The sequence below is a fragment of the Rhinopithecus roxellana genome, chromosome 13 (assembly GCF_007565055.1).
Source record: "Rhinopithecus roxellana isolate Shanxi Qingling chromosome 13, ASM756505v1, whole genome shotgun sequence".
NCBI lineage: Eukaryota > Metazoa > Chordata > Mammalia > Primates > Cercopithecidae > Rhinopithecus > Rhinopithecus roxellana.
The window spans coordinates 126,617,481-126,689,569 of NC_044561.1; the positions used below are offsets into that span (position 1 = coordinate 126,617,481).

The following is a 72,089-nucleotide window of genomic DNA, read 5'->3' on the forward strand; positions in this document are numbered from 1 at the left end:
AAGAGATTATAATCTAAAGAGAAAAACACTGGAAGGTCATATGAGAAAGGTTCACTTTTTATTGTTACACACTGCAGCTAAACTATTTATGAAGAGCAGCTGTGATTTCGCATGCAGTTTTCTTCTCTCTGTACTTTCTCTCTTTGTTCATCTCTCCATCTACTTACCCACTGCTATGATCACTTCCACAGGAATGCACCTTGCACCTTAGTAAGAGTGACCACCGAGTCCTGGGATCACTTGGAAGAAGACAAGCATGGGTATGGCAAGTTGGGAAATACGAATCCTCATAAAGAGAACAACATCTTGTCTCAAACCTACCAATATCATGATTCCCAAGAAGATCATTCTCCTAAGAGTGTATTATGCAATAATTTCTCAACCCCAGTTCACTTTCAACAACACCACAGAAACCTAAAACCTTTTGGAGAAAAGAGAGGGACTAGTAGAGTTACTAAATTTAAAATTCAATCTTTAAGTTAAAAAAAAAATCCTAGAATTTTAAAAATCAATTATTTAATCCAGCTCTGCCCTATTATATACCCCAAGGCATCCATGTAAGGGAAAGACATGGAAAGCCAGAGGTTAAAGTGGAGATAGAAAAAATATCTCAGCTGAAATTTCTTAAGGTCATATAAACGTATTGACTGTAAAGAAAAATGGAAGGTTTTCCTGATCAAGAATAACCTTTTGCAAAACTTCGTGATCTCTTCTCTCAAGGGGATTTGAGACAAGCCCCGGCTGAATCACACTTCAAATTACCTCACCCTCGTCAGAGAGCTGCTTGACCATCATATTTACTATCTTCTTTCTTGTGGTGATGTTTTTAGTTTGTATTTACTGAACTATGATTTCTCAGGGTCAGGCTTGGAGCTAAGTACTCTACATTTTCTACTCCATTCGTTTTCCAAGTCATTCTTCATTCCTACTTTGATTTTACAGATGTGGAATCTGAGGTTCAGATAAACGTGTAATTTACTTAGACTATACAGCCAGCTAAAAGCTGACAATCAAGTATGTCTTTAAAATCAGGGTTTTGAAAACAATTCCATACTTCATGGAGCTGTAGAGTTCTTTAGAATCCCCTCAGCAACTTTTTTTTGTTTGTTTGTTTGAGACAGTTTTGCTCTGTCTCCCAGGCTGGAGTGCAGTGGTGCAATCTCGGCTCACTGCAACCTCTGCCTCCCAGGTTCAAGCAATTCTCCTGCCTCAGCCTCCTGAATAGCTAGGGTACCTTCCACCAGGCCCAGCTAATTTTTGTATTTTTTTATTGGAGACGGGGTGTCACCATATTGGCCAGGCTGGTCTCGAACTCCTGATCTCAGGTGATCCACCCACCTCGGCCTCCCAAAGTGAAGTGTGAATCACCACGTCCAGCCAAAACCCTTCAGTGACCTTTTGACAGGGAGTATGAGAAGCCACCAGTGCTCTTGACTCTCATGTCAGCTTCTGCCAGGACAATCTGCGTGACATCTGTTTTATGTATGGGATGAGCGCACGAGAAGAGCTGTTCAAGAAAAGAGTCCATGCCTAAAATACTTTTGGAACCCATGGATCCATTTCATCCTTCTAACTTTCTAGAAGGAAAAACTAAGGGTCAGATAAGTAAAAATTCCTGTTGGTCATCAATGACTGACACAAGTACAATCCTAGAAATACCTAACACTTAATGCGTACATACACTATGAAAGCATTACCCTAAGGTATTTAAATATACTCGCTCATTTATTCTTTATGAAAACCCTATATTTATTTTTCTAGAGTAGAGGAGTTGACTTGTCATCATTTGTATTTTATATTTGAAGAAACAGACACTCAGAAATTTTAAATAGCTTGACCAGATCACACAGTCGTCAGAAAGAAACAGAGTTGAGTTTCAATCCAAAGAAGTTTAGCTTTACATTTTAGGCCCTTAACTGCAACTCACTACTGCCTCTGAAACCTAGACTTAGGATTTCAGTAGTGCCCGTTTTTTCTGTTATAAGATATTGCTTCTATGTGCTCATTAAAATTGAGCTGATTGATGGATAAAAGATGCCCATGAAAGTCAGCTCATTCATATACTGTCCTTTCCAATGCAGAAAAATCTTGTCTTCCTTCTGCTTAGGCCACGTAGTTTTTAGATCTCTCCAATATATCTAATCATTTCCTATATAAAGTTACACAAAGATTAAGACCATAGCAGAATCAATCATCTATGAGTTCAGTCCATGGTTGTTTCTACAGTTGAGTAGCACCACCTCATCACCCGTAATTTTTCTACATCCTTTTAAAAAAATGTAGTTAGCATTTCATCAGTTGACGCATTCTCGCCATAATTCCCTAGGAGGCCTCTTATTCAAAAATTATTTGTACCTAGAATGCATGTTTAGTGGTTGGCAGTTTTAAAAGCAACTATTTTACATGCAAAGACTGGATCAAATAAATGTCAGTAAACTCCCCAATCACATAATTTATGTACAGTATTTACAAGTGAAAAACTTCAGATCAGCAGGCATGTTCCACCTGACAAGAACCTAGAAAGGGTTTACTTTAGCAAAAAACCCAAAGGGTATTTTATAGAAAAGTTTACTTTGTCTTTCATCTTTTCTCAAACATTCTGGCCTGTTTGCTAATGGGAAAAGGTTTCTTTGAATCCTGCCTTTTAGCCTTGCTGGATAATGTAGATAAATTAAATCTAGTAGTCTAAGGGAGCCAAAACAAGGCAGTATCTACCCACAAATGAAACACACATGAAATGCCATGAATTCATCACTGATTATGCACCAATGTGCAATCACTAACATTTTACCAGATCCGCAAATGATGCCACCATAACAATATTTTTACCATAAATCAAATTCTAATAAAGGCGTGAATTTAACTTGCATTTTAATTGTCTGCGTGATGCCCAAGAAATTGTCCAGGTTTAACCACTCATGGAAAAAGGTAAAAGTCTGACTCCCCCTCTAACCCCCCGTCTTGAATTGGCAAATTGTTCAACTGAGACCAAGTGTTTTTTCTGGTAAAATAAATGATGCATCCAGTTCATAAAATCGTATTTTCTTAAGAATACTTACAGAAAACTAGTTCTAATGTTTAAAATGCAAATTTGGCTAAATATTTTCAAATACAATGTCTTACTTTATATTTCAAAAGAAAATGAGACTGTTTTCACTTTTAATTTTTTCATAATTACCACACATTTTCCCAGAATAATTATTTTTTTCCAGTACATTTTCCGATATTCAAGAAAGATTATTAAGAGCATTGCCTTTTGTTTATTACTTGCAGGGTATTTCTCTGTCACCCCAGTAGACTTGAGTTTCAGAATCCTATTAAAATAATATTTTTGATTTCTCAATCTGCAGACACAGGAAAATGTGATTAAATCCCAGAACATATAGCATGTCAGCTTTATGATGTTTCAAGTTAAGTTCATTTCATACTAATTAAGGGTGAAATTTCCTACTTTGATCCATACTAGTGCATTTTAATGCACAGCGTACCACAATTCTACTTGCAGAAATCAGTAAGAAAGCCAAAGCCAGTGCCTAGTAACAATGAACTTTGTGGTGAGCTTTTATGAGTATTTACAAATTCCTTAGAAAGTTGGGGACAGGACAGTTCCTTCAGTTCAGATCCAACCACTAACCCCTGCTTCCATCTTTTATATTTTCCTCTTTTTCTTTTTTTTTTTTTTTTTTTTTTTTTTGAGATGGAGTCTCACTCCGTTGCCCAAGCTGGAGTAGAGCGGTGCGATCTCAGCTTGCTGCAAGCTCCGCCTCCCCGGTTCATGCCATCCTCCTGCCTCAGCCTCCCGAGTAGCTGGGACTACAAGCGCCCACTACCACGCCTGGCTAATTTTTTGTATTTTTAGTAGAGACTTGCTTTCACCGTGTTAGCCAGGATGGTCTCAATCTCCTGACCTCATGATCCACCTGCCTCAACCTCCCAGAGTGCTGGGATTACAGGCGTGAGCCATCGTGCCTGGCCCCATCTTTTATATTTTCTAGTTTAATATATGGCAAATGACATTCTAAAGATCTGAGAAATAGTGAGGACATCACACCCACACTATGTTTGACACATTGTCAGTTTTGTGATGGTAGACTGATTTATATAGACTTAGTCATTGCAGATAATGCAAAGTCAGGCTTGCAAAGGGAAACATCCAAATGATACTTCGAACTTTACTTCTGGGTGTTGTGTTTGTTTCTTCTTTTATATTGTGGTAAAATATATGTAATGTAAAAGTATCAATTAACCACTTTTTAAAGTTTACAAATGAAGTGTCATTAAGTACCTTCACGGTATTGTGCAATAATTACTACCATCCATCTCCAAAATGTTTTTGTCATCCAACACAAAAGCTCCATCCCCATTACACAATAATTCTCCATGTTACCCGTCTCCCAGTCTTGGTAGCCTATATTCTAGTTTCTGTCTCTACGGATTTGCCTATTCTAGGTACGTCAGAGAATCGGAATCACACAACATTTGCAACATTTGTCCTTTTGTGTCTGGCTTATTCCACTTAGTAAAATGTTTTCAAGGTTTATCCATAATGCAGCATGTATTTGCACTTCATTCCTATATAGAGCTGAATACTACCCCATTATGTATGCCATCGTATGTGTAGATATATTGTTTATCCATTCATCTGTTGATGGGCATTGGGATTGCTTCCACTTTTTGGCTCTTATGAATAATGCTGCTATGACACTGGTGTACCAGTATTGAAACACTGTGCTTTTTAATCAGCAGGCATACTTAGCATTTGAACTTATCCGAAGGAATTGACTGTTTAGGAATTATTCAGCTCGATTATTCTCTTAACCTTCCAATTAACACTAAAAACATAATAAATTGATAATTATATAATAGCACAGGGCAAAAATTAGCTAGGACTTGATACATGCCAGACCCATTTTAGATATTTTGTATGCAGCTTCTCATTGAATACTCCCCAAACCCTATCAATCAGGAGGTACCATTTTTATATCCATTGCTACAAATGGGAAAACAAGCAGGTAGAAGTCAGGTTTCTTTGCTCGAGATAATACAGTTAGTGACTGAACTAGGATTAGAACCCAATTTTGTAATTCCTGAGGCTGTACTCTTACATTTTATGCTTTACTGGTATATTAATTACTAAAATATTAATTGCTTTAAATGCCGATGTTGTCATGACCAAAGAGTAGATTAGAGATGACAAATAAGTCTGTGAAGACGAAAGCAAGTTAGTGAAATTCTAGCAGAAAAGAGGTGAAATTTAAAATGGAATGAAAATGTAAAGAGAAAAGATCAAGAAACAGGAGAGCAAATCCAACACATCCTCTCCTCCTCCTTCCTTCCCTCCCTCAGTGCTCTCCTCTCTTCTCTCCTTTACTCCTCCTTCTTTTCCTTCCGTGTCTTCTCTCTTGCTGTTTCTGTATCACTTTCTCTCTCACATCTCCACATACACATATTCAAAATGCTAAAAGAAGGTAGGAAAGAATATGGAAAAGATGAAAAGTAAAACAACAACAACAAAAAGAAGACCACACTTCTGAGATGGAGGAAACTTGTGTGTGTCATAGATGGCTGCCCCATCTCCTACTCCCCAATTGTATTGAAGACAAGATGACGAAAGAACAAGCACAGGGAGAAAGGGACTCTACACTGGGAAAGAAAAGCTGTCTAAAATTCTCAGCCAACACATAGTCTATGCTTCAATAGCCTGATATTCATCACAAGGTCATCTTGAAGTTGAAGGAATGCCAGAAAATAAGGTAATTTTTCTTCAAAATGAACCCACTTACATCCAAAAGAAAATTAGCATTCTATTAGAAAAAAAAAAAAAAGACAGAAAAGAGATATTTAGTAACAATGATTAACAGAGTTAGGAAACAACAGTAAAACAGTATTTTTATCAAACTCTTATAGGAAATCAAAACATAAAAAATCAATAAAGAAGAATCTTAAAATGCAAAGAGGAATGAACTGAAGTAAATTAATAGCCAGGAGCTATCAATGTCTAACATATAGAAGAGTAGCTAAAATATCAACAAGACATTAGATGATTTAAATAATATAATTCATAATATTGTTTTAAAAGTTATAATTGCAGCATATGAAGAATAAATCTAAGAATGTTTTTAAAAATTGTTAACATTTCAGGCCAGAAAGAAAAGTCTCAAAAATATTTTTTTTAAAGTATAAAAACTACAAATTGATATCTGACCACAACACAATAAAACATACATTTCAAAAGGAGGTTAACTTGCAATTCATTGGAGAAAGGATAGTTTTTCAACACATGGTGCTAGAACAATTATGTGTCTATACACAAAAAATTTAGACATAGATCTTAAAACTTACATACAAATTAACTCAAAGTGGCTCATTGACCAAAATGTTGAATACAAAACTATACAATAGCAAGAAAGAACCATAAAAGACAATCTATGTGAACTCGGATTTGATGGCAAGTTTTCATATTACAATAACAAAAGCATGATAAAATGTGCTTTTGATCATGCTTTTATTGTTGTAATCTAAAAACCTGTGATAAGTTGAACTTTATTAAAATTAAAACATTTTGTGCTACGAAAGACACTTAGAGAGTGAACAGACAAGCCCCAGAATGGGAGAAAATATTTGCAAAACACATTTCTGATAAAGAAGAGGTATCTAAAATAAGATATCTATTTTAGATATCTAATAGATACCTCTATTAGAAGAGGTATCTAAAAAAAGAACTCTGAAAACGCAACAATAAGAAAACAAACAACTCAATTTAAAAATATGCCAAAGACCTAAATAAACATTTCACCAAAGAAAATGATGATTGATAAATTAGATAGGTAGGTGAGTAGATTAGATAGACAGACAGATAACAGATACATGGCAAATAAGCGTATGTAAAGATGTTCCATTTCATTTGTTATTTGTCATTGGGAAAATGCAAATTCAAATAATTTGATGCTACTACATACCTATTAGAGTGGTTAAAAAAATTGAAGAGCAACAAGAACTCTCATTAATTGCTGGTAGGAACGCAAAATGGCACATCCATTCATTTTGAAAGACAATTTGGCAGTGTATTACAAAGTAAAGTATACTCTTACCATATGATAAATTATCAATTTTATTTTCAAATGATTAAAAGCAAGTGTACACACAAAAGCATGTGCATGAATGTTTATAGCACCTTATTTTTTTAACTTTTATTTTAGGTTTGGGGGTACATATGAAGATTTGTTATATAGGTAAACGTGTCATGAGGGTTTGCTGTACATGTTGTTTCATTACCCAGGTATTAAGGCCAGTATCCAATAGCTATCTTTTCTGCTCCTCTCTTCCCACCCTCCCCAGTCAAGTAGACCCCAAAGCCTGTCATTTCAGTCTTTGTGTTAATAAGTTCTTATCATTTAGCTCCCACTTATAAGTAAGAACACGCAGTATTTAGTTTTCTGTTCCTGCATTAGTTTAGTTTGCTAAGGATGATAGCCTCCAGCTCCATTCATGTTTCTACTAAAGATATGATATCATTCTTTTTATGGCTGCATAGTATTCCATGGCTTACATGTATCACATGTTCTTTATCCAATCTGTCATTGATGGGCATTTAGGTTGATTCCACATCTTTACTGTTATGAACAGTGCTGCAGTGAACATTTGTATGCCTGTGTCTTTATGGTAGAATGATCTCTGTTCCTCTGGAGATACACCCAGTAGTGGGATTGCTGGATCAAATGGTGGTTCTACTTTTAGATCGAGGAATCGCCATACTGCATTCCACATGGTTGAACTAATTTACACTCCCCTCAACAATGTATAAGTGTTTCCTTTATCTCCATAACCTCGCCAGTGTCTGTTATTTTTTGACTTTTAATCATAGCCATTCGGATTGGTGTGAGATGGTATCTCACTGTGATTCTGATTTGCATTTTTCTAATAGTCAGTGATACTGAACTTTTTTTTACATGTTTGTTGACCACATATATGTCCTCTTGTGAGATGTGTCTGTGTATGTCCTTTGCCCACTTTTTTAATGGGGTTGTTTTTATCTTGTAAATTTAAGTTCCTTATAGAAACCGGATATTAGACCTTTGTCAGACGCATAGTTTGCAAATATTTTCTCCCTTTCTGTAGGTTTCTTTACTGTTGATAGTTTCTTTTGCTGATAACACCTTAATGTATAATTATCAAAAATTAGAAGCAACAAAGATGTCCTTCCGTAAGTCATTGGATAGACAAACTGTGGCACATCCACACACAAAAAAAGCAACACACTTTATAAGAAAAAAATGAGTCTATGCAACCCATAGCATGTTGTCTATGAAGGAATTCAACAATAAAGCAGGTGACTGTTGTCTCAGAGACATTTAAAGGCAAGACATAGAAAGAACTTCCATAGTGCTGAGTTTCAAGGAAGTCATTTTTATGATGACATCCCAAACAGAAATTGATTTTTTTTCCACTGGTTGAATGACAATCCCCTCTGTCCTTCCAGCACACAGTGGAAGAGCTGCTGTTAGTCACTGCCATATAGGAAGAATTCATGAAGAAATGAAGGGTTCATATGAGAGAAACGAGGCAGCAGCAGTAAACAAACAGCTGTCATCAGAGCCAAGCAGGAAAAGCAAAGTCTTCAATGATTGTATTCCCATCAAGGGCACAAGAAAAGAGTACATTTTATTCCCAGCAAGACTTAAGGGGAAAATGGACAACTCGGCACAGACCAGACACAGGATAAAACCAGCACAGGACACATAGGGGCAAATCAGCACAGGTCCTGAATTATACCTTGGAAACATCCTTGAAAATACTGTTCTCAGTGGTGGGTTGCGTGCATTCTAGAGCATGATAGAGAACAGTATTTTAAAGGAAGTTTCCTTAAACATGCGTCTAAAAGGTGTGAGAAGAGAAATGCAAGAATTTCTTGCAAAGTTCAGTATTAAGAGCACGGGCTGCCTAGGGTTAATCCTCCCTCTATCACTTAATAACTGTGGGACTTTGGGCAAAGCATGTAATGTTTCTCATTACATTTTCCCCATCTGTGAAAAGTGAATAATAATAGTTTTGACTTCACAGGTTTTCTGTTAGAATCAAATTTATTACACATGCCAGAGCATTTAAGGCAATGCTTGGAACACATCAAGCACATAAATATTAGCGATTACTATTATCCTATTTATATTGAGACAATGAGCATATTATTTAAATTTAGTTTTCCCTATGTATACATACTATGTTAGTTCCATGAGGCATACATTTGACTTGTAAATAAATATACTGGGGTACATTCTGGGGAGCAGCAGTTAGGACACAAGTATCTGGAAATTTATGTCCTACTTGCTGTATTTTTCATTGTCTGTAACTTCTAAAATGAATTACATGTGTAAATTGCAAATCGTTTATGTACTATGTGTGGACTTAGTAATTTTTAACCAGTTCACAGCTGAATTTGCAAAATCTTGCTTTTAAATCTCCTCCAGAAGGAGAAGAGACAAATTTTCCTTAGGGAAGGATTCTAAACAATATGAATATATTACCCCTACCCCTCAGAGATTAAGTTTAATTCAGTCCTATCATCACCATCATCATCACTTCAAGTGTGGACTGGACTTAGTGAGCTACTTTCATAGAATAGAGCATGGAAATGGAAAAACAGGAACTTTACATTAGGCAAACCCAGCAGACCAAGTGATCAAGGTCAACATCAGCAGTGATAAGTCATGTTGATATCACATGGTCATGACATAATGTGGTAAGGACACTTCACCTCTGTGGAATTCAGAATTCATTCCCAAATATCATAACCCTAGCCTAACATTTGAGAAATATCAGAGAAACCCAAATTGAGAAACATTCTTCAAAATACCTGACTGATACTCTCCAAAACTATCAAGGTAATGCAAAACAAGGAAAGTCTAAAAAACTGCCCAGACCAAAGAAGACTAAAGAGACATGATAATTAAATGCAGTGTGGTATCCTGGATTGAATTCTAGGACAGCAAAAAGGGCATTCGTAGAAAATTAGGAAAATCAGAATAAAATGTTTAGTTAACATAGAATCTAGAATTTAGTAAATAACAAGATACCGGATTAATCTCTCAGTTTCAACAAACTTACAACAGTTATGTAAGACGTTAATTTTAGGGGAAGCTGTAACTCTCTTCTATTTGTAAAATGTTTTTGTATATCTAGAATTATTCCCAAATATAAAAGTTTATTTTAAAAATGACTTAAAATATGACTCTTTAAAGCCCTCTAGGTCTGGATAGTATTGCATTGTGTAGATCAGGTTTTGACTGGATGCCATCAGGAAAAACTGTTAAACATCCAATGTCTAAATTGGGCAAAACTATGTCATTAATATTAAGGTGGTTGATTTGTCCTTGAATTCATTTCAGGCATGTTTACATGCTAGTTGGAATAATAATTAAAAAAAAAATCTTTAGTGTTAAATCCAATTAGCCAATTGTGATTTAAAGAAATAATCTGGGGCTTTTGGTAATAAATAACTATTTCAACTGATCTTGCAATTTGTTTTAGCATTATGTTATGCTTTTCCATGTTCTTTATGCTTCTTTGATTTTATTATAAAATTATGCCTGAATTCTAAGGTATGCATTAGTAGAACAGTGAGTCATTTATAAGTAAATGAAAAAGTGACCTTTGTAGAGTAGTGCTAACTTTCAGTAGAAATAGCAGGGTCCCAAGAGTCATAGAAAATTTACTACAAGTCCTATTTGAATATAATCTATTAATAGTTATATTTAAAGGCCTGATACACTGTGATAACTGATATTATTTAAGAAAAACTGTGACATTTGAATCAGAAAAATGTGAAATGTTGGAGAGAAAATAAATACATCAGTGTGATTCAGTCTATCTGCCTAGATTTAAGAGAACCAGATCCTACTAAAAGGCAATAATAACCTTTTCCCTTTAGATTTCCCCCTTTTCCTCTTTGACTCTCCTAATGAATTGTATTTCAATGTGGCTTTAGAGTTTTCTTCTCCTTTATGGGCTGGCAGGTATATTCAGGGCATAAAAACAAGATTACAACTCCAATGAACCCTTTTTACAGTCAACTTGGCTGAAATCATTTAGAGTAGGATAGAGGAACCTGAAGCCTCAGTTGATTTATTTAAAGTTCTGAGACATTCTGCTCCCTTTTCCAGAGCATAGCTCTGCATTCAATGGCTGTTCTCATCCTACAGCACTGTGGTAAGTTCGGTGGGTATGAATTATATTCTAGTAGACTTGCTATGAAAAAGGACACATTTTTATTTTTCTAAATAGTATTTAGTCTAAATCCAAAGCATCCCCTGGTTGGGCTGGTATGTATTTCAGTGTCAGAGTTACTGGGGTTCCACCACCCTTCTCAGTTGTTACTGGGGCTCTTTCATTAAAAAAAGAGTTTTGATCAAAATGTGAAGGTACCACCCAGACATTTCCCGTGGAGGTCCTTAGAAGTCCATGAGACACCTTCAGGATGGGAGCCTGAGTAGGAGTGAGTCAGAAGCTGGTTTGCTCAAACTTGCAAGAACTGACTGTTAAATTTTCTGGTATTTTGCAAGTTGGTTGTTAAAAAACATCTATTATCCCAAATTAAATAATGTAAACTTATAATTAAATAATATTAACTTATAATTAAATAATACTCAAAAATATAATAAATATGCAATACTCATTATTTCCTAATTATTTTACTAGATTTTATGATTATTTGTGCCGTGTTTATTTATACTTATTTTATCTGCAAGATGGGAATAATACATGGTGGAGTTCACGTCACATTTCTTCTCAATCCCACATTTAGTGCTGTCACGTTGGTGGCTTGCAGTCAGTGATGGTAAGAGTATTTACACCATGGAAACTGGCAAATACTGCAAATCAGGTCTTGATTTATTGTCTCGTCGATTTTGAGACTTAACAAAGAACCAGTTGTTAAACATTTACTAGCACACTTTGTACATAAGACCTATAACAGAACAGCTGCTAACTTCCTCCAACCTTTCTTTGTCCTCAGTCACATAAAATTTTCTCAAGACACTTTGATTGATTGATTGATTTTTTGAGAGAGTCTCACTGAGTCGCCCAGGCTGCAGTGCAGTGGTATGGTCTTGGCTCACTGCAACCTCCACCTCCTGGTTTCAAGCAATTCTCCTGCCTCAGCCTCCCGAGTAGCTGGGATTACAGGCACGCGCCACTATGCCCGGCTAATTTTGTGTGTATTTTTAGTAGAGATGGGATTTCTCTTTGTTGGTCAGGCTGATCACGAACTCCTGGGCTCAAATCATCCATCTACCCCGGCCTCCCAAAGTGCTGGGATTACAGGTGTGAGCCACCGTGCCCAGGCCCCAGACACCTTGATTTCAATGTTCTTCTACCCACCTTTTTCCTCAAAAATATATCTGTCCCAAACCCTCCTGAAGGGCCATTCTGTATAATTTCCTTTAAGTGAAACTTTAGACAAAAAACCCTGGTATTTCTTCTTCAAGGTGGAGATAAGTAAATAGCTGCTTAAACCTGTCAGATTGCTTTGATTTTCCTTTATGTTTTTGGTTTGCTTTTGGTTTGGGTTTTGATTTATCCATCCTAACTAATTCTGTTACAGGATATTAAAGCCTTTTCTAATCTTAAAATTCCAATATTCCATCACAATTTTCTTCTGCAAAATATTTTGGAAGGCATAGTTCATTTCTCTCTCCCATTCAATCCACATCCTCTCCTTTCCTAATGATCTGTTAGTGTATTGGTACCTTAATTAAATGGTTGAAATTTTCACGTATGGTCCCTCTATGCTTGAATAGATTGAACTGAGAAAACTGAGCCCTGATCACCAAATACCACATCAATGTAGTGTGGGAGAAAAGTGTGTATGCTAAATTTGTATGCATTGCTTCTGGGTACATCTTTATAATTACACTAAATGACTTCATAGTGCAATGGTTCTCATCGAGGGTAGTAGGAGGATTTTGCCACATCGAGAACATGTGAAAAGGTGGTGACATTTTTAGTTGTCACAGTCTGTGGGGAGGGGCCTGCTACGAGCAGTTAATGGAAAAAGGCATGGGATGTTGCTGCTGAACGTTCTACAATGCACAGGACAGCTCCACAACAAAGAATACCTGGCCCAAAATGTCAGCAGTGATGTGATTGAGGATTTAATCCTGAAATAGAAGACTAAATATATGCTCTCATGTAAAAATATATATCGTCTATTTATGACAGTTTCCCATTCATTGTTCCACTGTTGTCTTCCACTGTCCACGTCTCTGGACTGTGCAGAATCACACAGAGATCCAGCCTCCTGAAAACACTTTTTGGGCAAATGATCCTTTAGAATTACTTTAGCAAGAGGACCCAGGCTTCCTAGAGATCACCCACCTAACTCTGAAACTCTATCCATATGTGCCTAATCTCATCTGCTAAAATTTTTAAATCCATGCTTTTGAAAAATGTTACTAGGTATCTGCTATGGTTTAAATGATGGTATCTCACCTAAAATTTATGTTGAAACAATCCCCAATGCAACAGTACAAAAAGGTGTGGCCTTTGGAAGTTGATTAAGTCATGAAGCTCTGCCCTCATGAATGGGATTAACGTCCTTATAAAAAGGGTCTGGGATTAAAAGGAACACTCTCTTGCTTTTTTACCTTCAGCCATTTAAGGACACAATAATGGCACCATCTTGGAAGCAGAGAGTGACCCTCACCAGACACCAATGTTAGTGACTTGGTTTTGGACTTTCCAGCCTCTAGAACAGTAACAAATAAATTTCCTTTATTCATACATCACACAGTCTAGGTAAGGCATTTTGTGATAGCACAAATGGACTAAGACAGTACCCTCTTTCAAAATGACAGAATTAACCATCCATAAAAGTTGACATTGAAATCACTCCCTTTATAGGTATGTTGTAGATGTAATCAAAGCAATGAACCCTTTACAGATGCTGGTAAAACACCTAAACAATTACAATTGCAATGTAACAACTGAGGAAACCTCCAAAAGTGTTGAAATAACCACAGAATGTACATATAACAGAAGAGATCCAGAAGTTTTCTGGAATATAGTTCTTAGCATGTACCAGCACCAAAATTGTACATGATATCAACAAGTCAATTTACTGAAATTTTAAATCAAACCAGTATTTTGGTTGTGCTACATGCAAAGTGAACAAAATGGATTTATTAGTTTCTTTTTTCATAGTTCAACTTTTTACCCTGTCTTACAATTACAATTTGTAAAAGGATGTGGATATTTATATGGATATGTCTAAAGGGGACTTCTCTGATGGTAGGTATTTTATGTTGATGCCAAAACTATGTGTTTTTAGTTAAAAGAGCATTGTAAGCCAATTGTATGTTTTAAAAATATCTGATATTGTTAGCAACAGAACTATAACATTAGCCTCTCCGTTACTTAGACATGAGTAAAACTGGAAACATCAGGACTATGTGAATTTAATATTATTGAGTGTACAGTGTCATTTTATCTTTTGATAGTGAATCAAAAAAGTAAAGGGAGGCCAGGTTATAAGAGTTTGTCTGTATGCATGTTTGTGTTTCCTACCACAAAAGTGATTGCATTTTCTTCGCATGATTCCAAGCCTCATTAACTCTGATTTTCTCATTCATCTTAAATTGCTATCTTTATTATAATGGCTTAACCCAGCTGAGGTATTCTCATTATAGAAAAAAAAAAAAATCATCCTTGATCTTTGTCACTGCCATGTGGCAAAGTATAAGATGCAGGCTGTAAAATGCAATTTCTGAATCAGTGCATATCATAAGTTGGCTCAGCTGCATAAACAAAGCTGATTGGGACAACACCAGTCATGTACCCAGAGTTTATTTAGACAGGATCGGATCAGATGCATTGTGTATTAAGAATGGTTAGACAAGTATTGCTTCTCCAAAGTCTCTATTTATCAACAAAGGAATTACCCAGTCAGGACAGAGAATATTTTTCATCACCAATCTTATCACTATGCATTGCAGTACACCACAGCTGAGGTGCAAGTTCCATTTTCTGCCACAGCTGAATTAATTTTCTTAATATTCAGATTTGATTTTTCATTACACAGAGTCAGGCTGCACAATGAACACCTTGCCCTCCCTAACACACTCATATTGATTCCTTTCAAATAGCTCAGATAACTGTAACTTCAGAGAGACTGCTTCAAGTTTAATATCCTTGAAAAATTACCTGAATGAACAAGACAAGACATTAATGTCTCCCTAACAGTGTTAGGAACCAACCTTGGAATTTTGGAATCAACCTTTAGTCTGTAGATATTTACACTTCATTTTCTACAGCAGATAACAAATACAAGGTTGAAACAAAAATCTAACTGCTTTCCTCCAATTTTTTATTATGTATCCTGAATATAGATGCCTGAAAAGATAATAGGTTTTTCATGAAGGCCTTGAAAGGAAGGTTGAAAATTACACTATTTTAAAAGAGCTCCAATCATAAAAGCCTTGTCTATGGTATAGGAATCGTTTTGGAAGGTACAGGAATTGCATCACACAATCCATTTGCATATGTGTTGTTTCTGGACCTTGAAGCAGGGATGTGATCAGTTGTCAATCAACAGTTATTTATTGAATCCTTTATATGTGCTTCAAAACCTGCTAGGCTCTGTGGAAAATTCAGGAGTGATAAAAAACAAGTGGCATCTACTCACAAAGAGTTGATAAATTGGGTGGGGGAGACATAACACAGAAAATAATCAATCAATAAAGTTGCATATGATCAGGCGATCAGCACCAGAGTTCATTATCCTGTTTGCAATCTCTCATGAGGGTTTTGAAATAACACAAAATACATGGAGACAGCAAGAAGATTGGGAGATTATAGCAATAATCTGGCATTAAGCAAGTTACTGGATTAGGCAACATCTGGAAACTGATTGAAACCTGACTTGACAGAGCACTTCCCAGGGATTATCTAAGCCTCGCTATTTCAATAGCTTATCCCAGCTCCTCTCTATGACAACAGAAAGGGCCTCTGTTATCTTATCTAGGGAACTTAACTCTTTCTCCTTTTATGAATAAGTTCAGAGGGTGCCTTAAGATCCCCAATGTTCTAAACTTTACATAGAATTAGGATGAGTTATTACAAGAGGAACTGGAGGAAACAGGGGAGATAATCAACACCAATTAGTTGGGGGTAACAGAAATAAACAAAATATAAACAGGGAAGTCATGACCAAACACAGGGCCATTTGAAGCTATGGAGAGGAGACTGTTAGATAAGGAAGGAGGCAGACTTCAAAGCTGTCTGCCCTTTAGCCCAAATCTCTTTGAAAATAAGACGCTTTTAAGATTAATATTAAGCTTTTGGAACATTGGCCCCGTGTGATTCAAAATAATTAAGATTCTACAACTGTGCTAATTATTACAGCCCATTTACATGAGAGAGAGGTCTATGTAGAAGGAGGAGATGGTGGAGAGATAGGCAAGTTGGAGAAAGAAATCAACATTCATTGAGCAATAATTGCTCTGTGTCTAAAGTCATGAGCTAGACATACTTGGTGCTTCATTGATTCCTCCCATATGCAATGTGGGATGCCAACATCACTATTGTTTCAAATGGCAGAGGTGATACTCGGAGAGGCTGAGGTCACATGCCAAGCCTCAACCAGCTAAGATTCCAGTTGAGGAACTGGAAGATAGAAATAAGGTGAGGGACGTCAGATCAGCCTTCCAAAATAGAGAGATAACGAGAGAGGTGTTGGGGAGGGTGTTCTCAAGGTGTGTGAACTGCTAGCTGCTGAAGCCACAGCAGTCCCCTGTTCACTCTCGCTAATACCTGTCCCTAAAAATCCATGCACAGTAGGTGAATGTCAACATTTATAATGCTCAGAGACAGTAAGAGGTATAGAGGTTTTTGCCCTGTTTTGTTTTGGTTTTGATTTTTAATGAACAGCTGGGTTTATTTTCTTCAGAAGCGAATATCAGTTGCCTCACAAAGCTCCCACTTTTCCTTTGTGTGTGTGGGACTCTCTCTGTATCCTCTCTTAGTATATGCTCCTCCTCCTCCTTCTCTTCTTGGCTCTCTCCAGCTCTCTCCCTTTCTCACGTTCTCCCTCTCCCTCTCTGCTGCGCTTCACCTCTCGTGCCTTTCTTATTTCTTTCTCTCCCTTCTTCCTTTCCCTTCGCCTTCTCCTTTCCTTTTCTCTCTGCTACTTTTGTGTTTCTCTGTTTTTCTTCTTCTGTCTTGCACTACCTAACTCATGTGCATGTGTGTGTGTGCGTGTGCATGTGTGTGTGTGTGTGTGTGCGGTGTTTGCCTGACTTCCTTCTTTCCTGTCTTTCTTCTAAGTAAGCCAAAATAGTCTCCCTTCTGGCATCATTAAACATGGAAGAGAACAACAGAGAAACAAGATCAGGGCACTGGAAGTGGGTTTACCGTCTTCCTGCCATCGATGATGTGTCCCTGTTGTAGCCAATGTCTCAGAGCAGTCCTGAGTCTTATCCTTTCATCTGCAATATCACAGAGGGGAACAAAGATTAATAAATGATAAATACTGGCATCTCTATCAATCACTTAGAAAATAAATGAAGGTTAAAATGTCTGCCACTTCCTAGATAAAAGGATAATTACTTAAAACAAAATGCAGATCACAACCAAACTTCCACGCATTCCCGTGTGCACGCCATGAGAATCTTCACTGGAACATTAAAGAAGGAGGAAAAACAAGGTACAACTCCTGTTTAAAACTTTTCAGGCTAAATATCATAAGCAAATACACGTTTGTAATTCATTAAGAGAAAACAAGCTAGTTTTCAATAATGCATTTCATAACTTATGCAAGTTTTGTTTGCACCATGATAAAAATCTTTTTCTCAGAGGCACAAATTAAAAATAAGCCATCATTTGCATTCTATCTTCTTTCTGATTTTAAATCCATTGTTATCTAAGAGCTGATATTTCCATTTCTCCTATTTAATTCAAACAGATAGGCAGAGTCCCTGCTACAAAACATTCTCAAAGATTAAGAAAAGGCCCTGCAAATATCAGATCAATTATGAAAATGATGTTCTGATTAGACGTCATTTGAATTGCACTATTATTCACCAAAGGATATTGTAGGCAAGCATTTGTAATAGGGTAGGAAATGATTTGGAATTGCTAAAGATTAGGAGGGCTTGAAAACAAGCCTTTATTGGCCTTTGAAACCTTGGGAAGAATGTTTGCTCTTCAGGTGCCCGTGCAGCCCTGCTCTGGAGACCTTCTCAGATGCTGTCCTGTTGCATTGTGCAAATTAAACAGAGAAGTCACCATCCTTTCCTTGGAGTTGTGCTACTGTCCAGTGAGTGCACAGCAAGAGCAGTCCTCCTAACCCTACATAACACACCTGTCTCAACTAGAGCATCACTTCACCTTGGTGCAGTTTTTGGAAAAAAGGAAAACCTCTTTTTCATGAAATAAAATGAAGTAAAATAATTAAAAAATAATAAACTGAGAAACTGGAACTTCCCACTAGAGCCATTAGATTCAAAGTTAATCCCAGAATCCCAGCATGACAACCAATCGAGTAAAAGATGAAGACTTTTTGACCCCATTTATAATTTTCTCACCAAGTCACCAATGAATACTCCTTAATGAAAAGTTCTACCTATAGGTACAAGTCTTTACAAAATAAAAATAATAATAGTTTAAAAGTCACCTTAGCACTCACTTGCAACCTGAATTTTGGAGCAGTTCTCCATAAATACACATACCCTGTGGATGATGCATCTATTAGAAAATTTAACCTGAATATTTTCTCTTTTTTTCCAGCCGGCCTCCTTCCAGCTCATTTTCCCTTTCTTTCTTTCTCATTACCTGTGTTCTTTCTTCCACAGAAATGTATGGAGTCCCAAGTAAAATAACAGTATAATGTAGTGATTAAGAGCACAAGTTTGGAGACAAGGCAAATATGTTGCTGCCACAAGCTAGATAACAATTGATAATAAAATTACCCTAGAGCAAAGCAGAGTGATGAGATGAAGAGGAAACTGTGGAGAGAGGGGAGAGAAAGTCAAGCTTGATGAAACGATGCAAGGCCCCCAAATAGAAATGAGTCTGGAGTTTTCTTAAGTTCTGTGTGCTCACAAGTTACCCTCTTAACCCATTTTAAGTTGTGTTTATGTCACTGGCAATTGAGTCCAGATTAGTAAAGCATTTTTCTTCTACCAGAGAATTTAACATACGTATTTCCTTCATTGACTCAATAAATATATGCTGTGCCCCTAATATATTTTAGGCCCTTTGTGACAAAGAATGCTAAGATTAATAAGATATAGCCATGGCTGGGGACATAGAGACACACTTGTTCTCAACATGTAAAGTGCTGTGAATATTATAGGTTCATCCTGGGAAGAACTATACTATGAATAATACATATTTTTCCTTCTATTCAATGATACAGTACTATTAGTACTCTGAAGTGGAGAGACTGAATATAAAAGTGAATACTGGCCAGACTATCTATAAAAATGGAACTTTGAGCTACAACCGTCAACAATCAGCCCAGGAAACCAACCTACTATATCTATAGTAACCAGCCCAGGACGTCAGACTTACGTTACCAACCAGCCCAAGAAGCCAAACAATAACCCTTGTCGTAATTAATCCAAAATGGCCCAGACTTGATAATAACCAAAAACATTCCCAGTATTCACCCCACTTTCAATTTGTGATCAAGCAGAGAAAGCCAAACATGCACCGCTAACCAATCACATAAGCTACTAAATGGCTGCCGACAAGTAGGTCCCCTGTGAACATACTTGCATCAGGGTCTTTTCCTTACTCCATCATACAACTGACCCATTTCTCTGCCTGCCTTTGAGTCTCTGCCAGAACACAAGTGATGATAGCCAATTCCCTTGCTGTAAATAGCGAGCTCTGAATAATTGTTCTCATTGGAGGCAGGGGTCTTCATTTATTTTCACAAATTAATGAGGCAAGAAAGAAATCCCTATAATGTTATCTACCCAATAACATCTTTAGCGAAATACAGCCTACTGACACCAGAGCAGAGCTGTTCCTTAACCTCACATTTTGTTTCCATTCATTTTAGAACTTAATCATACAGAATCTATTGCTGGAATTTCACTTTCCATATCTAAGCATATCTACATCTCAATCAGGTCTTTAAAGTTCTTTTTCCTTATTCACAGTCCTTTGAATGGTATTCGGCACCATTAAAAGCTTCAAAACCAGGTAAAATTATGAATCTCATACAGATATAACATTAGCCCACTTTAAAGATTTTACTCAATATTCATTGATTAAGTAAGGAAACCATGGAAATGTTATAACCCAGATCCATGGAGAAGTCAAAAAAGCACAAATATGTATAAAGTATTAAAATGAATATTCAAATGAGCAGCAAAACTAGCTTTTGTTGGGGAAAGAAGAGCAGGATTTATTTACATGTCTATAGACAAGAATTATTTTGCATTCCTAACAGTTATCCATAACTTACAGAAGTGTAGAATAGCTCCCACAGAATCAGAATCAGATATCCCAGAAAGATGTACTCTGGATAGTGAACGATTCTCACTGAAGCACAAATTTTTCCTTTAGAACTTAGTGAATTGTTGCTTTGTATTCTTTCATATGATGGTTGGTGAGGTGTGGCCGCAGGAGGAAAGACAGGAGAGGCTCAGGAAAACAAATTTCACTATATTCACAAGTCCTAGAGACAGGAGGCATCGCACACATTTATGGACCACATGGGAAAGACATTAGGGAAGCAGAAGAGAGGAGCAAGTGGGAAGCCGATGGCCAGGGCCTCCCTGGGGGTTTCTGTGGGAAAGGCAGGGTGGGGTAGGATAAAGCTTCGGGTCAGCTGGTTTGAGTAATATTTGTGGTCTCTAAGGCATAGGGGTCATCCCTAGTTGTTGGTATTTGTCCCTGGCATGACTAAGGTGAGGAATATTGCCTCCTGGCATGTACAAACCCATCTGAATTGATTAGTTCACCTATCAAAGATGTGTTGCTGACTGAGAATTGCTATCTCTAAGAATTGACTGGCCCTGGGCAGGTAGTCTCTCCCTAACCGGAAAGGTTTTCTAAGATGTCAAAAAATCATAATATACTGAAAAATTTAAAATATACATGCAGTATAATCAATATGAACATTGATGAAACTAATAAAAGTTCACCATTTATGAAGTGCCTATCATTGACCAGGTCCTGTGCTAAGCATTTAGCAAACCCCATCTCACTGAATCTATGCAACAACACTATGAGAAAGAAACTATCATCTCTGCTTCACAGATGAAGAAATTAAGACTTAGGAGAGCTCCCGGTCACACAGTTAATAAAGAATCAAAAGTGTAAGGAATCAAACCCAGAAACTTAGCGTCTGGAATCCAAAATTGACAAGCAAGCTTTCATTGTCAGGGAAGAAGGCACTGTGCTTAAGATGATGTGCTTAAAAAATGATGTCATTGTGTTTAAAAGACAATGGGTATGTTTTAATAGGGCTCACTGCTTCATTCACATATGTTCACTGCAGGATCCCCTGAAAGGGTTTGAGTTCGTGGTACTTCCCTATAATACCATACAAATGTATGAACACCGCATATTAGTCAAAACATTTTTAATGAAAAAATGCCTACAGTCTTGGGGGAGAAGAGCTTGTATGCCGGTTGGATAATGATTTCCAAAGACCAACAACTGAAAGTATTCTTGATTCTTCCTTTTCCCTCCAATCCATATCCAATGAACATTATAGCTCTACATTATAGTATGAATATAACAACAACATGCACCAAATCTCACTCCAGGCAGTCACTACTTCCATCAAGCCTTTGTCACAATAAATGCCAGCAGAAGCACAGAATTCCTGTTCTTTCTGCAGCAGGTTGCAATGGCATCTGACTTCCATTTGGCTTTGCCTTCAAGAAAACCTTTGGGAGCAAACAGACATAATTTCCCTAAGCAGGCACAGAAAGGTAGCTTAGCAAACTAAAGACTGGACTTAATGGATTAAGCGTGTGGCTTAAGGAGACTTAAATCTGACTTAATGATATTGTAGGTCCCTGGAGCCACTAGTTCAAATTCTGACTAAAGCTTTCATGGTTCATCAGAAAATGCCTGCAAATTTGCTTTATTCCATAGATTAAGGGTAAACCTCAGAAACTTATTTACATGCCTCCTATTTACAGGCTGAAGATGAATTTTCTAATGACAAGGCACTATCCCTCAGGACAGCCAGATTCTAGCTGCAGGCCCCATCCTGTGCCTAAGGGACAATTTCATTAACATCGGAATAAGAGCTCTTCCTTCCCCATCTCACTCTCTCAGCCCCTGCGATCTTTGCTCAAACGTCATCTTCACAGTGAAATCTTTACTTAAAACCTTTTTTTAAAAAAATTGCCACCACCTTCATTTCCCTATATTCTTTCTCTGGTTTGTCTTCACTGTTCTTACCATCACCCAATTTGCTACATATATTATGTATTTAAGTGTCTGTCTCCCCATCAAGAACAAAAATGCAATAGGGTCGGGACTGTACACGCTTAGCTCTCAGCTATACAATGAAAGTTCAGAACAACACCCATCACATACTGAAGGTTCAATAAACACATTTTTAATTATTTTTTTTTTTTTTTGAGACAGAGTCTGGCTTTGTCATCCAGGCTGGAGTGCAATTGCATAATCACGACTAAATGCAGGGCTCCAGGGATCCTCCCACTTCAGCCTCCCGAGTATCTAGGACTATAGGCCCATGCTACCACACCTGGCTAATTTAGTTATTTATTTTTAAGTAGAGAAAAGGCCTCACAAATGTTGTCCAGCCTAGTCTCAAATTCCTGGGCTCAAGCGATCCTCCTGCCTCAGCCTCCCAAAGTGCTGGGATTATAGGCGTGAGTCACCATGCATGGCCCAATATGTTCTTAATAAATAAATGAATTTCAGTTAATGGCTCCATCCAGGGTCCAGTTACTCAAGACCAAAATGTAAGAGTATCCTTGATTCCCTCAACTCATATCCAATCCATCAATAAATGCTGTTAGCTCATATAACTAAATCTAATCTCGTTAAAATAAGTGTTTAACATATCTACCAGTATCACCCAAGTTCAAGCCAACCTATTGACCTAGACTACCGCCATCATCTTCCACCAATCCAAGCCATTCCCCACTCACAGCCAGCCATATCATCTTTATTTATTTTTCACAAAAAAAGTCATTGTATCATTTCTGTGCTTAACACCTCCAATGGCCTTAACATCAAATGTAAACTACCTAATGTGGCTTCCAAGGTCCTGCATGATCCATGCCTGCTGCCTTTCTCCCTTCTCCTACACCAGCCACATTCTGAACTTTGCTCATTCATAACTTGGGCAAAGTTCTATCTGCCTTAGGCCCTTGAATACCTATAGTCTTTGCTTAGAATATCTCCTAAGCCCCACCCACTTCTAATTCTTCTAAGCTACATTTAGACATTACCTCCTCAGAGAGGGAATTCCCAAAATTCCTTATCAAAATGCCCACCTCCCCCAACCAGAGGTTATTCTCCCTGTTTCCTCCTTGTTTTCTTTGTGGTGCAAGTCATGGTTTTGTTTTTGCTGGCTTTTTTCTGTTTATCTTCCTCTTTAGACTTTAAGTTCTCCACGAGATCAAGGCCAAGAGTATCTCTCCTCATTGTCTAACACCACCTAACACACAACAGGAGTTTAATGTCTACCCATTGAATTCATAAGTAAATCAGTAGGTATGAAACTAGGGTGAGGCACCTAGGGCAATGGGTGGTGTTCATGTTCAGGATTGTACAAGTGCAGGGACAGCACACGGTCAACCCCTGAGAGTGGAAATCCTCTTACATGTTGTTCCACAGGCACTCTGCTTGTTTTGTCTCTGTTTCTGCCCTATATCATCATCAAATCACCCTTAGCACTCACCTGACTTAGAATCTCATTTCCAGTTTCCTGCTTCATAACCAAAAGTGAGTCTTTATCTTATTTCCCTTGGCCGGAGCCCCTAGTCCAGCGGACAAGTTCATTTAGAATAGGGGCCATTCTAATTAAGGGTCTTTTGATTGCAACCAATATAAATCCCCTCAAGCAAGCTCTGGTAGTTGTGTGGTCACTGTAAGTACAAAACAATTTGATGACTATACAGCAAAATAACTAAAATACAGTGGTTTCACCATAGAAACGGAATAATGAAAGTTCGTGCCAACTTCTCCATTTTCTAGAGCTTGCACAATATTTCTCATCTCTGCTCATGTCCATGGATCTATTCCATTGGTATCTTCACCCATGCCTCTGTGTAGGCCTTGTATGTGGTTCTGCACAGTCCCACAGCCCAAGCCACTGCATTCTTTTCAATTCAACTCACTCTCACTTTCTTAATTACTAATGCAATATCTTTTCAACTCAGATTCTTTAACAGGGGTATCTGGTTGGTCATTGACCATCCAATGGATTGTCCAGCTTTGGGTCATGTGTTTCTTCCCTGTATGTTAAAAAAAAACGGAGCAGCAACTGGTTTTTTGGGTTTGAAGGAAACTGTTAGACCCTCATCATTCTTTCCAATGGATAGGCAGTTTCCTTCAGCATTACCAGTTGTTAGAACTGGCACTCTCCACTGGCTGGCCAGGACTTCCACCAGTGACCTCCTCTCAACAAGACCTGCTGTTCTACCTACTTGTTTAAATTTTCTCATCACACGCATTCATATATTCACACAATAAACACTTATTGAGAGTTTACTCTCTGCTAAATCCTCTGCTAGCCTTTGAGGGCACAGTGGTCTGTCTTCATGAAGCTCACTGTCTAGTAAGAGATAAACTTAGGTTCTCCCTGTGGGAGAGAGGGAGCTCGTGTAGTATAATAACAGATAATGGAAACCAGCCTTAGTACAGGCGTGTGAGATGAGACAGTGATTAGTCTTGTTCCCAATTAACTTGGAACTCAGAAATAACCAAGTCATGACCACCTGTTACGATGACTGTCTTTAAGAATATCTGGAATATGAACAAATGTAGATTCTGTTGGGAAGTCAAACCAAATACCTGTGTAATTCTTATTCTTTGTTCTGCAAAAAAAAAACTGCACTACACTGGTAACATTCACCTACTGTATGTAAATAAGTCTTATGATAATACTGATATTGATAGCCAAATGTATTGAGAGATCGAGTTAAAACCTCCTTGGGACATCATAGCTATGGAAAATGGCCTAATCAGGCTAGATAATGCAGGCCAGATAATCTAGCTAACCATCATTTACTTTCTATGTTAAACAGTTCTGCACAAGCTAAATGTAAGGTACAAATATCAGTAGATAAAGGAGAAAAATGAATAATCAAATTAGTGCAAGAATAGAAAAATATGTATAATGGTTTCACAGGGCAAACTAGTTGTTTCTTTAAATTTACCCCTACCCCTCTCTGGCTTCTCAAACATATTAGGCATTTTGTGTTGGTACTATGCTTTACCTGTTGTACAAATGCTACATCAAATGTCAATACTCAGACAGATATGAGCATTTGCTATAAGGGGTTTGTGACCAGAGACCAGGGTCCTTGAAACGATAGCAAATACATATATTGGTTTCTGACCCCAGTTCCTGACACAGAGCTCTTAAAACTTGTAATTTTCTGAGTGACAGAAACATCTGATACTTCTAAATCCCTTGGAATTTTCTGGGTGATAGGAGTGTCTTTTGTTCTAATGAAGCAATTTTTGGTGGGCTCTTGGATGGGGGAATGGGGAGGAAGCTGGTCACCAGAAAGACCAAGCCATAATTAGAAGCTTGGGACTTTCAGCTCATCTACCCCATCCTCCAGAAAGGAAAGAAGGGCTAGAGATTGAGTTACTACTATTCAATCGTGCCTACATGACAAACCCTCCATAAAAATCTCTGCACTATGGGGTTTAGAGAGCTTCTGGGTTGGCAACCCAATTGCATGCTGGGAGGGTGGCACACCCCAACTCCGTGGGCTGGAAGCTGTTGTCCTTGGGATTCTTTCTGGCCTTGTCCTATGTATCTCTTCATCTGTAAACTTTATAACCTTTGTGCATACATTAAACCTGTAGATGTGTTTCCCTGAGTTCTGTGAGCTGTCCTAGCAAATCAATCAAACCAAATAAAGGGGTCATAGGAACCCCCAAGCCGGTCGGTCAGAAGTACAGGTTACAACCTAGGAACTTGTGATTAGCATCTGAGATGGCAGGGATGGGGAGAGGGGTAATTTTGTGGAACTGAGCTCTCTACCTGTGGGATCTGACACTACCTCCAGGTAGATAGTATCAGAATTGAGTCAAGTTGTAGGACACCAAGTTGGTGGGTCCTGTCAAAAATTATTTTTTGCGTGGGGAAAAAAAATCCCACACATCTGTTGTCAGAGGTGTTGTCTTGACTAATACGTGAGGGGAGAAGAAAAGGTTTATTTTTTCATTAGAATAACCATCCATTTATATCCCAGAGAAATCAGTGAGCTATGGAAACACAGATTAATAAGTTAAGCCCAGTTGAGGGGCAGGAAGAGTGGAGAAGTTGAGATAGAGATCTTATCTAGGGAAAATGACATCTAACTGGGGACCTGGGTTGGCAAAGAAAAGAAGAATGGGATGGAAAAGAAGGCTTCCGAAAGTGAAAAGTGCTATCTGGGAAACCAAGAAATTCACATGGACTGCTGATACTGATGACCAAACGTATTGGGAGACTGAGTTAAAACCTCCTTGGGAAATCGTACCTATGGAAAATGACTGACCTGAGCCGTAACTGAATCTACCCAACCATCACCTAATTTCTGTGTCAAATACTTCTGCACAAGCTAAACATAAGGTACAAATACCAGTAGATTAAGGAGAAAAATGAACAATCAAATTAGTACAAGAATAAGAAAACGTTTATAACAGCTTTACAGGGAAACCAGTTGTTTCTTTATGTTGTTTCCCATGAAGACAGCATGGGATCATCCTGGAGAAGTGAATGCCAGAGGTCAGCAGGGAGCCAACTCAAGAAACCTGATTTTGTTGAGAAGGAAATGAACAGACATCAGGGTTTTAACTAGGTCAGTAATGCTGTCCTGCTACTTTTTTCTGAACCCACTGCTAATCATCAGTTCATCGCCCAGTCTCTGGGTTCTTACCTGCTCTTCGTGTCAGTGAGTGAGTGATGCTCTCCAGGAAACCTAACACTTTCTATGTTCTCCTCCTCATACTGGCAGTCTTAACACTTACTTGAAGAAACACATAAACAGGAATTCTAATTCCCATTTGAACTTGGACACATTACCCTACCTCGTTCTGAATTTCAGTTTTCTCATAATTAAAATCAGGACCTCTAATCTCTCCTCGGGGATTAGACTAGACAATGTATGTAAATAATTGAAATAAACCTGACATGTAAAAGATCCTCAATAAATGACCATTATCAGTCAGCCTACATTATTGCTGATGGCTGTTGTTGTTGTTTTTATATATGAATACAATCAAAACAACTTCTGGAATCATCAATTTACTTCCAGGAGAAAAAATAAATGAGGTTACAGTTACTCTCACAACAACAAAATGTGTGTGTGTGTACACAAAATCAATGAACTCACTTGGCTGAAGCCAAAAACAAACGATAAATAAATGTTATTAACACATGCAAATCATGAGTCATTTTTAAGATAATTCAAAGAAATAGTCTTTTCAATGTCTTGTTTTCTCTCAATTACCTGTCATTTCACGCATTTTGCCTTGAATAATTGCTTCAATTCTTGCTAACATGAATATATAGAGAAGTGTGACTACAAGGTGTCTCTAGATGATGTTCGCCAGTTCAATAGTACTCAAATTATGTTAATCTAACCCAGACCCTTCCAATGATTGTTTTGCATTTGGTTAATTTATTCTTTGCTGTGTCTCCACTTAAGTGTAACTCCCTACTGCTTCATTAACAACTGCAGCTGTATCACGACCCGAGTATGTTAACTTAATGGAAGAATCTATGAAAAATGGAACGGTTTCTGGTTGGCCTGGAAGTGAGGTACCTCTGAAATTCATCCACTCATTTGTTCATTCATGCCACAAAAATACAAGCAAAAATGCCTAAGTTTTCGTATCTCCAAAAGTAGACCCTGTGATAAAAAGGATGTAAGTGCAGATTGATTATATGCGTAATTCCAGGAAGCACAATGAGAGAGTCAGGAAAGTGAAGAAAGCAAATCAAGGAAGGGAAAAATGTCAACAAAGCATAAGGCAATGAGCAAGTTCCAGCTGTGGGCACCTGTGGTTAGGTGTTAATCCATTTTGCATTGCTATCAAGGAATACCTGAAGCTGGTTAATTTATTTCAAAAATTGGGTTTATTTAGGTTATGGTTCTGCAGACTGTACAAGCATGGCAACAGCATCTGCTCAGCTTCTGGTGAGGCCTTAGGAAGCTTTTACTCAGGCAAGAAGGCAAAAGGGGACAGGAGTGTCACATGGCGAGAGAGGAACAAAGGAGAGAGAGGAGGTGCCAGGCTCCTTTAAACAATCAGCTCTCTCATGAACAGAGCAAGAACTCACTCATTACCATGGGAAGGGCACCAAGCCATTCATGAGGGATCTGTCCCCGTCCAACACTGGAGATCACATTTCAACACGAGATTTGGAGGAGGCAAATGTCCAAAGCCTATCAACTCTCCAGAGACCCTCTGAGAAATACAGAGAACATAGTTTGGAGTCATCCTACTGGAAACGGGCAAGTTATGTCGTTTACCCACTATCTTCCGTCTCTCCACTGATTGAAGGTTGCTCTCCAGAACATGACATCTACCGCAATTCCTGTTTGCATCTCCATCTGGCCCAGCAAGCTCCAATAGTGCTGGAGAAACCAGAATGATAGAAAAGTGTTTGCAGGTGCCGGGGTTGAGATGGGCAGTTGTGAGGAGGGCATCTGCTGTAAGGTGGCAGCTGCTGTAACGAGTGAATTAATTCCTACGTTTAAATGCTTTACACAATGCGTGGCCCAGAATAAGTGCCATATAACTTTAGCTTGTGCCATATTGTTTAGTGTCCTAGGTCCTGCTGTAAGTACTTAGGATATGAAGGAGAATGTGGCCTTGTTTCTGCCCTACATAGACTCATAGAGCTATGCTCAATTTCAAAAGCACACACTTCTCAGAGAAGAGTGTCCGTATATTTGTATATTCACTGTAATTCTAGCACAGTCATAATTAAGGATTTTTGACTGTTGAATTCATTTTTTATTTCTATTATATCCTTATTGCACAGTGGAACCAGGGCTCAAATGAAGAAGGAAAAGGACTAAAGCTTGCGTGCGTATATTATTCCTTCTCATACATCATGAGAAAAAGAAAAAAACTTCAGAACCTGCAGACCTTGCCTGTTCCCACTTTGTGCTTCAGAATGCAAAAGTTACATTTTGGGGTCCTAGCTATGAGGTTATCTGAATCCTTTAAAAACATGCTCTAAATTTCTCTTACAGGAACACATTTCTGTAATTCCATTGTGCACTATCTTTAGACTCATAACCCTGCAAATATGATGGGGAGGAGAAAAGCAAAACAAACACACAAAACATTCACTTCTCTCTGACACCTGCTATCTATTCAGAGGGTTCGTATCTGATCAGAATTAATGTGACAGATGGAGCCAAATGAATAGTGACTGCTACCTTCCTGGAATTATTTCAGGTTATTCTGCCTCTCTAGCCATACATTAAGAAGGATACAATGGGAAACACACACACAGACACACACACAGTATAATCATTTATGAAGAATGACAAGTTAGGGAAGCCATGACTGCAATCTAGCAGACCTAGAGTCCACTAATTTTTTCACTCCCGCTTCTGATTAAAACATCACTTCTGTGTGCTTTGTAAACTTCCCAATATAATTGCCCATGTGTATTATACTTCACTGGCCTTCGAAGTCAGCTTTTTCCAGAAATTTGAAGGAATCTCTTTTAGTACCTGAGTCATATCTAACAGCCTTCTCTTCTGCAAACAAACTGTGTCTGCGTAGTTATGGTAAGCTGTGCATTAGAGACAATATTCAGAAACCTTGACAGAGACTTAAAAGATGGATAAGCTGGATTTTCCAAGCTCTGGAACATCTTTCAAATGCATTTTATTTTGATTTTCAGATATTCATCAGCCATGTTCCTGATTTCCAATACTTTGTTGATTGCTAGGTATCTGTTAAGTAGCACCCTATAGGTTTTCTGATTAGAATCACAGCTCATTTTGGAGTTATCTACTAATTACTTTGTGAAATTGGCTGTTAATGCACATTAACTTTTTTTGAATAGTTAAAAGGAGTGATGTGGCCAATGGGTGCAAAAATGGAAGCATATAGGGTTATGAATCTTGTTAATGAACCAAAGGGTTCACATGCTTTAATTGAGAGAGGGCTAATATTAAGGTTTTAAATGAAGTCTTTGGAGCAGGAGTTAAACCTCAAACATTCTAAATTTAAAGAAAATGTCCTCCATATACCTTTGCCAATCTGAAACAATGAAATATTATTTATAGTTTATGATAAGCAAATCTTAATGTTTTGTTTTTGAAGTTTGTTTTTATTTAATTTAAAAAAATGAAACACAAACTAGTCCAAATGTTTTTTCCATTAAAACTGTTATTTATCTATTCCAGGCAGATACTCTTTAAGAATTTTCGCCCATCATCCTCTGCTCCCACCCCCAGGCTTAGCAAGATCCAGTTCAACTAGAATAAAAGATACAATATTTACAACAACTAGGCCTTCTTCGCTGAACAATGACCGGCATTTGGTGCTAACTTTTCTTGAGACAAAGCCATTTTAATACAGTTCACTGAGCTTTCTTTTTATATTTAAACAACCAAAAGAGAATTCATTATTTCCATGTCAAAATCCTTCAGGCTCTACACATATTCGATAGCATTTATCTCTACAAATTATATAGTCAGCATTTAGACATTTAATTTGGAAATAGGATGTCTTTGTCTCTCACCCCTAGATTATATATGCCATGAAGATACAAACAGAAATGTCTTGCTTCCCAGTGCCTAGGAAAGTTGGTGCTGAACAAATATCAGTTGAATGAATGTTGGCTGAAAGATTATTTCACTTTAAGATACATTTGGCTTCTAAATCATGAGCATAGACAATCTTTCTGTGACTCAGCCTCTTTATCTATAAAATGAAAGTAGCATTCATATCCACCTTATATTGATGTTTTGAGAATTAAATGAAACATAAGATACTAAACATTTGAAATGTGCCTGACAAATAGTAAGACTTTGGTAGTTGTTACATATTAATATTACAGTCTTATTTTTGTTACTATTATTAGCATCTTCCAAGCATTCATCCATCTAGTTCTGATAACAGCTGCACCCTACTTTTCCTCTGGAGAAAACAGCTCTTTTCCCTTTTCTTGTAATCCTTGAGTTTTAGGTGGGGCCATGTGATGGTTAATATTGAGTCTCAGCTTGATTGAAGGATGCAGAGTATTGTTCCTGGGAGTATCTGTGAGGGTGTTGTCAAAGGAGATTAACATTTCAGTCAGTGGACTAGGAGACCCCCAGTCTGGTTGGGCACCATCTAATCAGCTGCCAGTGCAACTAGGACAAAAGCAGGCAGGGAAATGTGGAAGGATCAGACTGGCTGAGTCTTCTGGCCTCCATCTTTCTCCCATGCTGGATACTTCCTGCCTCAATCACTGGACTCCAAGTTTTTCAGCTTTTGGACTCTTGGACCTACCTACACCAGTGGTTTGCCAGGGCCTCTTGAGTTTTTGGCCACAGACTGAAGGCTGCACTGTTGGCTTCCCTACTTACAAGGTTTTGGGACTTGAAGTGGCTCCCTTGCTCCTCAGCTTACAGACAGCCTATTGCGAGAGTTCATCCTGTGACTGTGTGAGTCAATACTCCCCAATAACCTCTCTTTCATATATACTGTCCCTCTAGAGAACCTTGGCTAATACAGGCCAGTAGCCTAACTCCTTCCAGCTTGAAAGGAGGCAGGAAGCCCTAGAGTGCCGAGTACATGTGCTCTATTTCTAATGTGACAAAGCTAGATTGGGTCAATATGAGCCAAGTTATTCTGATTTAATTGAGGCCAACAGAAGGTAAAGCTGACCTTAGGATGACTGACAATGTGGAGGGAGGAGAGAGAGAAAGAGAGAGAGAGACAGAGAAAGAGAGAGAGAGAGAGAGAGAGAAAGAGAGAGAGAGAAAGAGAGAGAGAGAAAGAGAGAGAGAGAAAGAGAGAGAGAGAGAGAAGAGAGAGAGAGAGAGAGAGAGAGAGAGAGAGAGGGAAAGGGAGGAAATGGAGAGAAGAAGGCAGAGGAAGGGGAGAGTGAAGGAAAGTGGAGAAGAATGGAATCACTTGAGCCCCTGAAACTATCAGCATGTCACCTAGATTTACATAAGCCAGTAATGTTATTAAATTACTTTTTATCATTTTTTTTTTTTACTGAGTCTGAGTTAGATTTATATCAGTTGTAACCAATCAAAAGCCCTGACAAATACAACCATTTTCTTTGTCTGCAAAAGAAAGGAGTTAGATAGAAGTATCTCCACTGAAGCTGTATAGTCCTGCACTTTTATGACAGTAATCTCATTCTCAGGGACTCAGGAAGGTTTCTTCTCATAGCCAGAAATCACTTGCAGAGTCTATAAGGAGACTGCCATCCTCACTTCCCAAGGGTGACTGGGGTTGCAGTGGGATCACCTATGCTAAGAGTATCAGAACACTTTCAAATACCAAGTCCTCTTTACAGGTCAATGGGGAGAATTTGGATAAAATGACTATGCTTCCTATTGAGAAAAAGTCAACTTCATAGTGAATGCAGTAGGAATGCAAGAGGCCTAGTGTATTAGTTTTTTTCTCATGCTGCTAATAAAGATATACCTGAAACTGGGTAATTTATAAAGGAAAGAGGTTTAGTTGACTCACAGTTCCACATGGCTGGGGAGGCCTCACAGTCTCACAGTCATGGCGGAAGGTGAATGAGGAGCAATGTCATGTCTTACATGGCGGCAGGCAAGAGAGTGTGTGCGGGGGAACTTTCCTTTATAAAACCATCAGATCACATGAGACTTATTCACTATCATGAGAGTAGCACAGGAGAGACCCACCCCCGCGATTCAGCTACCTCCCACCAGGGCCCTCCCACCACACGTGGGAATTATGAGAACTATAATTCAAGATGAGATTTGGGTGGGGACGCAGCCAAACCATAGCACCTAGCAAAATGCAAAAGGCCTTCTTTGCCTGGGCATTTCACAAGGGGACACTCTTATCTGTTCACGCTGGGTTTTCAAAAACAATTGTGGTAAAGCAGACATTGATGAACTAGAGCTATAGCAAGCTGTCAAGTGATGTCTTTTTTTAATTTTCTGAATTTATAGGAATCACCCGTTCTGTGGTGGCCAAAAGAGAATGGCAGTCATATAACCTGAGTTCTAAACTTGGCATAATCAATCCAAAGCCAAGTATAAGTTTAGGTGATTCCCTTAAGGTGGGAATTCAGTTTCCTCACCTGAGATACATGAAAGTTGATATCTCTTCAGCCTGAGTGACAGAGGGAGACACTGTCTCAAAATAAAAAAATAATAAAAGAAAAAGAAAGTTGATATCTAAGGTCTACTCTGGCTCTGAAATCCCACAAGTCTATGGGATCCTAGAAAATTTTAACAATGTGCAGAACCTCATCATAAAAAGGGATTCTTTGAGATGAGAGTTATAATAAAGAAAAAAAAGTGCTATTATTTTGCATGTTAGCACTAAAAACAAGATTTGACAAGTAATCATGGATTGGTAAACTAGAACTGTCAGAGAGAGACAGCTAATAAGTTTTTAAGAGGCGTTATTTAAAGACCTTTGTAGAAAAATGCCCCCTAGGAGAGCTTCAAAGCCTGGGGATTGAAACTTATAATATTCCTTGGAAGAGTGTAATTTTATTTTTTAAGTGTTTTAAAGGATTTTTTTTCTTCTCAGTTTTTGGAGATGTATATTAGCAGAAGACTATGTTTACATAAGAGGCATTGAAAATACAGAGAAACAGCTTTCTCTTCAAGTCACCATCTCATTGGTTTTTTCCCCCCGCTCTGTTAAACTAAGATAAAGGTTGAAGGGATCATAGAAAGTGAAAAGTTGCTGGAAAAGTTCCTCTTCAATTAGACTCTTTATCAGGGACTCCGGCCACATTTAATGTGCTAATGTTCCTTGACTCTAATGGAACAGACCCAGCAGGGGGAAGAGATTTCCAGTTAATGACTCCAGAGTTAGGTCTGCTTTTATCTCCTGACTCCCAGCCACAGGCTCACCCTGTACAGATGCTGATGTTATTCTATAAATGGCTTTTACATTTTATTCACTTCATACTTCCTGAGAGTCCATCTCCCTAACACAGATGGTTGGGGAAGTTATTTATTAAGCAAGCCTCATGGAAACAAGAACTTGGAAATGTGATTTCTACTGATTGTAAAAGGCAAGAATGTCAATATTCATTATCCTGGTTTAGCAGGCCTTTTTTTTTATTTCTACAATTGCCCCAATGATGCACCTTAACACACAGTATCACAGGAAAAATTTAAGTAGAGTAATTAACATATTTAATCAATTAAGTCTGGAGAAATAAAGAGGAAGGCTCTTTCTCTCTTATCATCAATCAATTGCCCTGGAGACTTGGATGAAATGACTTTGAATGGTAACTAAATGATTCTTACTGGACTCTACAGAGCACTGGAAGAAATTAAACCAAGCCATTTCTAAGTTAAGAACTGCCCCACTTTTAAGCCTAATAACTAATGCAGCTTTGTTTTCCTGTGTGTCGTGAACCTGTATCTGTTCCTATTTACTTCAGCATATAATTTACATATCCAACTCTATTCTGGTAGTCTCTGGAAAAAATAGTTCCTAGGTTCAATATAAGTCTCCATAAATACCTATCACAATCAGAAATTAAATCCGTCATCTATGAAACTTCCTAACAGAAGGCCCACCCTTCCTATACTGTAACGTGAAATGGTTAGGTTGCAATAAAAGACATTAGCAATTTGTTTCTTCTAAGGGGGCATGATGGTATGACTTTGTGGCCAAAGAAAACAGTTTGTAGTACCTTTAAATCTGATCACATTGACACCCAGTTATTTTTTCATACGTGCCAATAGCCTAATTAGACTACCAGCTCTGGATATATCCTGTCACTTTTAATATGAACCCAGGGTTACATTAAACAGATGTAAATGGCCTTCATTCCTGGCCCACTTATGCTTATATAGGTTTTTATTTTTCAGCTAAGAGTACAAGCAACATCCACAATTCCATTGTGTCTGAAAAAGAGAATACTTGTACGTAAAAGACAGAAAACACCTAGGGGCCAAAGGTTTCCACACAAAGCACAGTTGTCCTTGAATATCTTCTACTTCTACTACTGCTACTGCTACTGCTACTGCTACTGCTACTGCTACTGCTACTGCTACTGCTATTTATTTATTTAGAGACAGAGTCTTGCTCTTTTGCCAGGCTGGAATGCAGTGACCCCGATCTCGGCTCACTGCAAGCTTCACCTCCCGAGATCAAGGGATTCTCCTGCCTCAGCCTCCTGAGTAGCTAGGACTACAGGCACGCACCACCACACCTAGCTAATTTTTGTATTTTTAGTAGAGACAAGGGTTTACCATATTGGCCAGGTTGGTCTCAAACTCCTGACCTTAGGTGATCCACCCACCTCAGCCTCCCAAAGTGCTGGGATTACAGGTGTGAGCCACCGCGCCCAGCCTATCTACTACTATTAATAATGAATCAATAAAATAATGACCTGTAGAAGCCAAAATTCCTTAATTATTTGTAGATAACAGTTGCATTCTTTTCTGATGATTTTTATTAACTCTGGTTTACCATTGTAATTGTATTGCTGGTAGTATTAGTAATAAGATAAAGAACAAGAACAAAGACTGAATATTTTGCATTTATTAGGTGTTTTTCCATGCATCATCTTCTGATTTTTAGAATGACCTTGAGAGCCAGATACTATTTCTATTATTTCACAAATGCAGAAATTGAGATTCAGAAAGCCTAAGTGAATTGCTTAGATAGAGTAATAGCAAGTTATGTAACAAAGCACAAGATTTCCAAGCCCATTTACTGCCTTCAAGACCATGTGGCCATTTAAGCTCTGCAGTGCTTGGGCCATAACACAGGGCAGAAGTGAAGTACAGCAGAGGCAGCTGGTAAAAGCAAGGACTTAGGAGTCTCAAAGACCTTCACTTGGGGCTTAGCTCTGCCTCTTACTAGCTGAGTGATCCCGATAGGTGATTGCTCTATGCTTCGGTTTGTTCATCTCTAAAATAGACTTGCTAAGATTAAATAAGATGATGTATGCCATCAATGATAGACTGGATAAAGAAAAGGTGGTACATATACACCATGGAATTCTTGCAGCCATAAAAAGGAATGAGCTCATATCCTTTGCAGGGACATGGATGGAGCTGGAACCCATCAGCAGCAGCAAACTAATGCGGGAACAGAAAACTACATACCCCATGTTCTCACTTACAAGTGGGAGCCAAACAATGAAAACACATGAAGACTGGGAGGGGAACAACACACACTGGGACCTGTTGGGGGATGGGGTTGGGGGAGGGAGGGCGCAAGGAAAAATAGCTAATACAGGCTCGGCTTAACACCGAGGTGATGGGTTGATAGGTGCAGCAAACCACCATGGCACACATTTACCTATGTAACAAACCTGCATGTCCTGCACCTGCAACCCAGAACTGAAAATTTGAATTTAAATTTTAAAAAAAGGGTTTGGCTTAGTAATTGTTTAATAAATGGTAACTTTAGTAATGATCATATGCTCTTTAATAATCATTTAATCACATAGTTTTGTAATTATTAGATTATTATTAAAAAGTCACCTAATCTTTATTAATAGAGAATGGTAATATCAGAAGGATGGCACCAGCTCTCAGAAATACATTCATGGCAAACACAGAAAGGTGGGTATTAAGTCATTCATCTTCAAGATCCATCCCTGCTGTTACTAGTTCTGTGAAACCTTCTCTCTTTGCAACCAATTGAGTTGGTTGGCACCTCCCCCAAAATGCCACGTTCTTTTTCAGTTCCTTCCCCTGTAGTCTTTAATATGTTCTATTGTAACATGGTATCTCTTCTGTCTTATCTTCCTTCTTTAGACCAAGAGCTTCCCATAGACAGGGATCAAGTCTAACTCATAGGTATATTTCCTATATCCCAGCATAGTCCCTGGCATGTGGCAGACACTTGGCTGAATAATGTTTGTCCATTTGAATTGAGTAGAGATGACTGCATGGCACCAATTACAATTGCAGCACATGGGAGCAGCCTGAAGTTTGGAGCATTAGAAGGACTTTCAACTGAATATTTTACAGGGTGGTTGATAAGGAGAAAAGAATCCAGAAAAGCACAGCACATGGACAGGAAGGAGGATGCTACAATTTGTGAAGTAGTGTGGAATATGAAACTAGCATCATGGACAAGGGATTCAACACACCAAAGCCAAGGTAAAGTTGTACTCAACAAGAGAGTGGGCTTGAGGATTGAGGAGAAGGGGCGGATGATGTCATGGTGACTAGCAGAATGAGGATAATGATGATGCTATCAACACAACTGGGGGACAAAAAGAGAATTTGCTATGGGTGATTTGTTATTACAGTTTTCAACATTATCATTGTTTCTTGAATGATATAAATAATTATATGCCTATTTTTTTTCAGAATCACTATGAAAACTTACATCAGCTTAAATAATAGACAATAATACTATCATAGCAAATAATTATCCTAAACATAGACTCTATACAAGAAGCTCTGTTTATCAAGCTTTTTAGATTATTCTCAAAACCAAAAGTTTTCCCACTCATTGGGTCCTTGAAGTTTTTTCCATTAAAAATTATACTCCTCTTGAACTAAGCCATAGAGGTAACAGGATAGAGAAGCCGTCTTCTTCCAATACTATCGAATGAAACAGTAAGACTATTATTTAGACATTTTAGATATTACTTGCTGTTTCAATTCTCCACCCCTCACATTGTATTGCTTGAAAGAAGAACTGATTGAAAACTTTATTTGGAAATACAAGCATGTAAGTTTTACTATAGCTTAAGGGAGATTAGATAGCAGTAAAACATTATCTGCCTCTGATCAACTATGAATAAATACAATTTTAACACTGCCCGAAAGCAAATATACTAGAAAAATAAAAACAGTCCAACCCAGCCTACAGAAAGTTAGTTTACAATGTCATGAATAACTGATCAAGTTATTAAATGAAGTTGTTCACAATTTAATGGTTTAGAACAGGATTATCATTAAACAACAGGGAAATCAACCATTGTATACTCAATGTGCAAAATTAAAAAGAAGACATTTTCTTTTTAATTTTGAAAGTAAATTGATTAAGAGTTAGAAAGAAGAGTGTAGAAAATTGACCGATCTCTTTTGTCAGCATCCATAAGCCAACTGGTAGGGAAAAGAACTTTAAGCGCTTTTCTTTTCTGCTCCCAGTGAAAGAAGCAGCACATTTCACAGCTGCTTAATAACATGTTTCCTCAATGTTTCTGAGTTATGAGATTGTCTGGGCAAGGAAAATAGAATACCATGTTCTAGCAAGAAAAGATGACCAAGTATCCACAGCCACTGCCGATCCTATTTTCTACTCCTACTCAAAGCAGGGGCCAGCAAAAGCAAAAAGGGATATTCATCATGAAACACCGGCCTCCACTTGCTCATTAACACAGGGAAAACCGTCTGGGCATGCATTTGACCTCAGCCACATGTAACTGGGAAGCTGCTGATGGAAGGATCATCTAAGCAACTTCAGTCTTAGGGAAGCCAAAGGCTCTGAGGTAGAATGTGCCAAGGCTTCCTCCACCTGGCTGTTTCTTCGGTCTTGCTCAGGAGAAGGAAGCCAGTTCTTTCCTCCGAACACCATGACCCATCCTCTTTCCTCTGAACACCATGACCCATCCTCCTTATGTTTCTGCAGCATCCCTTATGCTTGGTTTATAACTGCAAGGTTCCCACTTAAAAAGGAAAAATAGCAGTGCAGACACATGCATGACTGCAAAAACACTAGCATCTATATGGCATAGAGACACATACATCTACATATGTACACACCTGTATGTGTGCACACAAACACACACAAGCAGGTGAATGCTAATACTATATATACATATATAGGTATAGATACCTGAATATACATGCAAGTACATAGATAGAAATATATACAAATATAAATACATACATGCATATGAATCCACATGTAAGCATGCATATACACAGATAAATACATATATAAACACACGCATGCATACAACATACACTACATGCATACAAAATACATATAAGCATACTTATATACACCAAGGTATCCATCAAATGTGTCCACCTATAATATATGAAGGTGTTTATATGCATATCATGTGTATATGTAGATATATATGTGTATGTGAACACACTTATACACAGACAGGCATAGGTAATATAGGCAATATAAAGCTCACAACAACTAGTATGGTTTACAAAATCCATGAAGAAGAAATATTTCTCCTGAAAGCTCAAATCTATATACTTGAATATCAAACAGATATTGTCCTGACTGGAGCAGAGAATGAAATAAGGAAAAAAAAAAAAAAAAGGAACATGAAAATCATACCTCTGGAGGGTCCCCAAATATATTTTTTAAAATGGGCCTAGAGATTAATGAGTTGTGAATAATTCAAGCCATAAACGCTAAGTATTTTTAACATGGGCCCCTTTGCAATCTAATGAAGGTTTGTGCCTTTTGCCCAGGGGAAAAAATGTAATACACATATAAGGATGTATACAAACTCAGTCTTTCCCAGATCATCCAAAGGTTAATACTCTTGACCTAGAGGTGTAAGTAGATCCCTTTAACCTCAATTTCCCTTCCCAGAAGAAGAGAAATTTACCAGAAAAACATTGCTCATAGTGCAAACCCCTTCATTTGAATTTCTTTTTTTTTTTTTTTTTTTTTTTGAGGTGGAGTCTCTCTCTGTCGCCCGAGGGCAGTGGCCAGATCTCAGCTCACTGCAAGCTCCGCCTCCCGGGTTTACGCCATTCTCCTGCCTCAGCCTCCTGAGTAGCTGGGACTACAGGCGCCCGCCACCTCGCCCGGCTAGTTTTTGTATTTTTAGTAGAGACGGGGTTTCACCGTGTTCGCCAGGATGGTCTGGATCTCCTGACCTCGTGATCCGCCCGTCTCGGCCTCCCAAAGTGCTGGGATTACAGGCTTGAGCCACCTCGCCCCGCCTCATTTGAATTTCTGAGTGTCTAAATTTTACTTCTTACAACTCTCTGGTATTGAACTGCATCAAATACACTCAGAAATACCAAATAGGTTAGTAATTTTCAAAATATAAAACTAGAAACTGTGGTAGAATTTCTAATTTCAATTTATAACATTTGTCATGAATCTGAAAAAGAGAAGTCAGAAGTCAGATGTTCCATATAAGCAGCTTACATAGGATCTGTATATTGAAAGGTATTTTATAAACTCGATCTTAAGTTACAGCTGCAAAACACATTTAGACTTATCTATGTGGGCAAATCTTACATTTTGGAAAGGGCACTAGGCAAATATTAGTATCTCCAAATGCAATTCCTTTCTTTAGATCAGTAAAACACATGTCTCTACTTTTGAAATTTGGATCTGATTGTACTTCAAAGTCTTTCTCTGGGAGACCTCTAACCTGGAAGAGAAATCAAACTTTTCAGGCACAAGAGAAAAAGATTTTGAGATGAGATTTGAAAAGAGTCACAAGGCAGAGCCAGTTTTCAGGAGAGAAATAACTAAAGAGCACCTCCTTCAGACCTAACTGCCCACACCACCTGGGATTGCCAATTTCAGAAGGCAATGACGAAAATCTCTAACCTCAGAGCAGCCATCGTTCTCTTATCCAGCTACATAGTAAACCATATGAGTAAGAGGAACAACAGAGAAACAGGATACCTTTGACTTGACTACTGTGACAGACTGGATTAAGAAAATGTGGCACATATACACCATGGAATACTATGCAGCCATAAAAAAGGATGAGTTTGCATCCTTTGTAGGGACATGGATGCAGCTGGAAACCATCATTCTTAGCAAACTATCACAAGAAGAGAAAACCAAACACCGCATGTTCTCACTCATAGGTGGGAACTGAACAATGAGATTACTTGGACTCGGGAAGGGGAACATCACACACCGGGGCCTATCATGGGGAGGGGGGAGGGGGGAGGGATTGCATTGGGAGTTATACCTGATATAAATGATGAATTGATGGGTGCTGACGAGTTGATGGGTGCAGCACACCAACATGGCTCAAGTATACATATGTAACAAACCTGCACGTTATGCACATGTACCCTAGAACTTAATGTATAATAAAAAAAAAAAATTAAAAAAAAAAAAGAAAGGAGGTGCAGATAGATGAGGAAAAACTTTTTTTTTTCTTTTTTTTTTCTAGTGAGGAGGAAAGAAACTTACAGGGGCCACCTGCACGAGTCACGAACTCTGGAGTATTTTAGCTTGATGTTAGCATATCACTCAATCTCCCATTCTCCTTCATTCTTGCCAGACAGGTATCTGGAAAGCAAACATACATCCGCTACCCAGATGTAATGAAATGCAATTAAGAATTTATCTTTCTCTGACAATTATAAGAGCAATCTTCAGAGGAAACCATCTAAACTTACAAGGACCCTACTTTATCTTAGAGTTCCACTTTAACTAATGGTTTCTAAATTACTTGAGTGGAAAATTAAGAATGCAAAACTTCACTTAAAGATGCATTAGGAACAAAATGCTTTTGCAGTAAAACTTTCATTAAGGAAGCCATCTACACATGCATTTAAAATACACATCTATTCCTCCTGAATATAGGTAAAGAGATAAAGCGATCTGTTGAAATTATGACATCTGGAGACAAGGCTGTTTAGAATTTTTAAATGAACAAATTTAGTATTTTTAAAAATCATGGTTATCCAACATTGAGTTCCAAATGCAACCTCTTCCCCCTCCCTACTTTCTCCTTCAAGGTCTAAGTGATTTCTGCTTCAAAAACCGTTTTGATTTAGCGGGGGTGAGGGGAAGTGGTGCTATACTGCCATCATAACTGCACTGGGAAATTGACAAATAGAAGGCAAAGTGTAAAAAAAAAAAAAATGCCTTCAAGATCGGTGCTTCTTAAACTCTAATGCGCATATAAATATAAATCACCTACAGATCTTGTTAAAAAGCAGCCTCTAATTCAACGGGTTTGGGGAGGAGCCGAAATTCTGCATTTCTAACAAGCTCCTGGGATACCAATACTGCCCAAAGTCCCAGGACCACACTTTGAGGAGCAAGGGACCTGGACAGCCTGCCTTCTGTCTCAGCCTACCTTCTGCCACATCACATATAAAGAACAATAGTTAAGTACATGGAAAGTACTTTTCAAAGCATGCCCAAGGGCCCTAAATTCTTAGGACACTTGGTGAAATTTTATCCTTATGCATTCAAGAAAACACGTCAGATGGGAAACTGTGACAAGAGATATGTTACAAGTGGAATCTTGAGTTGTCGATAATTTACAACAGAAGTGAATCATTTGCAAAATGTACCACCTTATCTATTATCACCAACCAGTCCTGGCTATTGCTATTTAATCCTCAGGAGAATTAAAAGCCACTGTTTAATCTGTAAATAAAACTTCTCTGCTGTTTACCCTTGGGTAGCTCTTAGAGTTGCTCACATAGGAAGCAGCTCATACATGAGTCAGTGCTTGAAGTTGCAGTCCAACACCCATATGACAATTAATGTGTTTCTTAAAAATGTGAGTGATTCTGGCTGGGCGCAGTGGCTCAAGCCTGTAATCCCAGCACTTTGGGAGGCCAAGGCCGGCAGATCACGAGGTCAGGAGTTCGAGACCAGCCTGACCAAAATGCTGAAACCCCGTCTCTACTAAAAACACACACAAAAATTAGCTGGGCACCATGTGCGTGCACACCTGTAATCCCAGGTACTCAGGAGGCTGAGGCAGGAGAATCGCTTGAACCCGGGAGGTGGAGGTTGCAGTAGGCAGAGATTGCGCCACTGCACTCCAGCCTGGGCGACAGAGGGAGACTCTATCTCAAAAACGAAACAAAACAAACAAACACAAATGTGAGTTTTTCTTTTTCTATAGTCACTTCATAAGCATGACCTGCCTTTTCTAGCCAGACAGCGCACCAGCCTGTCTTGTCTTGGTCTTGGCTTCAGTTTCTGGAGGACGGCAGCTTCCCATGGAACTTTCCAAAATACACATACCCACAATGAATTGTATCTATACCCCTCAGACTATTTTAAAGGCAATTCACTGTAAAAGTACCCTCCAAAGTTGGTAAAAATTTCTTCGCAACTTACAGCAACAAATACTGAGATTTAATTGCACTTATTTCTTAATTTATTTCCCAAGTATTATTCAATGATCTCTGTGACATTCTGATGAGAACCGTTGTTCTAAATAAGAAAATAAGATGTTCCATCATAATTGTTTACTGAAATAAGTTTGACAATACAGGATTGATCTGATATTAATATGCCCAAGCCTGGCACCTAGTAGATACACACACACAAAAATTTGATTATTAAATAAATTTGGTAACACAATAAACAGTATGACCTTAGAAAACATCACTCAGTAAAACATACTCTTTCATGAGAAGTATACTTGGCTGTAATTCATTGAATTAATCCATACTTTTCACTTAGATTAATCATTCTTAATGCAAGAGACTGTGAGCAGGAAATTAAAACAGTCTCCTCCAGTCTTTTGTTCTAACTGTGTTACTAGAAAAATGACAGAACAATTCACTATAGATATGTTTATCCATAACAAAAGGTCACAGACTATGGCTGTGTCAGTGGTTACCTTTCATTCCTCATTTTAAATCCATTGTGTTATTATATTGTATTTAAACTTAAGACAAACAGGCTGCAATTTGAGATAATGAGGATGCCATAAACGTATCTTCCTTTATCACACCGCAAAGGCACAGTGCTAAAATCATTAAAGCAAGGGTCATCTGGTGTGTGGTCAACAGAACATCCCAGGAGTTCCATGAAATGTAACCCAACAGCCATTGGATGGTTGGAAACCATGTCGGATAAAACTGATAGAAAATAAAAATAAAATCCAGAAATGGCAATTTTAAAGAGAATGAGGCAATTGCTGATGCAGGAGGCTAGACAGATATTTAGTCATACTGAATCTTTTTCATTCTGTGTCGCTGTAAAACCAAAATGACTAGTCAGTGGCAAGTGCCAGCTACAACGATCACAAAACAGAAGCAGTCACAACCTTTTCCTCCACTTCTAGAGATGGATTTGTGTTCCCACTAGGCGTGATGACATGGTATGGGCACAGCTTGTGCTACCTACTCAAACAATCACACAAATAAAACAGAAACAGGTAAAGGTACTTGACATGAGGGTGACCCTGAAACATCTCTCTCCTGTCTATAGTGCTTTCCATTTCTGTTCCTGGCACACTTTCAAAGACATTATTTCTCCTGCTCCTTTCCTCCTTCTCCAGCTTGTAAAGGGAAGGAGAATTCTGACCTGTGCTTCTCTGAGAAGAATCCAGGTGGCTCTCAAGGTAAAACTGACACATTACAGCCCTCTCGACTCCACAGCAGATCCATTTTCTGAAAGGATCAGCATTTATTTAAGGTCAAGAACTACGCAAAGAGGGGAAAAATGTATTTATTTGCTATTTTGTGAGTTTGGCCTCTTGTCCTTGAAGAAATGTTTTAAAAACTCACTCTGAAGAAACACTTCAGAAAACCTTTGTTCAGGAAAGAATTTCTTTTTCTTCTTTACATTTTTATTCTGTTTTTGCTTTTGTCCACACATGTATCATGGTTACAAAAAATAAAAAGAAAAGATTGAAAGCAAAGTAATAAAGCAGCCTTTTAAGATTGCGGCTGGGCAAGAAACGTGACTAGAGCCTTGAGAAATAGGCGTTAATTTTGTGTGAAAATTGACCATTGGGATATTTTATTAAATTATATGGTTGGATTGGTTAAAATTTAGTGTCCTTGAAGGGCTGAGTAGCAAGATATTATTTTCATTTTCACTAAATGTCTTCAGCGACTCAATGGCATGGGCAAAAGCAGGTAAATGATCCACCACATGGCAACACACACAGGCAGTTTCTAGAAGAGGAGGTAGCTATTGCTGCAGGACTTTTTTCATCTCCACCTGCCCCTTCTAAGGTGAAGAGATGACCCACAAGGTGAATTTCTCTTAGTGCCAAACATGTTCAGTATGATATTGGGCAGGGGGGATATTGCCTTTATAGGATTAACTCATTTACTGTGTGTATTAGTTGGTTTTCACACAGCTATAAAGGACTACCTGAGACTGGGTCATTTATGAAGAAGAGAGGTTTAATTGACTCAGTTCCGCAGGCTTAACAGGAAGCATGACTGGGAAGGCTCAGGAAACTTACAATCATGGCGGAAAGTGAAGGGGAGCCAAGCATCTTCTTCATTTGGTGGCAGGAAAAAAGAGAGAGAGTGTGTGACAGAGAGAGAGAGAGACAGAGACAGAGAGAGAGAGAGACAGACAGAGAGAGAGAGAGAAGGGGAAAGTGCCACACTTTTAAATCATCAGATCCAGTGAGAACTCACTCACTGTAACAGCAAGGGGAAGTGTGTGCCCATGATCCAATCACCTCCCGCCAGGCCCCTCCTCCAATTCAACATGAGATTTGGGTGGGGACACACATCCAAACCATATCACTGTGTGCAGTTCAGGTGAGGGAAGGAAGAGGTTCTGACTATGGCTGAAACAGGCACAGGGACATCCATGAAATGGGGCATCATAAAGGACTCAGAAATTATACACCTGTGGTTTCCAGACAGAATATCGTCCAACAACAGAGGGGAAAATAAAATTAAATCTCATTTTGCTTGAGAGGTATGTTAGCAGTCATTTGAGAGGGTCTAAAAAGGTTCTCATAAATCATCAGAAATAATGATCATTAAACAATGTGCAAGCATCTTAGTCCATATTTTAAACCATATGCTATTTTGAATGTTAACATAATGTAATCTCATATGGAGATATTTACACTGGACATCTTAAAATAACCACGTCAGAAATTTAGGCACCTTTATTTTCCTCACAATCCAATATTCAAGCAAGCCCCAAGTTCCACTGATTTTATTAAAGTTGTCTTCTCCTCCATCCTATATGTGACTGCCTGGTTCAGGACTTCATTACTCCTTGCCTAGGACTAGTACAATGGCCTCCTATTTGCATTGCCCATTGCACCCTTCAGGGCTGGCCATTTTGCCAGTTTTGTCTGCCAAGGAGGAGCAGAGGCTGTTATTCAGCCATGCCTGTATTTCAAAACACCCCCCTCCCAGACTACCCACCCCAGTCTCTGTGTTATGAATCCAGGTGCCAGCCTCTACCACCTCCGTAGAGAAAAGGCCACATTTTTTGGAAAAAAGCTATCACTTACTTAAAATGGGCTAGTGTTAGCCCTACTCACTATCCATCAAAGTGTCTCTTCTAAGATGCTGTCTAGAGTCAGCATCTTGTTTAAAATCTTTCAAAAGCTTCACACCACTGTTCTTAGCAGAAAATAAATAGAATCCATGCCTGTTTTTAACAGAGCTTACAAAGCTTTTCAACACATTTGTCATTCATGTCTTCTTGCATTTACTGAGTACTAATGCTACAGTCATATGAAACTGATTTCATGTACCCAGCCCAACATATTGCCCCATCACTCTACTCACAACTCTTTCCCCAAACTTACACCTTGAATATGCACCCATCAACACACTTATTGGATGGGCACGATCCATGTTGAATTCATTTTAGAGCTCCTATTGTCTGGTATGGGCCTTGGTGCCCAGGAAATTCAATTAATAGTTGCCAAAATTGTTTTAATGGGACATCAAAAGTGATACACTTATTCCTCTGCTGATGTTCTTGACAACATCTCTAAAGTGTTAAAGTGGAGAGAGTTGATGGAGAGGTGGTAGGGTGGATTTTGAAGATTTATCTGCTGACACTTATGTTAAAAATCTGCCACGGAGAGGGAATGAGAAATGTATTAGTTGCATTTACTCCACTGTGACTTTAAATGATATCCTTGTCAAGAAAAAGCATGCAGAGCATTATTTAGGATAAAATTATAAAAAAGATTCAACCATTAGCAAGAAGTTAATTTTGCTTTCAAATACTTGGTTGACTTTTAAGTTTACTTTGGTACATCCATGTATCTCTCTGGCAGTAAAACTTTAAAAGAACCATGAAATGTGTAAACACTATAAAGGAAAGTTTTCTATGGTGAAATATGCTGGTCCTTGTGTGCACATGAGTATACACACACACACGTACACACACACACACGCATACACACAGAGACAAACACAAACACCCTCAGGTCATGTTGGTTTTACAGATCATGTAAATCTTAGCATTGGCATTCATATCTTGCACATTCTAGGTACTCAGTGAATGGAAATCATATCCCATTGGTGCTTAAAATCCTCCAGTGGCTCCCCACCAACTCCTGAGCACTACTTGCCATATCGTTCCTTATCAGGATCGTTTTGACCGCTCCAATCACCCCAAGCACCATGTTTCTGCATGCACTTTGCTCTGTGTCAAGAAGCTCCCTTCAATCCACCAGGCAGGCCACAATCTTTCTACCTCCTCTGCCATTACCTTTCTCAATACCAAAGCCTGTCTAGGATACCTTTAGCTTTCAAAATGCCACTCTGCTATTACCTCCCCTGTAAAATCTCACCAGTGAACAGCTCTTACTTTTGTTTGCCAAGCACTCCTTTTCCTTCTTATTTTTGGGAAAACTCATTCTCCATGGCTTGGTTGGGACTCTATACCTACACCAGCATAGCCTAAGCCTGAAAATCAGAGTCAGACTGTGGACTCCTTTGGTTGGCTTATCAGTGTTGGGAAGAAATTAATAAGAGTTATAAAAGACCTTTATCTCAGAGGAACTAGAGAATGGGAGGCCAAATGAAAAATAGGTGTAAAACACAAGGTGACTCTCAAGGTTATTTCTGAGGCAAGATTTTGGTCTTCAAGAACAAGGCAAAGGTACTACTCTTAGAACCAGAGCTAGAAGTCAGAAAATGGCTCTCAAGGATGGTTTCACATGCAGCTATCATGCTTAAGATCTGGAGGTTCTTGTGTTTCCCCAGCCTGAGGTTGCACTGAACCCAGAGCCTAAGCTAGAGGTGAGCCTGCTCAGGTCAGCCAAATGACTTTGTACTGGGGACTGACGGGTTAAAAGGGACCCAGCAGGTCTTCACACAGTGCAGCAGAGCACAGCATAGCAGAAAACGAACAGGCTTAAGAGACAGATGGGCTCTGCAACTTTCTAGCTTTGTGACTTTCGGAAAGATATCTAAATTTTCAGAGCCTCAGATTGTTCTTCACTCAACGGAGATAACAATATTGACCCAGCAGAGCTTTTTTGAGAATTATAAATGATATAGATATATACGAAGCTCTTAACCCAGTGTCTGAAGCAAAGTAGAGTTGCCGAAAATCCTGGTTTTCACAATTATAGCACTTACAGAAGAGTTTTCTCAAAGTGTGGTCTGCCTGAGGACCTACTAAAATACCTGTGTCTGAGCCCCAGGATCAACTGACTCAACCAAATGGGTCCCTCAAATCTGCATTTTAACTTACACCCCAGATAATTTTTAAATACCTTGGATTTAATTTTGTAGGTGATTTTTTTTTTTTTTTTTTTTTTTTGAGATGGAGTCTCACTCCATCACCCAGACTGGAGTGCAGTGGCACAATCTCAGTTCACCACAACCTCAGCCTCCTGGATTCTAGCAATTCTCCTGCCTCAGCCTCCCAAGTAGCTGGGACTACAGGCACACACCACCATGCCCAGCTAATTTTTGTATTTTTCGTAGAGATGGGGATTTCATCATCTTGGCCAGGCTGGTCTGGAACTCCTGACCTCATGATCTGCCCGCCTCAGCCTCCCAAAGTGCTGGGATTACAGGTGTGATCCACCACACCCAGCATAGGTGATTCTTAACTAAAAATCATAAATCAGGGAATCGCTGAAATATGCTGGAGACTCAAGAAAATAAGACATAGGAGGGAAGAGCAGTGGGCAAGAAAGACAGGACTTTGAGGTTTACTACTTCTGTTGAGAATAACAATAATAGGATCGGTCAGAACAACAACAGGGGCAGTAACAACTACAATAGAAACAACACAAGAGCAGCAGCAGCATTAGCAGCTACAAAATACTGTTTGCCAGACTGCTCTAAAAACTTCACGGGTATCAATTCCTTCAGTCCTCATAATAACCCCATGAAATATTTCTCATTATTATCGTCGCACGTCAGATGAGGAAACTGAAGTTCAAAGGGATGAAGTAGCACAGCCAAGATCACACAGGGAATTAATGATGAAGGCGTGAATCAAAGCCAGGCAAGCTATTTGCAGAGGACATGCTCTCAAGCCCTATGCTGTGACAGAGAAAAAGACACCTCAGTGTTGCCACAAATGCTATCATCAGCCCCCCAGTGCTGGCTAAGCGTGTCACTATGAACACGAGCATCCGGCATCCCGCTACATGTCTGCATCCTCTTTCACCCACACAAACACAATTGCTCACCTATTGCTCACAACTGCTCTGGCCCCACGTGACGGCACTCCCTCTCCCCACATGAATCTGCTATCTGCAATCCCCTGTGGGTCAGGCCATGCCTCTCTCATTCAACCAAGTATCTCCAGGGATGAGGATATGCAACGTGGGAGGGACTCCATCAATATATGTTGAATAATTGATGCTCTGTAGCAGACTCAGAACTCCAACTCCTTCTAGTTCTTCAAACTATAAATAAGAACAAATTCTTGCAACAACATTTTCCACTCTTGGAAATGGTTCAAGCTGCCTTATATAAATGTCATTACATTATAAATGCAATTTCCCAATCCCCCACTCTGGGCTAGACAAATCTTTAGAAGCTCCCGTTAGTGATAAATAACTCTCTACTTAGAACCAAAGATAGGCTCAGTTGGCATCTATTACATACCAACAGTATGCCAGACAGTATGTGGGCACTTTCACTAGTGCCTTCCAGAGATTATCACATAGTAGGTACTTAATCCGTATAGATGCTACTACTTGAATTATGACTGAGTTACATCCAGATAAATCCACTGTGAATGAAAATACTGTAAGTCAAAAGTGAGATTTCACTATATTTCCAGGTTAAAACGGGTTTATCCACAGGTAGCCCCACTGTAAGCCGAGGACTATACTGAATGCCCTATAGCTTTTACACCACTGTGAAGTTGAAAATCACAAGTTGAACCATCATAAGTAGCAAACCCGTTTATGTGATAAACTCTCTGAGTTTCAAATTACGGCCCCTCATTGAATAGGAGACAAACTGAGGTACAGATGATTTAAGAACTTATGCGACTCAGATCCAGGACTTCAGCGGGTAGGTCCAGTGCTCTCTTCACCATGTAACAGGGAGATGGTTTGATAAAAAAGGGTTTAACACAACAGCACTTCAAGCTTTGAGTAAGTCTCACAACTGTAATGGTTTACATTGTTTTTCACACCTACGTAGCATGAGAAATTAATTACAAGCTAACAGCGCCTTACATTTTCATAGTACTGATTGTCTCTTGACTAGACTTCATAGGAATTAATTTTAAAAGAACATTCTTTGAGAATGATGTCAAGTGATTTATTCAAATTCCCTCTCCATATGTTCTATACTACCTTAAATTTACAAAAGTTTCAAATGTAGAGAAAAACACATTTAAAATTTGACAGGGAAAACAGCAAAATGACATTTGTCATAAAGTTTTATCATGACATTAATTCATGAATGATTTCTCAAATACTGATAATGGGTCCCAGAGGGGACTATAAGGTTTGGGAAATTATGAGTCCTGCCCTCAAGGAACTTACCATATAGCAGGTTCTAATAACAAGGACTCACATTTATAAGAACACACAGTGAGCTCCAGGCATGGAAATGTCCTTTGTCTCCTTCAAACCTCACAGTCGATATGATGATATCCTGTCCGAAGATGGAGGCTCAGAGAGGCTAAACAACTTACCCAATATCACAGAGATATCACAGGAAAGAGCCAGCGTTTGACTCCAGAACCGAAATTTTCATCATTATTCTATTCTGTCTTTGGATAAAATATATGAACCAATACATATAAGAAGAAGCTGAATGAGATGGATACCACCAGGGAGCTGCAAACAAAAGTGTGAAAAAATAGACGTCAACCTGAGAAAATTAGAAAAGACCACTGGGAGAGACAGCTTTCGACATAGTACCCAATGGTCCCCACCTAGCATTCAGCCCTTGTGGGGCTCCCTCTCCTTGAGGGTGGGGCGGACCTAGTGACTCTCTTTTAATAGCCAGAATACAGCAGAAGCAAAGGGATGTCACTCCTACAGCAGGTTACAAAAAGCCGACTTTGTCTCATTCTCACCCTCCCTTCTCCAGGAGCATGAAGCCCTCTGAAGCCTTCTCATGAAGCCCGCTGCCATGTTATGAACTGCTCCGTGGAGAGGCTCATATGGAAAGGTACCCAGGGAGGCCTTTGGCCAACAGCCAGCAATCAAATGGAGCCCTCAGTCCAATTACTCCCAAGGAACAGAATACTGCAACAACCACATAGTAAGCCGGGAAGCACGTCAGTCCAATTACTCCCAAGGAACAGAATACTGCAACAACCACATAGTAAGCCGGGAAGCACGTTGTCTCAGTAAGTTCAGGCTTCTACCACAAAACATCATAAACTGGGTAGTTTAAACAGCAGAACTTTATTTCTCACAGTTCTGAAGACTGGAAAGACTAAGATCAAAGTGCTGGTCAATTGGGTTCCTGGTGAGGGTCCTCTTTCTGATTTGCAGATAGCCACCTTCTTGGTGTGACCTCACATGGATGAGAAAGAGACCACCGTCTCTCCTGTCTTTTCTTATAAAGGCACTTACCTCACAGATGAGGACTCTACCCTCAACCTAACTACCTCCCAAAGATCCCACGTTCTAATACCATCATATTGGGGATTTGAGCTTCAACACGTACATTTGGGGGGACATGAAAATTTAGTCCACAGCACACATTTTTTTCCAGTAAAGCCTTCGAAATGACTTAAGCCTTCGAAATGACTTAAGCCTTATAGGAACCCCTGAGATGAACGATCCAGCTAAGCCACACCTGAATTCTTGACCCACAGAAGCTTCTCAGTAAGAAAGGTGTATATAAGGCCATGTGACTTGTTTTGTTATTTTGTTTAATTTTTTAAAACAATTTGTGGGTACATAGGTATATGTATTTATGGGGTACATGAGATGTTTTGATACTGACATGAAACGTCAAATAATTGCATCATGAAAAATGGGGCTACATGATTTGTTATTGGGGTAATTTGTTACACAATAGTTAACTAATGTGGTATATGAAAGATGCATTCGGTGAATGTGTTTGCAGCCCAGTTTCTATCCCTGGGCCCTCCTTGACTTTAACTCCAGCTGCAGTGAACGGTGCCATGAGCACTCAGGCCCTCCTCTAACTGGCAGAGTCACGTCTGGAATATGCACTGTCCCTCTATCCCCTTTTTGCACCAAGGACTGCTTCAACACTGAAGGATCTCTAGGCTAGAAGAGCAGGGAATCTGATGCCCTGGGAGTCACCCACACAGAAGAAGACGGGAGCAGGTGGATACATGTCAAGGCTTCACCCTTCAGACAGACAATTCTAGAAGACAGAAAGTCTTTTTAGGAGATTGTCAATGAGTCAGTAGGATTGAGCTGTCCTTAGTTACAGCAATAACCTTGACAAAGTATGTGTATATGGCCCTTGTTTCCCTTCCTTGACTCACTTCCCTTATTCCCCATTCCTGTTTCCCATGAACACCTCCCAAATAAACCGCCTGCATTCAAAGTCTTGTTGTAAGCTCTACTTTTCAGGAAACTATATTAACGACACACAGGATTGAACTGTTCATGATAGTGGGATTTCAGTGAGGCAAATGGTTTGTGGTAAGCGAAGAGGGTAGAGAAGGGGAAGTCTGGCTCATGTTCAGGGGATGACAAATGATGGGGTTTGCTTAGGATGGAGTTTCCAAACCTGCCTGAAAGACGTGGATCACTTGTTACAATGGAGATTCCAAGTTCCTTTTCTTGGAAAATCTGATTCCTGGGAAGAGGCCTAGGAATCTGTAGTTTTAACTCATAACTGTCCCAATAATTATTTTTTAGCCTTCACATTTAGGAAACAACGGGTAAGTAAAAGGTGGGCCTCTCAGGAGCAAGTAATGTAGGAATAGAATAAACTTAGTCAAAGTCATACTGATGAAAAATCTCGAAGTCTTTCTGAAAAGACTGCAAGTATATCCTGAAAGCAATAGGAAGCCATTAGAAATTTTTGAGCAGAGAACAATGACAACTGAGACATTATGAGATGATTTGGGAGCAGCAAGACATAGATTTCCTAAGACAAAAGTTTAGGTGAGATACAATCTTAGAAACATGAAGGCCAATGAAAAGGTTATCGCAAGTGTTAAGGTGATGTTGAAGAGGAATTCAACTGAAATAACTAATTTTAAAAAGGAGGGGGCAACTTTTCGTGAAATAAGCCTGAAATTTAAATTAAATAGGCTTGTACATTTCCCTCTCTGTCCTTCAGATTGCATTTATAGGGCCTCTGTGCATTTCTTTATCATTCTTGGCATGCAGTATTAATCTCTTTCTGGTAATTAATTACCATTACATTACTCTCAAAGTTAAGAATTTTCTCAGGGGAAAACTCTACTGTGCACTTAAGAAATGGATGATTATTTATGTAGCTGGACCTCTTGGAAACATTTACATTTTTCTTTTATAATGATTAAAGCCTAATGCAAATAGAGTTTTTAACTCAGGTTCCAAACATATTTTTTATGTGTATAATTGGAAGTTTGACACTTACCTAAGCGTTAGTTTAGAAATGAAACTATGATTTTATTTCATTTCATTTGATTTAATTAAAAAAATGATTTTTTAATTAAATCAAATCAGAAATTCATTACTGCCTTAAAACAAAAGGTTATAGCAAAAAGAAGGAAGGGGAAAAGGCCAATGTAGTCTTTCGTTTGCGTTGCATTTTGCCTGCATATTTGTTTTTCTTTTGGGCTAAAGGATTAAGCAATATCGACCACAAAAAATTATCTACATTCTCAACAGTGGGTAATTAGATTATTGTTATTATTTAATAATAAATTATATTCTCTCCCTCTCTCTCTCTTTACCCCCCCTTTCTCTTTCTTCCTCCCTTCCCCGCCTTTCCCTCTTTTCCTCCTCTCATTTAAAACAGCACTTGTAATTATAGGGCACAAGAACATCCAATTAACCTCAAATGAGATGAAGCCTCTCTCTCTGTAGCACAAAGATCCCATGTACAATGTAGGAATATAGATTAGGGTTATGGAATCAACCCAATTAGTTTTTATCCCAGCTGGGATGCCTGTATGCTGCATGCACATGGAAAATGTTAGTTGTCAACTTTATGAGGCATTTATAAACATTAAAACAACACAGATGAGACTCTTAGAAGAAAACCTGATGCCTAATAAGAGCCCATTTAAGAAGTACTCTGATGGCTGGGCACGGTGGCTTATGCCTGTAATCCCAGCACTTTGGGAGGCCAAGGTGGGTGGATCACGAGGTCAAGAGATCGAGACCATCCTGGCCAACATGGTGAAACCCCGTCTCTACTAAAAATATAAAAAATTAGCCAGGCACCTGTAATCCTAGCCACATGGGAGGCTGAGGCAGGAAAATAGCTTGAACCCAGGAGGCGGAGGTTGCAGTGAGCCGAGATCGCACCATTGCACTGTAGCCTGAGCAAAAAGAGTAAAACGCTGTCTCAATAAAAAAAAAAAATTAGTCTGTTTTTTGTTTGTTTGTTTTTAGAGGCAGGGTCTTGCTGTGTTGCCCAGGTTGCAGTGCAGCGGCTATTCACAGGCATCATCCTTAGAGTGCACTGTATTCCCCAGCTCCCGGCCTCGCGATCCTTCCATCTCAGACTCCTAGGTAGCTGGGATTATGGGTATGCACTAACATGCCTGGCTGTCAGCCTCACACTCATGCCACATAGGAGTCTTGCCACCATCTCTGAGGCATGCAGTGGAGGTGGAGGTGTGGGGACACGTGGATCCTCCACAGACCTCTTCCAGCTGCCTTGTTCATAGACTCCTCTCCATCACTCTCATGAATAATATTACACCCCTTATTGGTAAGCATTCATTCTAAGTCTGAAGAAATTGAACTGTGTTTATTTTCTGTAGAATAAGGAAATTTAGATGTTACACAAGTCTCTAAACTTTTATTAGCACTGAAATCAGTCATGCTTCCTTTTATTCTTGGTTGATTCAGAGGATACTCTTTATGAGAGATTACTTCATTTATCTGTTGTTATGAATGGCTGAGAGGATACTGAAATTAAACAGTATCTTATTTGCCCTTTCAGAGATTTTTTTGGGAGTGGGGGCAGCAGGCACCAAGATATTGCTATTCTTACAGTCTCATTGGATTATCTTTACAACAAAGACACAGAGGAAGGCATCCAAAACCAAATAAGGAATATTTGCTTCCTCTTCTACTGCCTTAGGTCACCCAACTGTAAATGCACATAGTCTCATAAACCCATACCTAGGAGGCAGACTAGGCAGTTTATGAGTGGACCATTATTAAGCATTTAGTGAGACTTAGAGAGAAAGAAAGAAACCAGAAGATACTTTAAAAAGAAAAAACAAGCCAGAGAATTAAAGAAAGAGCAAGAGAGAGAGAGAGAGATGTTGATGGTGCTCAAAAGAAGAAAGGTCAGAACAATACATTTTGAATATGACATATCAAGTTTAATTAATACCAAGACAAAGCATTAACTGGTGAATTCAGGCAAGTGTGTATTTAGGGAATCAGCCAAGAAAACATGGATAAGACGTCATAGTGTTTATATTCATGCAACCACAGAAGTTAGATGAGCCAAGAACCCAGTTGAAATTTAGTCAAATGAAGTGAAGAATATAACTAAGACCAAAGGCAACCATACCAGTCCTGCTGGCCTCAGAAACCACACTCTCTCTTCATGTAAATATCATAGTAATAATTTTAAAAAGGCATGTGCAAATCAAATTGGCATTATTCAAGAAAGGGTAGCACGTGGTGCAATAAGGAATGTACTCATGGGGAATGGTCCAGCGAGGAGTCTAGGAAGTATATCTACACCAGGCAGAGAATGAAACTATGGGGTGGGTGTGGGGAAACTTGGGTTAGAAATAAAAGTGATTGGACTAACCCTAAAAACTTAAGAATGTTTCTGTTCTGAATGCACATCAATATCAGTGTAGTCAGGATGCATAAAATAAGTGTTGGCAAATCAGTGGCCATTGCTTCAAGGAAGCAAAATATCAGTTCTGGAAAATGCCAGGGGTCATTTGACTAGGGTGACAATTTTGCATGAGTAACTAGAATTTTTTTCATTCTCCATTCTGAACATACTTCCTGGCCCACTCTCCAACTGGCGAGTAGAATAGACAGACAGGACGTCAATGATCACAATGAAGAGAGACTGGATAGAGGCTCTCTTCCCAAATCTGCCCTTTTGGCAAGGTATATGCAATTTTCTAAGGTGAAGCATGATGAGTGCAGTCATGAGTATGGACCAGGGCTGGAGGGTGAGAGGAAGGGTACGTTATGGCTGCCTGAGCGCAACTGGAAGTGAGATGTGAAAGTAAAGAAGCCAGAATGAAAATTTACCCATGTTTTTAGCCAGGATCTAACATCCTGTTTCAGATTTCACTGATAATGAGTAATCTTGATGGATTTAGGAATAAAATATTCCAACACTCAAATTCCATGAAATGAATTCTCTGTTGACACATGTAATGTGTCATGAGAGAGTGTTGCTTTGGAAAAACAAACAAAACTAGAAAAGAGGAGGCAGAAATGTGGGATCATTTATTTCGGGCAACTTCTTCATCTCTATGCTTTTGTAAAAGAATTCCATATACTTGTTACCATAGCTTTCCCAAGTTTTTTTGTTTTGAAGACTTTGTGAAACTTTACGTCTACCTTTTTGGGTTTTTTTTTTTTTTTTTTTTTGAAATGGAGTCTCGCTCTGTCACCCAGGCTGGAGTGCAGTGGCTGGATCTCAGCTCACTACAAGCTCCGCCTCCCGGGTTTACGCCATTCTCCTGCCTCAACCTCCTGAGTAGCTGGAACTACAGGCACCTGCCACCATGCCCAGCTAGGTTTTTGTATTTTTTAGTAGAGACGGGGTTTCACCGTGTTACCCAGGATGGTCTCGATCTCCTGACCCTGTGATCTGCCTGTCTCAGCCTCCCAAAGTGCTACCTCTTTGTTTTAATAAGGAAGGCAGAACAGTGAGTCACTGGATATAGAGATGTAAAAGAGATCCTGATGAAGAAGTGTACACAGAAGTGCAGCTTCCATCACAGGGAAAGAGCAAAAGGAGTTTATTTTGCATTATATTTTCTTTCAACATGGAGCCCACCATCAAGATAAACCAGATTCTAGTTCTAAATAATAAATTTAACATAAAGAAATCAAAGTTGGGTTTTCTTTTTGCTTTGTCAAGCCACAGCTATATTGACTTCTGCACATCTTTATGACAGAGAATGCTAATAATGAAAAGGAGACACCAGGCTATGATAATCCAAAGGATCAGCTCTTCTCTCATAATCCTGTAAGCAGAGGGATTGCTTATTTTACCAGCTAAAAAAATAAAAGGCGGGCGGAGCAAGATGGCCGAATAGGAACAGCTCCAGTCTCCAACTCCCAGCGCGAGTGACACAGAAGACCGGTGATTTCTGCATTTTCAACTGAGGTACTGGGGTCATCTCACTAGGGAGTGCCGGACAATCGGTGCTGGTCAGCTGCTGCAGCCTGACCAGCAAGAGCTGAAGCAGGGCGAGGCATCGCCTCAACTGGAAGCGCAAGGGGGAAGGGGATCCGTTTTCCTAGCCAGGGGAACTGAGACACACAACACCTGGAAAATCGGGTAACTCCCACCCCAATACTGCGCTGTAAGCATACAGGCACACCAGGAGAACATATCCCACACCTGGCCGGGAGGGTCCCACGCCCACGAAGCCTCCCTCACTGCTAACACAGCAGTCTGCCGCGATCTATCCTCAAGGCAGCAGCGAGGCTGGGGGAGGGGCGCCCGCCATTGCTGAGGCTTAAGTAGGTAAACAAAGCCGCTGGGAAGCTCGAACTGGGTGGAGCTCACAGCAGCTCAAGAAAGCCTGCCTGTCTCTGTAGTCTCCACCTCTGGGGACAGCGCACAGCTGAAGACCAACAGGGGAAGTAGCGGGAGCCGGTGCAGACGCGAACGACTCTGTCTGACAGCTTTGGGGAGAGCCGTGGATCTCCCAACGCGGAGGTTGAGATCTGAGAAGGGACAGACTGCCTGCTCAGGTGTGTCCCTGACCCCTGAGTAGCCTAGCTGGGAGAAATCCCCCACTAGGGGCAGTCTGACACCCCACACCTCACAGGGTGGAGTACACCCCTGAGAGGAAACTTCCAAAGGAAGAATCAGACAGGTACACTCGCTGTTCAGCAATATTCTATCTTCGGCAACCTCTGCTGCTGATACCCAGGCAAACAGGGTCTGGAGTGGACCTCAAGCAATCTCCAACAGACCAACAGACAGTCCTTCTGACTGTCAGAAGGAAAACTATCAAACAGGAAGGACACCTATACCAAAACCCCATCAGTACGTCACCACCATCAAAGACCAGAGACAGATAAAACCACAAAGATGGGGAAGAAGCAGGGCAGAAAAGCTGGAAATTCAAAAAATAAGAGCGCATCTCCCCCTGCAAAGGAGCGCAGCCCATCGCCAGCAACGGATCAAAGCTGGTCAGAGAATGACTTGGACGAGAGGAGAGAAGAAGGCTTCAGTCCATCAAACTTATCAGAGCTAAAGGAGGAATTACTTACCCAGCGCAAAGAAACTAAAAATCTTGAAAAAAGAGTGGAAGAATTGACAGCTAGACTAATTAATGCAGAGAAGATCATAAACGAAATGACAGAGATGAAAACCATGACACGAGAAATACGTGACAAATGCACAAGCTTCAGTAACCGACTCTATCAACTGGAAGAAAGAGTATCAGCGATTGAAGATCAAATGAATGAAATGAAGCGAGAAGAGAAACCAAAAGAAAAAAGAAGAAAAAGAAATGAGCAAAGCCTGCAAGAAGTATGGGATTACGTAAAAAGACCAAATCTACGTCTGATTGGGGTGCCTGAAAGTGAGGGGGAAAATGGAACCAAGTTGGAAAACACTCTTCAGGATATCATCCAGGAGAACTTCCCCAACCTAGTAGGGCAGGCCAACATTCAAATTCAGGAAATACAGAGAACGCCACAAAGATACTCCTCCAGAAGAGCAACTCCAAGACACATAATAGCCAAATTCACCAAAGTTGAAATGAAGGAAAAAATCTTAAGGGCAGCCAGAGAGAAAGGTCGGGTTACCCACAAAGGGAAGCCCATCAGACTAACAGCAGATCTCTCGGCAGAAACTCTACAAGCCAGAAGAGAGTGGGGGCCAATATTCAACGTTCTTAAAGAAAAGAATTTTAAACCCAGAATTTCATATCCAGCCAAACTAAGTTTCATAAGTGAAGGAGAAATAAAATCCTTTACAGATAAGCAAATGCTTAGAGATTTTGTCACCACCAGGCCTGCCTTACAAGAGACCCTGAAGGAAGCCCTAAACATGGAAAGGAACAACCGGTACCAGCCATCGCAAAAACATGCCAAAAAGTAAAGACCATAGAGGCTAGGAAGAAACTGCATCAACTAACGAGCAAAATAACCAGTTAATATCATAATGACAGGATCAAGTTCACACATAACAATATTAACCTTAAATGTTAATGGACTAAATGCTCCAATTAAAAGACACAGACTGGCAAACTGGATAAAGAGTCAAGACCCATCAGTCTGCTGTATTCAGGAGACCCATCTCACATGCAGAGACATACATAGGCTCAAAATAAAGGGATGGAGGAAGATCTACCAAGCAAATGGAGAACAAAAAAAAGCAGGGGTTGCAATCCTTGTCTCTGATAAAACAGACTTTAAACCATCAAAGATCAAAAGAGACAAAGAAGGCCATTACATAATGGTAAAGGGATCAATTCAACAGGAAGAGCTAACTCTCCTAAATATATATGCACCCAATACAGGGGCACCCAGATTCATAAAGCAAGTCCTTAGAGACTTACACAGAGACTTAGACTCCCATACAGTAATAATGGGAGACTTCAACACTCCACTGTCAACATTAGACAGATCAACGAGACAGAAAGTTAACAAGGATATCCAGGAATTGAACTCATCTCTGCATCAAGCGGACCTAATAGACATCTATAGAACTCTCCACCCCAAATCAACAGAATATACATTCTTCTCAGCACCACATCGCACTTATTCCAAAATTGACCACATAATTGGAAGTAAAGCACTCCTCAGCAAATGTAAAAGAACAGAAATTATAACAAACTGTCTCTCAGACCACAGTGCAATCAAACTAGAACTCAGGACTAAGAAACTCAATCAAAACCACTCAACTACATGGAAACTGAACAACCTGCTCCTGAATGACTACTGGGTACATAACGAAATGAAAGCGGAAATAAAGATGTTCTTTGAAACCAATGAGAACAAAGATACAACATACCAGAATCTCTGGGACACATTTAAAGCAGTGTGTAGAGGGAAATTTATAGCACTAAATGCCCACAAGAGAAAGCAGGAAAGATCTAAAATTGACACTCTAACATCACAATTAAAAGAACTAGAGAGGCAAGAGCAAACACATTCAAAAGCTAGCAGAAGGCAAGAAATAACTAAGATCAGAGCCGAACTGAAGGAGATAGAGACAAAAAACCCTCCAAAAAATCAATGAATCCAGGAGTTGGTTTTTTGAAAAGATCAACAAAATTGACAGACCGCTAGCAAGGCTAATAAAGAAGAAAAGAGAGAGGAATCAAATAGATGCAATAAAAAATGATAAAGGGGATATCACCACTGACCCCACAGAAATACAAACTACCATCAGAGAATACTATAAATGCCTCTACGCAAATCAACTAGAAAATCTAGAAGAAATGGATAATTTCCTGGACACTTACACTCTCCCAAGGCTAAACCAGGAAGAAGTTGAATCCCTGAATAGACCAATAGCAGGCTCTGAAATTGAGGCAACAATTAATAGCCTACCCACCAAAAAAAGTCCAGGACCAGATGGATTCACAGCTGAATTCTACCAGAGGTACAAGGAGGAGCTGGTACCATTCCTTCTGAAACTATTCCAATCAATAGAAAAAGAGGGAATCCTCCCTAACTCATTTTATGAGGCCAACATCATCCTGATACCAAAGCCTGGCAGAGACACAACAAAAAAAGAGAATTTTAGACCCATATCCCTGATGAACATTGATGCAAAAATTCTCAATAAAATACTGGCAGACCGGATTCAGCAGCACATCAAAAAGCTTATCCACCATGATCAAGTGGGCTTCATCCCTGGGATGCAAGGCTGGTTCAACATTCACAAATCAATAAACGTAATCCAGCATATAAACAGAACCAAAGACAAGAACCACATGATTGTCTCAATAGATGCAGAAAAGGCTTTTGACAAAATTCAACAGCCCTTCATGCTAAAAACGCTCAATAAATTCGGTATTGATGGAACGTACCTCAAAATAATAAGAGCTATTTATGACAAACCCACAGCTAATATCATACTGAATGGGCAAAAACTGGAAAAATTCCCTTTGAAAACTGGCACAAGACAGGGATGCCCTCTCTCACCACTCCTATTCAACATAGTGTTGGAAGTTCTGGCTAGGGCAATCAGGCAAGAGAAAGAAATCAAGGGTATCCAGTTAGGAAAAGAAGAAGTCAAATTGTCCCTGTTTGCAGATGACATGATTGTATATTTAGAAAACCCCATCGTCTCAGCCCAAAATCTCCTTAAGCTGATAAGCAACTTCAGCAAAGTCTCAGGATACAAAATTAATGTGCAAAAATCACAAGCATTCTTATACACCAGTAACAGACAAGCAGAGAGCCAAATCAGGAATGAACTTCCATTCACAATTGCTTCAAAGAGAATCAAATACCTAGGAATCCAGCTTACAAGGGATGTAAAGGACCTCTTCAAGGAGAACTACAAACCACTGCTCAGTGAAATAAAAGAGGACACAAACAAATGGAAGAACATACCATGCTCATGGATAGGAAGAATCAATATCGTGAAAATGGCCATACTCCCCAAGGTTATTTATAGATTCAATGCCATCCCCATCAAGCTACCAATGAGTTTCTTCACAGAATTGGAAAAAACTGCTTTAAAGTTCATATGGAACCAAAAAAGAGCCCGCATTGCCAAGACAATCCTAAGTCAAAAGGACAAAGCTGGAGGCGTCACGCTACCTGACTTCAAACTATACTACAAGGCTACAGTAACCAAAACAGCATGGTACTGGTACCAAAACAGAGCTATAGACCAATGGAACAGAACAGAGTCCTCAGAAATAATACCGCACATCTACAGCCATCTGATCTTTGACAAACCTGAGAGAAACAAGAAATGGGGAAAGGATTCCCTATTTAATAAATGGTGCTGGGAAAATTGGCTAGCCATAAGTAGAAAGCTGAAACTGGATCCTTTCCTTACCCCTTATACGAAGATTAATTCAAGATGGATTAGAGACTTAAATGTTAGACCTAATACCATAAAAACCCTAGAAGAAAATCTAGGTAGTACCATTCAGGACATAGGCATGGGCAAGGACTTCATGTCTAAAACACCAAAAGCAACGGCAGCAAAAGCCAAAATTGACAAATGGGATCTCATTAAACTAAAGAGCTTTTGCACAGCAAAAGAAACTACCATCAGAGTGAACAGGCAACCTACAGAATGGGAGAAAATTTTTGCAACCTACTCATCTGACAAAGGGCTAATATCCAGAATCCTCAAAGAACTCAAACAAATTTACAAGAAAAAAACAAACAACCCCATCAAAAAGTGGGCAAAGGATATGAACAGACATTTCTCAAAAGAAGATATTCATACAGCCAACAGACACATGAAAAAATGCTCATCATCACTCGCCATCAGAGAAATGCAAATCAAAACCACAATGAGATACCATCTCACACCAGTTAGAATGGCAATCATTAAAAAATCAGGAAACAACAGGTGTTGGAGAGGATGTGGAGGAATAGGAACACTTTTACACTGTTGGTGGGATTGTAAACTAGTTCAACCATTATGGAAAACAGTATGGCAATTCCTCAAGGATCTAGAACTAGATGTACCATATGACCCAGCCATCCCACTACTGGGTATATACCCAAAGGATTATAAATTAGTCTACTACAAAGACACATGTACACGTATGTTTATTGCGGCACTATTCACAATAGCAAAGACTTGGAATCAACCCAAATGTCCATCTGTGACAGACTGGATTAAGAAAATGTGGCACATATACACCATGGAATACTATGCAGCCATAAAAAAGGATGAGTTTGCGTCCTTTGTAGGGACATGGATGCAGCTGGAAACCATCATTCTTAGCAAACTATCACAAGAACAGAAAACCAAACACCGCATGTTCTCACTCATAGGTGGGAACTGAACAATGAGATCACTTGGACTCGGGAAGGGGAACATCACGCACTGGGGCCTATCATGGGGAGGGGGGAGGGGGGAGGAGGGAGGGATTGCATTGGGGACTTATACATGATATAAATGATGAATTGATGGGTGCTGACGAGTTGATGGGTGCAGCACACCAACATGGCATAAGTATACATATGTAACAAACCTGCACGTTATGCACATGTACCCTAGAACTTAAAGTATAATAAAAATAAAAAAATAAAAATAAAAATAAAAAATAAAAAATAAAAAAATAAAATAAAATAAAAGGCACAATATTGGTGCAGCCTTTGCTGTTACCAGGAAATAAAAAGAAAGGGAAAAATACTCTTGGAAAAAAATGCCATAGTGTGTTTCCAGGTCAAAGTGGCAATCTGAGTTTACCTAATTCCCTACACTCCTTATTCAAATTCCCATTCAAATGATCCAATGCATATAAAAATCAAAGGAAATCTATTTCATACCAGAAACCGTTGAGGAATTGGCCAGGGGTTTGCAATTTTTAGAATGTCTAGCACCACAAATTACAGCTAATATGTTACATAATAAAAAGGAATCACAGTGAATAACCTCACATATGAAAGAAAAGTCTCCCCTATCGAGTTTCGAGGGGTGGAGCAAGGTGGCCGAATAGGAACAGCTCCAGTCTCCAACTCCCGGCGCGAGCGACACAGAAGACCGGTGATTTCTGCAGTTTCAACTGAGGTACTAGGGTCATCTCACTGGGGAGTGCCGGACAATTGGTGCTGGTCAGCTGCTGCAGACCGACAGGCGAGAGCTGAAGCAGGGCGAGGCATCGCCTCACCTGGGAAGCGCAAGGGGGAAAGGAATCCCTTTTCCTAGCCAGGCGAACTGAGAAACACAACACCTGGAAAATCGGGTAATTCCCACCCCAGTACTGCGCTTTAAGCAAACGGGCACACCAGGAGATTATACCCACACCTGGCCGGGAGGGTCCCACGGCCACGGAGCCTCCCTCATTGCTAGCACAGCAGTCTGCGATCTAACCGAAACGGCAGCAGCGAGGCTGGGGGAGGGGCGCCCGCCATTGCTGAGGCTTAAGTAGGTAAACAAAGCCACTGGGAAGCTCGAACTGGGTGGAGCTCACAGCAGCTCAAGGAAACCTGCCTGTCTCTGTAGACTCCACCTCTGGGGACAGGGCACAGCTAAAAAACAACAGGGGAAGCAGCAGAGACCTGTGCAGACCCGAACGACTCTGTCTGACAGCTTTGAAGAGAGCAGTGGATCTCCCAACACGGAGGTTGAGATCTGAGAACGGACAGACTGCCTGCTCAAGTGGGTCCCTGACCCCTGAGTAGCCTAACTGGGAGACATCCACCCACTAGGGGCAGTCTGACACCCCACACCTCACAGGGTGGAGTACACCCCTGAGAGGAAGCTTCCAAAGTAAGAATCAGACAGGTACACTCGCTGTTCAGCAATATTCTATCTTCTGCAACCTCTGCTGCTGATACCCAAGGCAAACAGGGTCTGGAGTGGACCTCAAGCAATCTCCAACAGACCTACAGCTGAGGATCCTGACTATTAGAAGGAAAACTATCAAACAGGAAGAACAGCTATACCAAAACCCCATCAGTACATCACCATCATCAAAGACCAGAGGCAGATACAACCACAAAGATGGGGAAAAGCAGGGCAGAAAAGCTGGAAATTCAAAAAATAAGAGCGCATCTCCCCCGCAAAGGAGCGCAGCTCATCGCCAGCAACGGATCAAAGCTGGTCAGAGAATGACTTGGACGAGATGAGAGAAGAAGGCTTCGGTCCCTCAAACTTCTCAGAGCTAAAGGAGGAATTACGTACCCAGCGCAAAGAAACTAAAAATCTTGAAAAAAGAGTGGAAGAATTGACAGCTAGACTAATTAATGCAGAGAAGGTCATAAATGAAATGACAGAGATGAAAACCATGACACGAGAAATATGTGACAAATCCACAAGCTTCAGTAACCGACTTGATCAACTGGAAGAAAGAGTATCAGCGATGGAGGATCAAATGAATGAAATGAAGCAAGAAGAGAAACCAAAAGAAAAAAGAAGAAAAAGAAATGAACAAAGCCTGCAAGAAGTATGGGATTACGTAAAAAGACCAAATCTACATCTGATTGGGGTGCCTGAAAGTGAGGGGGAAAATGGAACCAAGTTGGAAAACACTCTTCAGGATATCATCCAGGAGAACTTCCCCAACCTAGTAGGGCAGGCCAACATTCAAATTCAGGAAATACAGAGAACACCACAAAGATACTCCTCCAGAAGAGCAACTCCAAGACACATAATTGCCAGATTCACCAAAGTTGAAATGAAGGAAAAAATCTTAAGGGCAGCCAGAGAGAAAGGTCGGGTTACCCACAAAGGGAAGCCCATCAGACTAACAGCAGACCTCTTGGCAGAAACTCTACAAGCCAGAAGAGAGTAGGGGCCAATATTCAACATTCTTAAAGAAAAGAATTTTAAACCCAGAATTTCATATCCAGCCAAACTAAGTTTCATAAGTGAAGGAGAAATAAAATCCTTTACAGATAAGCAAATGCTTAGAGATTTTGTCACCACCAGGCCTGCCTTACAAGAGACCCTGAAGGAAGCCCTAAACATGGAAAGGAACAACCGGTACCAGCCATTGCAAAAACATGCCAAAATGTAAAGACCATCGAGGCTAGGAAGAAACTGCATCAACTAACGAGCAAAATAACCAGTTAATATCATAATGACAGGATCAAGTTCACACATAACAATATTAACCTTAAATGTTAATGGACTAAATGCTCCAATTAAAAGACACAGACTGGCAAACTGGATAAAGAGTCAAGACCCATCAGTCTGCTGTATTCAGGAGACCCATCTCACAGGCAGAGACATACATAGGCTCAAAATAAAGGGATGGAGGAAGATCTACCAAGCAAATGGAGAACAAAAAAAAAGCAGGGGTTGCAATCCTAGTCTCTGATAAAATAGACTTTAAACCATCAAAGATCAAAAGAGACAAAGAAGGCCATTACATAATGGTAAAGGGATCAATTCAACAGGAAGAGCTAACTCTCCTAAATATATATGCACCCAATACAGGAGCACCCAGATTCATCAAGCAAGTCCTTAGAGACTTACAAAGAGACTTAGACTCCCATACAATAATAATGGGAGACTTCAACACTCCACTGTAAACATTAGACAGATCAACGAGACAGAAAGTTAACAAGGATATCCAGGAACTGAACTCATCTCTGCACCAAGCGGACCTAATAGACATCTATAGAACTCTCCACCCGAAATCAACAGAATATGCATTCTTCTCAGCACCACATCACACTTATTCCAAAATTGACCACATAATTGGAAGTAAAGCACTCCTTAGCAAATGTAAAAGAACAGAAATTATAACAAACTGTCTCTCAGACCATAGTGCAATCAAACTAGAACTCAGGACTAAGAAACTCAATCAAAACCGCTCAACTACATGGAAACTGAACAACCTGCTCCTGAATGACTACTGGGTACATAACGAAATGAAGGCAGAAATAAAGATGTTCTTTGAAACCAATGAGAACAAAGATACAACATACCAGAATCTCTGGGACACATTTAAAGCAGTGTGTAGAGGGAAATTTATAGCACTAAATGCCCACAAGAGAAAGCTGGAAAGATCTAAAATTGACACTCTAACATCACAATTAAAAGAACTGGAGAAGCAAGAGCAAACACATTCAAAAGCTAGCAGAAGGCAAGAAATAACTAAGATCAGAGCAGAACTGAAGGAGATAGAGACACAAAAAACCCTCCAAAAAATCAATGAATCCAGGAGTTGGCTTTTTGAAAAAATCAACAAAATTGACAGACCGCTAGCAAGACTAATAAAGAAGAAAAGAGAGAAGAATCAAATAGATGCAATAAAAAATGATAAAGGGGATATCACCACAGACCCCACAGAAATACAAACTACCATCAGAGAATACTATAAACACCTCTACGCAAATAAACTAGAAAATCTAGAAGAAATGGATAATTTACTGGACACTTACACTCTTCCAAGACTAAACCAGGAAGAAGTTGAATCCCTGAATAGACCAATAGCAGGCTCTGAAATTGAGGCAATAATTAAGAGCCTACCAACGAAAAAAAGTCCAGGACCAGATGCATTCACAGCTGAATTCTACCAGAGGTACAAAGAGGAGCTGGTACCATTCCTTCTGAAACTATTCCAATCAATTGTAAAAGAGGGAATCCTCCCTAACTCATTTTATGAGGCCAACATCATCCTGATACCAAAGCCTGGCAGAGACACAACAAAAAAAGAAAATTTTAGACCCATATCCCTGATGAACATCGATGCAAAAATCCTCAATAAAACACTGGAAGACCGGATTCAGCAGCACATCAAAAAGCTTATCCACCATGATCAAGTGGGCTTCATCCCTGGGATGCAAGGCTGGTTCAACATTCGCAAATCAATAAACGTAATCCAGCATATAAACAGAACCAAAGACAAGAACCACATGATTATCTCAATAGATGCAGAAAAGGCTTTCGACAAAATTCAACAGCCCTTCATGCTAAAAACGCTCAATAAATTCAGTATTGATAGAACGTACCTCAAAATAATAAGAGCTATTTATGACAAACCCACAGCCAATATCATACTGAATGGGCAAAAACTGGAAAAATTCCCTTTGAAAACTGGCACAAGACAGGGATGCCCTCTCACACCACTCCTATTCAACATAGTGTTGGAAGTTCTGGCTAGGGCAATCAGGCAAGAGAAAGAAATCAAGGGTATCCAGTTAGGAAAAGAAGAAGTCAAATTGTCCCTGTTTGCAGATGACATGATTGTATATTTAGAAAACCCCATCGTCTCAGCCCAAAATCTCCTTAAGCTGATAAGCAACTTCAGCAAAGTCTCAGGATACAAAATCAATGTGCAAAAATCACAAGCATTCTTATACACCAGTAACAGACAAACAGAGAGCCAAATCATGAATGAACTTCCATTCACAATTGCTTCAAAGAGAATAAAATACCTAGGAATCCAACTTACAAGGGATGTCAAGGACCTCTTCAAGGAGAACTACAAACCACTGCTCAGTGAAATAAAAGAGGACACTAACAAATGGAAGAACATACCATGCTCATGGATAGGAAGAATCAATATCGTGAAAATGGCCATACTGCCCAAGGTTATTTATAGATTCAATGCCATCCCCATCAAGCTACCAATGAGTTTCTTCACAGAACTGGAAAAAACGGCTTTAAAGTTCATATGGAACCAAAAAAGAGCCCGCATTGCCAAGACAATGCTAAGTCAAAAGAACAAAGCTGGAGACATCACGCTACCTGACTTCAAACTATACTACAAGGCTACAGTAACCAAAACAGATGGTACTGGTACCAAAACAGAGATATAGACCAATGGAACAGAACAGAGTCCTCAGAAATAATACCACACATCTACAGCCATCTGATCTTTGACAAACCTGAGAGAAACAAGAAATGGGGAAAGGACTCCCTGTTTAATAAATGGTGCTGGGAAAATTGGCTAGCCATAAGTAGAAAGCTGAAACCACATCCTTTCCTTACTCCTTATACGAAAATTAATTCAAGATGGATTAGAGACTTAAATGTTAGACCTAATACCATAAAAACCCTAGAAGAAAACCTAGGCAATACCATTCAGGACATAGGCATGGGCAAGGACTTCATGTCTAAAACACCAAAAGCAATGGCAGCAAAAGCCAAAATTGACAAATGGGATATGATTAAACTAAAGAGCTTCTGCACAGCAAAAGAAACTACCATCAGAGTGAACAGGCAACCTACAGAATGGGAGAAAATTTTTGCAACCTACTCATCTGACAAAGGGCTAATATCCAGAATCTACAAAGAACTCAAACAAATTTACAAGAAAAAAACAAACAACCCCATCAAAAAGTGGGCAAAGGATATGAACAGACATTTCTCAAAAGAAGACATTCATACAGCCAACAGACACATGAAAAAATGCTCATCATCACTCGCCATCAGAGAAATGCAAATCAAAACCACAATGAGATACCATCTCACACCAGTTAGAATGGCAATCATTAAAAAGTCAGGAAACAACAGGTGCTGGAGAGGATGTGGAGAAATAGGAACACTTTTACACTGTTGGTGGGATTGTAAACTAGTTCAACCATTATGGAAAACAGTATGGCGATTCCTCAAGGATCTGGAACTAGATGTACCATATGACCCAGCCATCCCAGTACTGGGTATATACCCAAAGGATTATAAACCATGCTTCTATAAAGACACATGCACACGTATGTTTATTGCGGCACTATTCGCAATAGCAAAGACTTGGAATCAACCCAAATGTCCATCTGTGACAGACTGGATTAAGAAAATGTGGCACATATGCACCATGGAATATTATGCAGCCATAAAAAAGGATGAGTTTGCGTCCTTTGTAGGGACATGGATGCAGCTGGAAACCATCATTCTTAGCAAAGTATCACCAGAACAGAAAACCAAACACCGCATGTTCTCACTCATAGGTGGGAACTGAACAATGAGATCACTTGGACTCGAGAAGGGGAACATCACACATCGGGGCCTATCATGAGGAGGGGGGAAGGGGGAGGGATCGCATTGGGAGTTATACCTGATATAAATGACGAATTGATGGGTGCTGATGAGTTGATGGGTGCAGCACACCAACATGGCACAAGTATACATATGTAACAAACCTGCACGTTATGCACATGTACCCTAGAACTTAAAGTATAATAAAAAAAAAAAAAAAAAAGAAAAAAAAAAAGAAAAGTCTCCAAAATGGAAAAGACTATGGGAAGAACCCATGTGAAGGCACAATGGGGAAAAGCCAAGTGGTGGAGACCAGGAAAAATCAAGCAATGTTGGTAGGGTTAAATTTTAAATTTATTAGTGTAAAAAAATAAGGAAACATATGTTTGTGCATACTTCCACATCATGTTTTGTTTGAATAGCATCATATGTAAAGGAAGGAATAGGAAACACTTAAATGGAGAAATACGTAAACATACACCCCAAAGCACAGATAAAAATGCTAAACGTGGGCTGGGCACAGTGGCTCACACTTGTAATCCCAGCACTTTGGGAGGCCGAGGTGGGCGGATCACGAGGTCAGGAGTTTGAGACCAGCCTGGCCAACATGGTGGAACTCCGTCTCTACTAAAAATACAACAATTAGCTGGGCATGGTGGCAGGCGCCTGTAATCCCAGCTACTCAGGAGGCTGAGGCAGGAGAATTGTTTGAACCCAGAAGGCAGAGGTTGCAGTGAGCCGAGATCGCGGCCATTGCACTCCAGCCTAGGTGACAGGGCGAGACTCCGTCTCAAGAAAAACGAAAAAAGCTAAACCCAGCCTCATTATAGAAAATATAAAAACAGATTAAATCACTTCATTAAAAGACAAAAGATCTTAGTTGCAATGTTTTTAAACATCTAACTAAAGAGTAATTACAAGAAACACAACTAAAATAAAAATTATTGAAGAGGAAAACAAAAGACTAGAAATCATTTGCTGAGCACTTAATGCTTAGCAGTTACTGTTCTAAGTATGATTTATTTTATATTAATAACAATTACAAAAGGTAGGGACCTTTTATAATCATTTTACAGCTTAGAAACTAAAATCACAATGAAGTTAAATTACTTTCTTAAAGTCACACAGTGGCTCAGTGGTAGATCCATAATGTTCCTGCCTCAGAGGCAAAAACAGACAAAACATAAAAGGCAAATTCAACTTTGAAAGAGAAGTAAAGGCATGCAATATGGACATCAGTAGTACCATTTCTCCATCTGTTTGGTGCTGAAATATTTAAACAACAAATCATACACATTCTCCTATAAAACAAAGCAAAACTTATTTTTTTAACATTCAGTAAATATTTGTTTATTGCTGAATGAATGCAAGAATAGATCAACTATAATAGAGATCTCCAGAGACATAGAACTAATAGGAGATATATACATCTATGTCTCCTATATGTATATGTAGGAAAGATATCTATATCTTACACACACACACACACACACACACACACACACACACATACATATATGGAGAGAGAGAGATTATAAGGAACTGGTTCACATGACTATGGAGGCTGAGAAGTCCCGTGGTCTATGGCCTGTAAACTAGAGACCATGGAAACCTGGTGGCATAGCTCCAGTCCAAGTCTGAAGGCCCAAGACCAGGAGAACTGATGATGCAAGTGGTGGTAGAAAGTTTTTGGTGTAGTTCTAGTCCAAGTCCAAAGGCCTAAAAATCAGCAGTGCCCATGGTATAAGTCCCAGTCCAAGGGTAGGAGAAGACTGA

At 39.4% G+C, this 72,089-nt stretch overlaps 1 non-coding gene across 1 annotated transcript; it reads left to right on the forward strand.

Moving 5' to 3' along the window:
* The first annotated feature begins 18,271 nt into the window (after positions 1-18,271).
* LOC115893074 lies at positions 18,272-18,396 on the forward strand. The gene has a single exon (XR_004053030.1). It is a non-coding gene; the product is annotated as a U4atac minor spliceosomal RNA (small nuclear RNA).
* The last annotated feature ends 53,693 nt before the right edge of the window (positions 18,397-72,089 follow it).